At 55.3% G+C, this 70,465-nt stretch overlaps 8 protein-coding genes across 8 annotated transcripts; 5 read left to right on the top strand and 3 right to left on the bottom strand.

Annotated features, from left to right (window-relative positions):
- Positions 1-18,417: 18,417 nt before the first annotated feature.
- IUM83_18359 (reverse transcriptase) lies at positions 18,418-26,343 on the top strand (the record flags this gene model as incomplete). Its single annotated transcript, XM_067943354.1, has 5 exons — positions 18,418-19,880; positions 20,075-21,075; positions 21,273-22,558; positions 25,050-25,810; positions 25,887-26,343. The coding sequence occupies 5 exons, from the start codon at positions 18,418-18,420 to the stop codon at positions 26,341-26,343; spliced, it is 4,968 nt and encodes a 1,655-aa protein (XP_067784490.1).
- Positions 26,344-27,503: 1,160 nt separating this feature from the next.
- On the bottom strand, positions 27,504-28,604 carry IUM83_18358 (uncharacterized protein; the record flags this gene model as incomplete). The annotated part of the gene is made up of 1 exon (XM_067943353.1): positions 27,504-28,604. One exon carries the CDS (start codon positions 28,602-28,604, stop codon positions 27,504-27,506), a length of 1,101 nt encoding a protein of 366 aa, XP_067784491.1.
- Positions 28,605-29,012: 408 nt separating this feature from the next.
- On the top strand, positions 29,013-29,474 carry IUM83_18357 (uncharacterized protein; the record flags this gene model as incomplete). Its single annotated transcript, XM_067943352.1, has 1 exon — positions 29,013-29,474. The coding sequence occupies one exon, from the start codon at positions 29,013-29,015 to the stop codon at positions 29,472-29,474; it is 462 nt and encodes a 153-aa protein (XP_067784492.1).
- Positions 29,475-34,179: 4,705 nt separating this feature from the next.
- Positions 34,180-35,439, top strand: IUM83_18356 (uncharacterized protein; the record flags this gene model as incomplete). The annotated part of the gene is made up of 1 exon (XM_067943351.1): positions 34,180-35,439. The coding sequence occupies one exon, from the start codon at positions 34,180-34,182 to the stop codon at positions 35,437-35,439; it is 1,260 nt and encodes a 419-aa protein (XP_067784493.1).
- Positions 35,440-40,099: 4,660 nt separating this feature from the next.
- On the bottom strand, positions 40,100-45,382 carry IUM83_18355 (uncharacterized protein; the record flags this gene model as incomplete). Its single annotated transcript, XM_067943350.1, has 4 exons — positions 40,100-41,062; positions 41,145-41,264; positions 41,348-41,412; positions 43,198-45,382. 4 exons carry the CDS (start codon positions 45,380-45,382, stop codon positions 40,100-40,102), a joined length of 3,333 nt encoding a protein of 1,110 aa, XP_067784494.1.
- A 4,384-nt stretch (positions 45,383-49,766) lies between these two features.
- IUM83_18354 (multidrug resistance protein ABC superfamily) lies at positions 49,767-53,663 on the bottom strand (the record flags this gene model as incomplete). The annotated part of the gene is made up of 1 exon (XM_067943349.1): positions 49,767-53,663. One exon carries the CDS (start codon positions 53,661-53,663, stop codon positions 49,767-49,769), a length of 3,897 nt encoding a protein of 1,298 aa, XP_067784495.1.
- Positions 53,664-54,904: 1,241 nt separating this feature from the next.
- Positions 54,905-57,960, top strand: IUM83_18353 (ATP-binding Cassette (ABC) Superfamily; the record flags this gene model as incomplete). The annotated part of the gene is made up of 6 exons (XM_067943348.1): positions 54,905-55,701; positions 55,768-55,898; positions 56,013-56,141; positions 56,232-56,458; positions 56,528-56,602; positions 56,695-57,960. The coding sequence occupies 6 exons, from the start codon at positions 54,905-54,907 to the stop codon at positions 57,958-57,960; spliced, it is 2,625 nt and encodes an 874-aa protein (XP_067784496.1).
- An 887-nt stretch (positions 57,961-58,847) lies between these two features.
- Positions 58,848-59,114, top strand: IUM83_18352 (uncharacterized protein; the record flags this gene model as incomplete). The annotated part of the gene is made up of 1 exon (XM_067943347.1): positions 58,848-59,114. One exon carries the CDS (start codon positions 58,848-58,850, stop codon positions 59,112-59,114), a length of 267 nt encoding a protein of 88 aa, XP_067784497.1.
- Between the last annotated feature and the right edge of the window lie 11,351 nt (positions 59,115-70,465).

Raw genomic sequence — 70,465 nt, 5'->3', positions numbered from 1 at the left:
CCTCGACCGGAACTCGTTTTGCGGGGGCTCAAATGCTTGTTTGAGCTCCTGTTTGAACACTTCGTACGTGCTGAAGCATGTAGGGTCTGAGAGTCGGCGTCCATACGCCCAACTCCTTGCGCGTCCGCCAAGGCAGGACATGGCGAACGCGACCTTCGACAGCGGGTCGACGATGCGTCGAGCCGTTATGGCTGTGTCGAGTTCGACAAGCCATCGGAGGAGAGGCTCGCCCTCTCTTCCCACATAATTGCTTACGCTCAACTGTAATGGTTGAGCACGCGGTGTCGTCCCTGACGACGCCGTCACTGAGGAAGCAGCATCACGCTGCTCCTTCATGATGAAGCCCAGAGCAACACCATGTTGCTCCGTCGGCGATAGCGTACGCAGCATTGTAGCTATCGCCGCTTCTCCAATGACCGTTGACAGTCGTTGGAGGGCCTCCCACTCTGGGTCAGACAGGTGGGGGCAGTCAGCGCCTGCAACATGCGTTGCAGGCGTATTGGAGCTCTCCATGGGCACCTCCGTGCTCATGTCGTTCTCGGCTCCGCGTTCGTACACCGCGTACGAACGTCAAGCAGTCGGTCGTTGGACGGATTACAAAGTGCTACCAGGTGTAGTGGGTCTAACTTGACTCACTACTTTAGCTTACACGTTGCGCTGCGTGTATGAGGAAGCGTAAGTACTTAGTAATTACTTAGGTTAATTGTATTTGAATACACAAATATAAGTTAACTTAGACAAGACTCCAAGTAGCTAGTTTAAGGTAAAATGAGAACTGTATTGCTTGTAAATTGATCTTCCTCTAAAATCTGCTAAAACTGTTTATCATCTATGAAAGGGGTTGACAGCGGCTGGTTGTCAGAGCCCCGCCAATATGCACGTCTCTAATTGGTAGAAAGATGCTGCTTTCTACCAATAGGATCTTTGGGTATGTGTGGACCACTCACTGTGGTGGTCCACTTCAATGTATCCATCGGTGTGTCTTACACCAATGTGAGGAAGTATCCAAAACGTTTAACCGATAACCTATCTGTTAAATTCACAAGTGGCTTGCAGCCACTTGTACGTGTAACCTCGTTACATTGCTGCAAGAAGATGTCTTCTTGCTTTGAAACCATCGGAGCTCATGGAAGAGTCCGATGTAATAATCGCGCCTTTGATGCGTTTCCGTATCAAAGTGTAGCTCGGCAGCCACGGCGTCATCTTTGATGGCGCTGCATACGTACAGCGGCACCTCATTCGGAGGTACCGAGTTCCCATACCGGTCCGCGATCTCGGACGCGGACGGCATCCACGGATCACGCGGAGAGCCTTGCGCTTTGACATCACGCGCTGCAGCAGCGGCGCGCGGAGTACTGAGAGCCCCAGCGGAAGCGAGTGGGGTATCGCTCTCAGTACGCAAACGCTTCGAACTCGAAGCGTCCGATTCGTCCCCTTCACGCGGGCGAACGTTCATCTCATGAGGGTCGACCGATTCGCTCGACACTGAGTCTTTACGCTTTGAGGCCGAGTCCTCCTCGCCCTCCATATCTTCATCGTCGTCGTCGAAGTCGACGACGTCGCCGTACTTCGCCTTCTGGCGTTCGAAGTAGTCGTCGATGGAGAGATGACTCCCCACCGACTTCGAAGTCTTCTTCTCTTGGGGCGCGCTCATCGTTCAATGAGCGCGGATGTCTTCTCCAAACGTGGAGAATTGACGAATGGTCAATTCAGAAGATTGACGTGCGGAGACCCCGCGCGTCTAACCTTAAGGGGGGGATGGTGTAACGGGGTTACACGTACAAGTGGCTACAAGCCACCTGTGAATTTAACAGATAGGTTATCTGTTAAAAGTTTTGGATACTTCCTCACATTGGTGTAAGACACACCGATGGATACATTGAAGTGGGCCACCACAGTGAGTGGTCCACACCTACCCAAAAAATCCTATTGGTAGAAAGCAGCATCTTTCTACCAATTAGAGACGTGCATATTGGCGGGGCTCTGACAACCAGCCGCTGTCAACCCCTTTCATAGATGATAAACAGTTTTAGCAGATTTAGGAGGAAGATCAATTTACAAGCAATACAGTTCTCATTTTACCTAATCTAAGTCACTTGGAGTCTTATCTGATTTAAATTATATTTGTGTATTCAAATATAATTAACTAAAGTAATTACTAAGTACTTACGCTCTGCATACACGTAGCGCAACGTGTAAGCTAAAGTAGTGAGTCAAGTTAAACCCACTACAGTTTCAGTACCAACTAGACCGAGGGATTCTGCTACCTTCCCAACGAAAATCCTGTGTCACCCATCTCTACAAGAAGGGAGACCGGAGCGATCCAGGCAACTACAGACCGATCGAACTTATGCCGGTAGACGTCAAAGCCCTATCGAAGGTGCTAACTTACCGCCTCAAAGAGGTTCTACCTACCTTTATACACCCCGATCAAAAAGGATTTGTTTCTGGTAGATCACTACATCATCAAGTACGCCTACTAAATGACCCCCAACATCATGCAACGATGACTAACTCGGAAGCGATGGCTCTGTTCCTAGACTTCGAGAAGACATATGACAGAGTGATTTGGGAGTACATTTTTCTTATTCTGGCAATCCTTGGCTTCGGCGAACGTTTTATCTCGTGGATTCGCCTCCTGTACAACAAACCTCTTGCATTGATTTTACTAAACGGGTTTCTACTACAACCTCTGCAAGTAACGCGAGGCGTGAAACAAGGTGATCCGCTGTCATCACTTCTTTTCTTACTCTGTATCGATCCACTTGGCAATCTTATCCGCCAACGCCAAGACCTTGGTGTACCGGTCAATGTACAAACCACGATAACTGGTCTATATTTTCCAGATGACTCGACATTGATAGCCACGAACCCGAATAGATTACGACAACAACTAGAACAGATGAAAATCTATTGTCAAGGATCAGGAGCACGCCTCAACCGCATTATTGCCACTAAACAAAAGACGAATGTGTTCAGTAATCCCCGAAGTTAAGTGTCTAGGCCCCAACGATTCAGTCAAATATTTAGGCATACCAATTCGCCAACGAATATCTGATGACACAATAGTCGCCGAACTCAACAACAAATTCTACATAGGGTTTGGAATATGGGGTCGGTGAGCGAGAACACTCCGGGGGCGGCTTCTACTAGTACGCACTATGATACTCTCCGTACTTTGGCACTTCACCACGCACACTACGATCCCAACTTCCTGCTTTCGGAGATGGCAGCGAATGTTAAATAAGTTTGTGCTGACCCGGAAAAATGAAGAGGACTCGACCTTCCTTCAACTGGTTCCAACTGAGCGACTGTATCAACCGCGAAAGGCAGGCGGATTCCAACTTCCCCACCTGTAAACACAACTAAATGTTCAACGACTACAACTTCTCCAGCAGTTTGTGAAGATGACAGAAGCTCCAGAGAAGGGAAACTGGCCATCCCTAGCAGCCACGTTCTTCGAGACGCTAACTCCATCCGTACCAGTAAACCACCCGCTAGACTTGCTGGACATCTCGCCTTCCAAGTTCAAGTGCCTGCTACGTATGGAGGCTCTCCCCCATTGGTGGACCGAAACATGGAAGCTATGGCACTAGATCGAGTGGCCCGCGAAAGGAGGACAGAACCGCCCTGCAAAAGCACTACTCTGTGCCCCACTCTGGATATGAAAAAACCCTCTCCTCCATTACACAACTCCACAAGTGCACAAACGAAACGCTGCCACAATTACGGAGCCGAAAAGAAGTTTCAGACTCCAGGTAGCCAAAAATCTACAATACGCTTGTATGAAAGATATTATCGACGACATTGGCAAACATCCATCAATTTCCACATTCCTAAGGAAAAACCTGGATCCTAGTAATACTAGCGTCCCTCTACAGACTCAGAAAAAGTGGTTCCGAAGTCTCCATAAGAGCTCATGCAAGTTATTTCCCAAGTGGAAGTAACACTAGGCAACTTGGAATTTCAAACAAACCAAGATACGACTTTCCTTCCCAACGTAGGATTCAAAACAGCCGCAAAAATATTTGCATTTTCTCACATACCCCGGGACAAGGTGAAACAACTACTACAACCACAGCGGCTAAACCCCACCCAACATCCTATCTACCAAGATCTAACTACCACAACGTTAGAAGATGTTTCCACCTTTGTGAGATTTGGACGCCAACACAGATCGGAACTCCTGCCAATTTACGATGATCTACAAATGCGCATCGCGCAACGTATTTTGCCAGTAAGGTCGCGCTTCTGGTTCCTCAAACATCTAGATCCAAATACCCGGTGCTGCCTGTGGTGTCGAGAAATGCAGCCGAGACAGGGTGCGCAGAAGACTCCAGGCGCCGGCGCCAACTGGCAAGTCACAACCCATCGCCAGTCATTGGACCAAACTCCCCGATCGCTGATTGGCCTAAATAGGCCTGTGACGATGACTTGTCGACGGTCCCAAGTCAAGCGCGGGCGGTTGCAGCTCGCTAAGTACGGTGCGGACCTACTGGCAAGATCCGAACCCATGAGTCGTCGGCGCCTGTCCCCAGTCGTCGGTGGCGTTTCAGCGGCCGTTTGAGTCGTTGGTAACGCCGCCACGTCGCAGAGAAAGCGCCGAAGAGTTGTGAGTTACAACTGGCGGTCCAAAAACGGACGCGTTTATACTTGATATTTGTATTGATTGATAGGAAACTTAAGAGAAGACAAGATAAGCCTTCGGGCAACAATAACAGAACAGCTTTTCCTCCCAACCACGCAAGGGCGACACCGGTGCCTGCAGTGAACGACCTGCAGCTCAAGGTAAACCTGGTAGGTAGGATTATGACTGTCGGTGGGCACATCTACTAGTGTAGCGTGTGTTCATCCCTGGCAGGGCCAAGAGTTAGTGACCGGTGTATTGGTAGCGACGAGTCGTCGCCAGGAACTGGAGGAGCGAGAGCGCACTCCATTTATTTCTTCCCGCCGGAGTATAGCTCCGGCACCCTCGTACACGCCGTAAAAGGCCAGGACCCTTCCTTCTGAGGGCCTGCGAGGTATATTTTGTGTGTGAGCGCGCGCTAGCCTTTGCTCGTGGCTAGTGACGCTGAGTCTTCCGTCGGCCGACTAGCGGAAGCTCGGTGCACAGGAGAAACACCAACCCGGTGCAAGGGAAAGTTCCTGGGCCTTCAGGTTCTAACCCTAACAAACCCATTGAGTCTTCGGTGACTCGGTGGGTGTTGTTGGTGGGGAAAGTGTGCCATATATAATTTAGCGCGTGTTCCTACACGACAACTGGTGCCGCGACCCGGGATTGGTGTGACCTTCTGTGTTTCGTGCAACGGCAGGTCGATCGACTTTACGAGCAACAACTAAGAGAAGAAGACGAGAAGAAGAATGGCGAAAGGATCACGTTCAGCGGTACCAGCAACCCCAATGAAGGCTGGCGGAACGCGTGGCGACGACTCGACTGCGGCCCTGATCACGCCGCACCTTGACTCGATTGCTGAGCGGACCGTCAGCTTCGACGAATCGATGACTGGATCCGACGCCAAGGACGAAGACATGGATGAAGACTACGACGACTACCTGGAGGAGAAGGCGCCTGCGCCAGCGGTGGTGACACCCGAGACTCCGGAAGATTCAGTGCTGTCCGCAGGACGCAGCGCCGGCACGCGTTCGTTGTCGCGAAACCTCGCGGTTGAGCTTGACGACGACACGCGCTCCGTGACGCGCAACCTCGCGGATGAACTGGATGGTGTGGATGGCCCAGGGCCAGCGTATGACGACTTGGAAGACTTTGAAGACGCCGCCGACGACTCGAGGTCACCGGTTCTGACGACTCAAGTGACCGAGCAAACCTCCGGTAACCGGCCGCCACTCAACGGTGACACGCCAGCGGCCAACAAGGTTCTCGGTCGACTTTACGAAGAAATGAAGAAGAGCGACTGGGGTGAGCTATTTGAGCCAACGATGACTCGCCAAGCGGTTTGGGCCGATTTGTACCACGAGTTGGCTCGCCCCGTGAGCTTCGTGACCGGTGAACAAGTGGCGAAAGACACGGAGCGGTTCCTGAATGCATTGGGGCTTCGGCCCTCGCAACTCCCCTCACCGTCGACTCTGGAGTGCTGGGTGCCCGCTGAAGCAGGTGCGGAGCTCTGGAAGTGGAAGAAGCGGCTCCGCACAGCCTTTGGCGTGAACTCGTTCACGTTGGACGACTCACAGACGTCTCGTGCGACCCGTGAAGTCGTCAACGATGCTAGCGTACTGCTGCCGACGACTCCGAAGAGGACAATCCGCGAAAACCCCAGCCGAAAACCCACCGGAGGGGTGTTTAGCGCGTGTGGAGAGCGATCCCCGTACTTTCAAGACTCCCACATGGTGACTCCACCAACTACGGGCTACTCAGACCGCGCTGGACGCACCACCGATGACTCAAAATCGGTCAGGGGCACGAAAAGCAGCTCAGGACGGAGCACGATCCGCCGCAGCGGGCCCACTGACGACTCGTCGGACGAAGAAGCGGACTTTACCGGCGATGGAGGAGCGCAGATGGGCGAATACCTGCGCCAAATCCGTGAGGTGACCGAATCCGAGTTGCTTAACGCGACTCCGAGGATCGAGGTGGCAACGCATCGCCCACTGGGGCAGATCAAGGCGTTCTCGGGCACCAGGAACAAGAGCGAGAACTCGATGCAATGGCTTCGCGCCTTTGTCTACGAGATGAAAGGAACACGAGCATCGCCCAACGAATGGTGCATGCCTTTCGAGTTGAGTCTTCGGGACGGCGCTCTACATTGGTACCGACAACTGCCCAAGAAGACCAAGCGAACGTGGAGCCTCTTAAGCGAAGCTTTCATCAAGTACTATTGCTCCCAGTTCAGCCAGTCAGCGAAGACTCGCTACTACTCAGCCAAGCGCGAAGACAAGGAACATGTTTGCGACTACCTAAACCGGCTCAATTGCTATGCCAGGAACGCCGGGATTCGGTTTGACAGCAACGGCCGCAAAGCACGCGACCGCGTCAAGCGCTTCCTCGAGACTTGCGGCGACCGAGGACTCGAACGGCGCCTGTGCCACCTGCGCATCTCAGACATACATGAGTTGGAAGAGATGATCCAAGAGATACTGAAGATTGGCGAGCGCAGTTCGTCCGGCGAGTCGTCGCTGCCTCACTCTCGAGCTCGGGATGTCTCCCGACGACGTGGTGACAGACGTCGCGATGACTCGCGCCGTCACGAGCGCTCGGAAGACGCTCGCCGACGTGAAGACCGCCGCCGCGACGACTCGCGGGATGCTTACAACCGTCGCGACCGACGCGAACGAGATTACGAGCGTCGTCGCGGCGACTTATGCAATATGCCTCGCGTAAGCCTGGCTGAAGCATCTGTCGCCGACATCGTCGCCGAACTTCATGGACGGGACACGCGGGACACGCGGAGCGAGCTGCAGCAACAAAGCCACAGATATGATGGCGACAGCAACAGCGAAGATGGAAGTGAACACGCCAGCGACGACTCACAACGTTGCGGCGAAGACTGGGGTGATAGCTATTCGTCAGACGGAAGCGACCACTACCTTACGGCAGCCAATGACAACGAACGACGAGTCGCCGCCGAAGGCACGTACGCCCGGTCCGCCAACCGACAACCCTGGGGTGACTCAGCGGGGCGCAGCCAAGGCCGGGACAATCGGCTCCAGAACCGCGGTCACCGCGACGAGAAACCTCGCCAGTATGGGCCGTGCGCAGCCTGCGGGGGCCTCTATCACTCGGCGCACTACTGCCGACGTCGGTGCAAGCTGTGCAAACAAGTGCACGACGCCGGAAAATGTGAAGTGTTCCAAGAAATCACCAAGATCATCAAGTCCAAGGTGGACAAGAAAGACCTCACACCCGAGCTCCAAGAACTCCTGTTTGCGGACCATTTAAACTAGGCAGCCCGCCAACTACGACTGGGTTGGTCCCAATCGGGCTGCCACAGTTAGCCGAGCCCGCAATTGAAGCCGAGTGCATCTTTGCATTTGTGGGCGAGTGCGGATGGACGAAGACTGAACCAGACAACGACATGAAAACGACGGAATTGGAAAAAGAGAGAGGCGATTGCCTCGGTGGAGGTGTATGGTATAAAGAAGACGATAACGAAGAGGAGGGAGATACCGCCGAAGACTGGCTGACAAGCGCAATACAAGAAGACTCGCGCCGACGACTCGTTCCAGAAGTGCGACTCTTAGCTGGAGAACGGATGGGATGGTGGTCGGCGCAGAAATTTGACAAGCGCGAAAGGATGCGGACACTGGTGAACGGAGCCGTGAACGACTCGCGCACTAGGATATTGCTGGACATTGGGGCAAACGTCAGTGTCATCTCGGAGAAAATTGCCAAGCGACTGAAACTCCGCGAAGTAGTGGGGCATGGACGTTGCATGGATGTACAAGGAATCACCAAGGGCAAAATGATGACGACTCGCCGAGCGAAGGTGAAAGTCACCCTTGGATGGGAGCGCGTTTGTGTTTTTGAAGTCTGGATAATGGATCGCTGCGCCGGGGTAGAAGTGGTGCTTGGCACCGATTTTATGATCCCGGTCGGTATCCGACTGGACCTCCTAAACGCGACGGCCAAGCTTCCCGACGAGGTAATGATCCCGCTGATCAAGACTCAAAACATGATGGAAGAGGCCGAAGGAAGCCACGTCGCGTACGGTCCGACGAAACCAATGCAAATACCGGGCCATGAATGGGACGAGTTCAAACTACAGCGGCGACAACCCGAGCCGACGACTCACGTGCCGTGGATCCGCCGAACTGAGACGTGCATCCCGACTGTCACCAGGTTCTACAAGGGACGTCCGGTCAGGATTCGACTTACCAACGCCACGGATAGGCTGACGAGTTGTCCGGTACACTTCCCGGTGATAGTCTGGGTTCCGATTGGGTCGCTGCCGAAGACTGAAGGCTACGTGCGGCTAGATTCCGCAAAATACAAGGAGTGGCAGGTACTCGCACACGCTGCCGCACGAGACAAGACACTACTCAAGTGGGAAGCTGAACTCTACCAACAATGGTTGGCCAAGCAGCCTCCAGCGGTGGAACAAGTGCGTTACCCGACACCCAAAGGTATCTTGCAGCGACCTGACGAAGACTCGGCCGAAGAACCACCCGTTAACAGTAAACGTGACAGTGCCGATGACTCGTCGGTGACAGATGACTCAGAATGGATAGCGGAGGAACATCACCGACGACTCGACGCTACTGCTGGCGACTCGACGGGGGTGGCGACGACTAACGATGAAGCCATGACTCCAGAACCAGCTGGACCAGGACTGGAGACTGCTTAGTCGACGGTGCGCCGCGACGAAGACCAAGGACTAGAGTGCAGTCCGAAGGGGCATCCACCGATGACTCAGACTGCACCCAGCCGATAAGCCGGAGACATCTCAACGACTCTCGACCAGACGTTCATAGCAGTAATGCGCGTACTGGCCACGGAAGGTACCGACGACAGAAGCGACGCGACGACTGAGCACCCGGCGGCGGACATCGAACTGGAGGACTACGCGCATGAATTAGCGTTCCTCCCCGATTTATCGGAACCGGCGCCAACAACACTCGACTACTCGGCGGCGAATGTCAAGAATCCCGAGTTGTCGGCAGACCAACAAGGGAGCCTGATCGAGGTACTCCGACGCCATGAAAGTATCATGATTGCAAGCGGGAATGCACTCCCTCCGCCAGCATATGGCGTGGTCTGCGACATAGATGTGCAGGGGCACGCGCCGATCAAACAGCGGGCCCGACGGATCCCATTCAAGCATCTCAAGAAATTGTACGAACTCCTCAAAGGACTGCTCAAGGCAGGGCTCATCGCGTTCTCGGACAGCCCGTGGGCCTCGCCAATCGTCATTGTCCTCAAGAAGAATGGCCAAGACATCCGCCTCTGCATCGCCTACAAGATGGTCAACGCGGTAACGGCGATTCTGGAGTACGCCATACCACTCGTCGATGACTTACTTACGGACCTGGAGACTTACCTTTGGTTCTGCTCGCTCGACGCGACCAGCGGCTTCTGGGCTATCCTGATGACCCTACGCGCGCGCAAGATTTCGGCATTTGTGTGCCCTCTGGGGCACTTCGAGTGGCTACGAATGCCTTTCGGCCTCAAAAATGCGCCGATGATCTACCAACGGATGATAGACAACGCGTTGTGGGGGTTTGTGCAACCGAAGGGCGGCTGGAACGCCTTTGCAGCAAAAATGAAGGCCGCCTCGGCAGAACACTGCCGACGACTCGAGTCGTCGCCTCGCCTACCAGGCACTACAGCGACGACTCGAACCAAGTTTTCAACTGCCCGCGATGACTCGAAGACAGCTGAACCCATTACCCGACTCATTAACAGCCCCGAAGCCGATATGTTTACGACCAACGAAGCCGACGAGTCGTCGCTGGTACCTGTGTTCGACCAGCGATCCTTCGTGGACGATATCTGTTTCGGTGGCGAAGGCTTCGACTGTAGTGGGTCTAACTTGACTCACTACTTTAGCTTACACGTTGCGCAACGTGTATGAGGAAGCGTAAGTACTTAGTAATTACTTAGGTTAATTATATTTGAATACACAAATATAAGTTAACTTAGACAAGACTCCAAGTAGCTAGTTTAAGGTAAAATGAGAACTGTATTGCTTGTAATTGATCTTCCTCTAAAATCTGCTAAAAACTGTTTATCATCTATGAAAGGGTTGACAGCGGCTGGCTGTCAGAGCCCCGCTAATATGCATGACTCTGATTGGTAGAAAGATGCTGCTTTCTACCAATAGGGTCTTTGGGTATGTGTGGACCACTCACTGTGGTGGTCCACTTCAATGTATCCATCGGTGTGTCTTACACCAATGTGAGGAAGTATCCAAAACGTTTAACCGATAACCTATCTGTTAAATTCACAAGTGGCTTGCAGCCACTTGTACGTGTAACCTCGTTACATTGCTGCAAGAAGATGTCTTCTTGCTTTGAAACCATCGGAGCTCATGGAAGAGTCCGATGTAATAATCGCGCCTTTGATGCGTTTCCGTATCAAAGTGTAGCTCGGCAGCCACGGCGTCATCTTTGATGGCGCTGCATACGTACAGCGGCACCTCATTCGGAGGTACCACCATTGCAACAGAGTGTAAACTCTCTGTTGCTGTGTACAATGCGCGGTAGCGCGAGGTGCGCCGCTACCACGGGGACAGACAACACAGTGTCTGTGTACGATTCTTCGATGTCGACCGCGTCTATGCGTCGACATCTCTAAGCGAATTTCTGTTGCTTACCGTGATCGGGTAAGCAAGCGCCAAAGCACTTCGAGTCCTTCTCGAAGTGGCAAGTATTAGTAACTCCACGCTGTTGCGGTGGAGGCTGGTGTCCGTGCGCCGTGCGCACTGTCCGTCCAGGTGGCGGTGGCGGGGGTGGGAACACGCCCCGGGTATGATCAGCCCCGGGCTGATCAGTATGCGCCTCTCCACGACCGGGTGACCGCCGTGGAGCGTTTGCAGGGCGCTGAGTTCGCCGCCCTGAAACAGGAGCTGGCGAACCAGAAGGCCCAAGTCGCGGCGGTCTCGCAGACCGCCTCGAATATCCAGGTCGAGCTGGGGACCCAGATGAAGGGGTTGCTCCAGCGCGTCCGCGCGCTGGAGGAGAGGTTGCTCGTCGCCGAGGCCAAGTCCTCCGCTTCTGCCTCGGCTCCTGCCGAGGCTTCGGGTCAGCCGAGCTAGATGGCTCGTGCTGCAGGTATGGCTTCAGCCGTCCGACGTAAAAGGTCGGGTGGAGGCGCATGCTAGACGGTATGTCTAGCGTGTATGCGTTGCCGTGCCGTGCCAACACAGTGAACGGCCCGATGAAGCGCGGAGCAAGCTTGCTTGCTCCGAAATCCGATACTGCATGTCTAGGCAGGTTTTGTGTTGCTAACAAAACTAATGAACCAACTTTAAATTCATTTGTGTTGCCTCCGCCCGCATTGTCTGCGTTCAGCTTCTGTTGATCAACAGAAGCTGCTATTGTGTCTCGGACAAACCGAATCACGGCTTGTCTTTTGGTGATGAAACTGATTGCATCCGAGCTGAAGTCATTCAGCTCGCTCTCCGCTAGAGGCTCGGCCTCTGCGTGGTTCTTTGCGGTATCTGCGCCCTGCGCAGACCCGTGGTCGTTGGCCTTGTTGTTGTGGGAGTCTGCGCCCTGCGCAGACTCATGTGGTTTGTCCATTGTTGCAGCTGACACTGTGCAAGTGTCAGCGGTTTACTGCGGCTGCTGTATTGCAATCGTAGATCCTCCCCCACTTAAAGTGGGAGCCATCACTCCGAGTAAACTCGGTAGGCGTGGATGCCGCATGGCATTCACGTAGAACGGTGTATGCCCGGTCGAGGCATGCACTGAGTTGTTGATGGCAAACTCTGCCATCGATAAACACTCGCTCCAGTAGTGGAACGAGTGAGCGTAGCTCTTCAACATATCGACGAGCACGCGATTCACGCGCTCGGTTTGACCGTCCGTCTGCGGATGATCCGCAGTCGACATGGAAAGCTGGCTCCCAAGAAGTGTAAACACTTCTTGCCACAGGTGCGCTGTGAAGCGCGGGTCTCTGTCCGACACGATGTCGGACGGCATGCCATGGTGTTTGAACACCATGTCGACGAGCAGACGGGCCGTCTGCTTCGCGGTCACCTCTGCTGGCACCGCAGCAAGATGTACCATCTTGCTGAAACGGTCTACAAAGACCACAAAGCCGGTGTTACCTCCGCTATCCGGGGGAAGACCAAAGATGAAGTCCAAAGACATGGACTTCCAACACTCCGACGGAGTCGGTAGTGATTGCAGTGGAGCCTGCGCGAATGGCGCAGGCTTCACGCGTTGGCATACCTCGCAAGCACGGATGTACTTGCGCACCCACTTATACTGGTGGTGCCAGTAGAAGTCGCGCGTGAGAAGGACGTAAGTCTTCTCACGTCCGAGATGTCCCGCAGTCGGGGAATCATGATACTCGTACATGATCCTGAGTCGCAGGTCATGGTCATTTGGCACGACAACGCGATCCGCGTTGTCGTCGACTGCGTTGTAGAGTAGCAGTCCGTCGTGCACACGAAAGCGGTGTGCACGCGCTCGAAGGTGCTTGGGCGGCTTCTGACGGGACTTGTCAGAAGGCGCTGTGCCATAGGCCAGCAAGAGCTTCGCGTCCGCGTACGCGGCCTTCACATCATCCAACAGAGATGATGTGGGTTTGCTCGATCGCATGGCGTCAATGGCATTGACGTCAACAGCTTCTGCATAGTCCGGCCGACGTGATAACGCGTCGGCCACCACGTTCAATCTTCCGGGTTTGTATTCGACCCGGAAGTTATACTCCGCAAAGAATGAGAGCCATCTCGCCATTCTTTGTGAAATGTGTGGCGACTTCACTGCGGTGCGCAGTGAAGCATGGTCGGTGTAGACCACAAATGGTCTACTCCCAAGCAAGTACACTCGGAACTTTGCGAGTGCATATTTCATGGCAAGGAATTCCTTGTCATGCACCGGATAGTTGCGCTCAGCTGGCTTCAGCTGACGCGATTGGTAGTAGACGACACGATCACGGCCCTCGTGATCGTGCTGCATCAACGCGCATCCGATCGCGAAATCGGATGCGTCACACACTACGTGAAATGGGCGATCTTGGTCAGCCACTGCCAAGATCGGCGCCTCAGTCAAGCCCCGCTTGACTGCATTGAATGCCTTTTGGCAATCGGGTGTCCAATTCCACACAGCTTCTTTCTTAAGAAGCTGTGACAGCGGGCGGATCTTGCCCGCATAATCCTCCACGTACTTGCACAAGTACATGGCCAAGCCAAGGAACTGCCTCAGTTCCTTGACACTTGAAGGCGTTGGCCATTCATTTATCACTCTGACCTTTTCCGGGTCAGGGCGAACACCATTCTTCCCTACGAGACACCCGAGGACGGGTATCTCGCTCGCACCGAAGATACACTTCTTCAGGTTCGCGTAGAGCTTATGCTTTCGCATAAGCCCAAGTAGCTGCCGGAGATGCACCCTGTGCATCTCTACGTCGGTCTTCTCGTCCACAGCCCGGCTGTGGATGAATACATCATCGAAGTAGCTCGGCGCGAAGTCGCGCACCTGTTAAAAGTCGCAGGGGCGTTCTTAAGACCCTGCGGCATCACTAGCCATTCCCAGAGCATGCCGCTTGGCGTGCTCACTGCCGTGAGAAGGACATCGCTCTCACGCATTCGGATTTGATAAAATCCATCTCGCAAGTCGAGAGCACTGTAAACGGTGCCCCCGGCCATCGAATCGATGATGACATCTTTTCGTGGTATCGGCGTCTGCGCCGGTACCGTCGCATCGTTCAGCTTGTTGTAGGCATGGACGATGCGCCATCCGCCCTGTGGCTTTTTGACACAGAACGTCGGAGCACTGTGCGGGGACTTTGATTCCCGCACTTGTCCTGTATTGCGACGACTTTCAAAGAACTCGTCGATTGCTTTTACTTGCTCTCGCGGCAGTGGCCACTACCGCGTGACACAGTACTTCGTGCCCGGCACGAGATCAATCTCGTGCTGAATGCCCTTATCTTGCGAAAGCTCCGCAGGAATCTCTTCCGGGAGTACGTCTTTGTACTCCCCCAACAGTTCGTAATAGGGACTCGACTTTAACGAGTCCCAACCTTGTTCCTCGAAGCGCTCTCGCTTCGTCTTCGCACTGAGAGTGTCTTCACTCTCAGTGGTACTTCCCATGAAGAGCTGCCTCAGCTCTTCGCTCTCGCTCGCCGTTCTTTCGCTGTCCGAAAGAACGCAGACTTGCTCGATGCGTCCATCGTGCAAGTCGCGCGTGAAGCGCTTCCAGCTCATGGCTGGAAGCGAAGTCAACTCCGACGCCGTCGTCGGAGGACTAGCGAGTTCCATCTCACGATACTGGAATCCAGTATCGGTGCGCGTCAAGACGCTTAGCGTCTTGACATTCGGCGTCACCGCCGCAGTCTGCCCAGCAGACAGTTCTTGTTGCGTCTCGGTCCCGGACCGAGACTTGCGCAGCGTTTTCCGCTTGCGCCGTCTTCTTGTTGTGCGGAGCCCGGCTCCGCACAGTTGTTCTTCTGGTCCAGGCCCGGCCGTGGACTGTCGTTCGCCGGCGGACCCTGTCCGCGGGCGCGCGGTATCAAGCCCGGCTTGACCGCATTTTCCTTCGTGCAGCCCGGCTGCACGGTAATGTGTCCCTTCGCCGGCAGACCCTGTCTGCGGGCGTGCGATATCAAGCCCGGCTTGATCGCATGGCGCTTCGTCGTGCAGCCCGGCTGCACGACAGCATGCAAATTGCGTCAGTGCGGTACGTTTGCAACCGTCCGCACTGTTTGCAGCGTCAACTCCCGGAGTTGACACGCCTTCGTCACCTCGACGCCATTCATTGGCGGAGCCCCTCATGACCGAGGGTGCGTCGGCTCCCGGAGCCGACGCGTCGTTGTCGACCTGACCGCTTCGGGTCAGGGACTGTCCCTTACACGCTTGAACGTGGGTGTTGGTTCCCGGAACCAACACATCTTTTTCTTCCGACGTCGGCAGCATTGCCGACGTGGGTCTCACTTGTGCGCGCCCTCGCGCACTTCCTGGGCACTCCGGGACAGCAGCATGAAGCGCTGTCTCGACTGGTGAGCCGCGCGCACCTGCTGGTGCGCGCGCTGCGGTAACAGGGCCATCGCTCTCTGTTCCGCTATCGCGTCCGAAGCGCACGAGCGTGCGCTTCTTCCAGTCTATCACCGGATCATGCCGTTGTGGAGAAGCGAATTCCGGGAAAGGGGTGATTGGGAGCAATCGGCAAAAAGATGGATCTTGACGGAGTCACTATACCGCGGAAGTGACACCCGAGAAACCAGATCGAGGGGATCTGGTGATGTGGGTGGATCGAGGCTGTCAGATGTGTGTGGCGTCAAAGGGAGACTACTGGAAATACTACAAGATGACACAGAAGACGTCTACATACGGCAGAGGGCCAGATCTGCACTATCGGAAGTAGTTGGATCCAGATCACATGTACCCATGTGGATCCAGACCCGGGTCACCTGTACCAGGCGGATCTGAGCTTCTGAGGGATGACTAGGATACGCTAAGCGGTGGATGGAGCTTACGCCAGCCGAAGGACCCCAGATCAAGACAAGTTAACTCAGATCAGGGACGGTGGGATCCGGATCACATGTACCCATGTGGATCCAGATCCAGATCACATGCACCCATGCGGATCTGGGCCTCTGAGAGGTGGCAATGGCAAGCGAAGTGGAGAAAAGAGTTTGCGACGACCCAAGGACTCAAGATCAGCGAGGATCAGCGTGAATCAAGCGGATTTGGGAGAAGTGGATCCAGATCACATGTATCCATGTGGATCTGGATCTGGATCCCGTACGCCCGGGCGGATCCAAGCCTCTGGTAGACGGCTAAGACGAGGAAAGCGAGGAAAGGAGGTTGCAACAGCACAGGGACCCCAGATCAACGCAGACCGACCCAGATCAAGGCACTTCGGAGATCAGCGGATCTGGATCTGGGGATCTGGTGATCTGGTGAGCTGGGGATCTGGGATCTGGCGGATCTGGGACTCAGTGGGTGATCTGGCGGCTACAACTCAACGGAGGGAACAAACGACGATGCAGTGAAGGTAGAGGTGGTCCGTAGAGCCGGCAGGTACAGATGGGAAGATAGTTCGGATTGGGTGATAGGATTTTGGGATAGGATTGGACATAACCATAAATAAGAGTCGAATTTGCCTGGAAGTGCTCAAGTGGTCTACTCGCGGCGGGGAAACGTATATTGGCCCCGCTCGACGTACGCTGTGGAGATTGGATTTGGCTCCACACGCACCCCAAGACTACCAAGCGCCAGCAAGCGGCCCTCACCCCCCAAAGAGTCTAATTTGCCTTGGACAACGCAAGTGCCTTCGCCTTCGCCTGGAATCGGGATCGACATTGGCCCACCAAGAAGCGGCAAGGTACTGGGTAGCAGATCTAGTGTTGGTTGAATAATCTGGATAATATATTGGCCAGATCAACCTTCCTAGTGAACTCCCTACAAGTGCAGATCCCAGATCACCCGGAGTTAACTACTTGGCCGGGTGATCCAAGACTCTCAACTACCCTGATCCCGCTATAGGAAGCGGCAAGTACGACAAAGGGCGACCTACCAAGTCGCAACAAGGGCCTACAACACACCACAAGGCAACCACTCGGCCGGATCCAGATCCAGGCCGCCAGATCCAAGTCGGGAATCACTTGATCTGGACCAAGAACCGCGAGCAGAGTGAAGATTTCCGCGCTGCTCCACCGGATCCCCGCGTCTCGCCAAGACGTTCCTACTTCAACACTTGGACTCTTAAGAAGTTACCAGAGGAGCAAGATCCAGCCCTACCGACGGGTACACAAGGTGAGGAGTTCAGCACTGATCACGGATCATCGGAGTACCCCCTCCGTTAGTCGGTGTCCGGGCGCTGTTGGGAAGTTGGATCTAGCAATCTCGCAGATTTTGCTGATCCCGCTACACCACAATGGTGCGCGTGCCCGGATCTTCTGGTGACTCGGGATTTCACCGTGAGTCCCAAGAAGAAGTTCAAGTGAGGATGGAACAAGGGGACCAGGCGTCATCGAAGTTGGGATCGACGACGACGCCGCTGAATGAAGCAAGATCCACGGATCGACAGAGTGCTGGGAGGACCTCTGTCGACGGAAGAGAGGCAGATCCGGATCCGGATCTGGAAGACAAACCTCAACCTCCTCCCCAGGTCCCTTCGGGGACCCCGGTGGATCTAGACGTGAGTCTAGATCCACCAACAAAACAAACCAAGGCTGGCACAAATCGGTATACATTTGCTGATTCACCGGTTAAGCTCAAACGTGAGCAACTTCCCTCCACCCCTCCACTGCCCAAGCCGCTCGATCACGACCAGCCGAAGACATCGGCGGCGCGGAGGAAGATGAAGGCCCCGGATCTGGACGAAGAAGACCCCAAGGATCCCGGATCCGGATGGTCGGAAGCCGCTCTGGAGTTCGCGTTCCGCCGTGCGGAGCTGCGTGACTTCATCGTCCAAGATCCAGTGATGCGGATCCTGGATCTGAAGCAGATCGGACACCTTCAAGGCCCCATCGCAGCTCCCGCGACGGCGGACAGCAAGCTGGTCGCGGCGAAGAACCTGATGCATCTGCTGAAGGAGACCGGACTTGTGGCGGGACAGTTTGATCCGAACGATCTCTTCGATCTGGATCTGGACCAGATCCAAGCCTCGACTCACGGCCTCTTCGACAAGCTGAGGGTCTTGGTGGGTGAGATCCCGGCGACATCGGTGCCGATGGTCCCTGATCCCGGATCAGCATCCACCAAGGCCGACTCGACAAGCTGCCGGACGTCATCGCCCTTCGTGTCTGCCGCGGAAGCTGGATCCGACACTTCATCGGAACCACGACGTATGTCGCTCGGACCGTCTGGCGCATCGACGCTCCAAGCTCGATCCAAGGCCCAGCGCCCAGATCACCCTCGATCTGGATCCAGGAAGCAGGCGGCCAAGCAGGCAGATCAAGCCACCACGGCGATCGGATCCGGCTCCGACGAATCGACTGGCAGGCTGGAGTCCTACTTCCAAGCCGCGATGAGCCGCTTCCTGAGGGAGCAACAGACGCCGGTACCCCAAGCGATCCAGAACCCTGGCTCACAGGACGTCGACATGGAGTCCACCGAGTCGCCGGATCCAGATCACTCTCATTGGGAGTACGATCCCGACGAACTCGACTTCCCGACACCGAGCCGCGCCGCTGTTGCCACAACCACAGCCGGATCCACCGGATCCACCATGATTCAACGCGTCCGGATCTCGGCAATCTCGGATCTCAAGGAGTTCTCTGGTAAAGACCAAGACGAAGATCGCGCGAGAGCTTGGGTCGGCAAGGTGAAGTCGGCGTTCCTACGTGATCAAGCATCCGACGGAGAAAAGTGCTTGACCTTCGCGGATCTGTTATCCGGATCAGCGAGGAACTGGTACCGACAGCTACCCCGATCCACACGCAACAAGTGGTCGGAGCTGCTCCGCAGCTTCCAGATCCAGTACTGTGGGTTCGGGATCTCGGTAGCCCGCCAGTATTACCATGCTCGCAAGCGATCTGATGAGTCTGCGCTGGAGTACCTGCATCGGCTGAATGTCGCTGGACTACGTGCAAGACTCAAGATCAAGGACGGTGGACCCAAAGAGAAGCGCGAACATGTGGATCACTTCATTGAAACCTTGGGAGATCAGGATCTGGCCGATCGGCTGACGCTGCTGCGACTTCCAGATGCGGATGAGCGCGAAGAAGTCCTGCGCGCGCTGGATCGAGCAAAGAACCGGATGAAGAAGTCTGCATTTGGATCCAGCAAGTACCGGCAGAAGGCCTCAGCGACGCCCGCACCGGCAGTCCCAGCGAAACATGTGCGAGCGGTCCAGATCCAGGCCCCCGACTCCGGATCCGACTCAAGTTCAGACGGATCTGACTCGGACGGGGACGATTACCGCCGGATCTACATGGCTGGGGGCGGTGAACAACCTCCACAAGCCGAGCAAGTGCCGAATACCCTAGATCGGGGCCAACTGGAACGCCGCTCAGCAGATCAAGTGCCTCGTGACCACAGATCCAGAGTCCATGCCGACGGATCCGATCGCAGTCGCTGCTCGCATTGCGGATCCCGGAAGCACACGGAGCTTGGATGCTGGAGGCGCTTGACTTGCCAGAAGTGCGGCAAGAGAGGCCACCCGGCAGATCACTGCCTCTTTGTGTGCCGCGGGTGCGGGGAGCTCCACGACATGGGCAAGTGCCCAATGGAGGAGTTCTACAACTGGATCCGCCAGTGGTACAACCCGACCAAGCACGCGGGGATGCTACCAGAGAAAGCCGAGAAGATGTTAAACTAGGACGCTCGCCGGGTTGGAATCCGGTACGAGCCGAGCGTTCTAGGTATTGCATCTATGCATTTGTGAACAAGACATCGGTAGATCAAGTTAGCAAGCGACCAGATCTACAAGGTAATACACGTGATCTACATGGGAAACGTACTGCTGTGGTCTCAAGTCTCTATCAAGTCGACGACTTTGCCAGATCCGACGCGACGGTGACCGTGGATCTGGATCCGGAGGTGCCGCAGGGGTACTGGAAGCAACAGGATCCAGATCTGTGGTTCCGGCCCGCGGATGGAGAAGATACCACATCCCAGACGCCCAGATCCGGCCGCGTCGAGGCCTATCGACGATCCGGTGATCCGGAGTCGCCAGATCTCCTTCCAGGAGAGTCTCGGGGCTACTGGAAACAACATTCACCGGGTAAGTGGTTCCGACAAGCCAAGATCACCGGCAAGATCAACAATGAGAAGGCGATCTTACTCCTCGATACAGGTGCCGAGGTGTCCATCGTGGACACTGCCTTTGCTCGTAAGGTTGGGTGCTACATCGACAGGAGCCAGAGTCAAGAATGCGTTGGAATTGGTGACAATGTCTACACAACGGAAGGAAGAACTCGGATCAAGATTACCTTAGCAGGATCATTGGTGTATTTCTTCGACATCTGGGTTGGTGGTCTATCTGGCCAAGAAGCTATCCTGGGCATGGACTTCATGGTCCCGGCCGGGATCCGGCTGGATCTGGCCGATGGATCACTCTGCCTGCCCGACGAGGTCCGGATCCAGCTCAGTGGAAGGCGACAGCTCTACAATGACAAGGCTAGGCTCGTGAGGCTGGATCAGCACCTGCAGCTGGGTGCCGGAGAGTCCGTCGAGCTTCCGCTGCGCCTGCGGATATCGGATCAAGACAAGCTGTGGGTTACACGCGGAGATCTGTGGGTGCCGACCGTGACTAAAGGACCAGGCAAGACACAGTACCTTCAGATCACCAACGTCGGTGAGAAGAAGTTGGTGCTGTGTCGCGACGAGCGGATCGGCATGTGGCTCGCGGGCGACCGGATCCCGCGGCTGCAGGGCTTCGTGACCGTCGGATCCCGCCGCTACTTGGAGTGGCAGAATCTCGCCCTGCAGGCCACCACTGAAGCCGGGCCCGCGAAGGCAGATCCCCACGGACCCCGCCGCCGCCGATGGTTGAGCGTCCCAAGTACCCTGTGCCGCGCGCGATACTGCGGAGGCCGGATCTGCCACGGGCGCAGCCCGTTGAAACTAGATCGCGGGACCTGGAGAGCTGTCGGAACAAACCACAACCAGATCCACATGCGCAGGCGGTCCAGGGTGATGTGCCCCAGGTGACTGCTGAGACACTGTACCTCCAAGCCTTACAATCCGTGGAACCTTCAGATCCACAGTCGGCGAGGCTGCCCAAGACCTGCAAGAGCGCGGATCTCGACACCGAGGACGCGACGGGACCAGGCCAGGGTGATCCAGGCCTCGCCGTGGGCGACAAGACACAAGGAGTCCCAACCGCAGCGGCGTCCGGGTGCTCGACGCTCGCCATGCAGTGGGAGGTGGTCCCCGAGCCGTCGCGAGCCCAGATCACCCCAGTTGAAGCCAAATCACCCGGTGGTGGGTGTGGCCGGGGCGGTCTGGCGACAAGACGGCCAGATCCGAAGGTGGTGCCAGACAGTGTGTGCGAACCCCCCAGGATTTGGGCGCTGAAGGCGACAACGACGTCAGATGACCAAGATCATGCGCTAGCGGACATGCCCAGGCCAGATCAGGACCCGCAGCAAGCCGCCGAGGACCTGCCATCCCCAGATCCATCGACGGGACCAGGCGAGGTGCCCACCGATCAAGGTCCGACGCTGTACGCGCAAGGTGCCGAAGACCCAGCTGGCGTGGGACAGGCGGATCAGCCCGTTGTCCTATCGGAGAGTAATCAGGGTGGTAATCACCCAGAGACAGGGGGCGGATCTGCAAATCTGACATATGGTGATAAGGGACAGGACGCAGATCCAGCTGGCACACACGCATCAAGTGATGACCAAGCGGGAAAGGGCAGGGATCTACACGGCGGAATGACACAGGAGGCCAACCAAGCACCGGGCTCGACGGCCGCTACAAACCCGCTTAATGCAGATCAGGCTGGCTCGGATCCGGTCGAGGACGAGCAAGTCTGCATCCATGAGAGTGGCGATTTGCATGCAGAAGACGTCGAAGCCGAGATGGCGGTGCTGCCTGAAGTCACGGTGGGGACGGCAGACGTGAAGATCGAGGACATACAAGTGGGCGATCCGGAGATCAACTCACCGGAGGAGATCGAGCGCCTACGCGGGTTGATCTGGAAGCGCCGACACCTGCTGATCGGCAAAGGCAATGCGTTGCCCCCCGCCGCCCGTGGCGTAGTTTGTGATATCGATGTGGGCGACGCGGGGCCCATTGCCCAGCGTGTGCGTAAGGTTGCGCCTCAGTTTCGCGAGAAGCTGTCAGATCTGATCAAAGGGTTGCTCGGAGCTCAGATCATCAAGGCCTCGATCTCGCCATGGGCCTCCCCAATTGTGGTGATCATCAAGAAAAACGGCGTAGATATACGTTTGTGCATTGGTTATCGGCTGGTTAACAGTCTAACTAGGCTGATGATCTACCCAATGCCCCTGATCAACGACCTGCTCGAAGATCTGGACAAGGTACTTTGGTACTGTTCTCTTGACATGGCAAGCGGATTTTGGGTGGTGACCATGACAGATCGGGCTCGTGCGATCTCTGCCTTCATCACCCCGTTCGGTCTGTTCGAGTGGAATCGTATGCCGTTTGGCTTGAAGAACGCCCCCCAGATCTACCAGCGGATGCTCGATAATGCGCTATATGGGTTCACCCGGATCCCGCGATCTGACAAAAGCGGATCCGGATCCGACGACGATCGAGCAGATTTTGCCCCGGAGCATGGTGATCTGGACACGTCAAGTGGTCTTCCGCCAAGATCAACGGGAGCTGGCTTGGACGGAAGCGAAGTCGATAAGCCCGGATCGGGCGGATCTGGATCTGGAGCTGTTCGGCCTGGTCGGCCCGGATCTGACGAAGTTCGAGTTGGTCGATGCCGGATGAGTGGTGATCTGGAGAGTACGACCCAGCATTTCCCCAGATCAAGTGGATCTAGGTCCGACAGACTTGGATCTGGTAAGCCCGGATCCGGCCGATTCGGATCGGGTAATCCCAGATCGGGCCGGCCCGGATCTGATATGAGTAGATCCAGATCTAGCGAACGTCGAACTGATCTGCACCCGGCAAGTAGTGATCGGGAGAGTTCGATCAAGCCTTCGGTGTTGGGACGTAGATCTTATATCGACGACATCTTGGTGGCCGCCAGATCGTGGGATCATTTGTGTGAACGGGTGGACGATCTGCTGGAGGCGTGTGACGAATGGAATATCTCGATTAGTGTGGTGAAGAGCTTCTGGGGCAAAGCCAAGGTGGAATATCTAGGCCATAAGGTATCCAACTCAGGCCTGGAGGCGAATCCCAAGGATCTATCTGCCTTGGCGGACTTGCCGTTCCCGGGATCACTCAGATCGATGCAGTCGTTCCTCGGAAGCTTAAATTATTACAGTCGGTTTATCGAGGATTATGCCATTTACGCTGCGATCTTGTATGAGCTGCGAGAGGTGGATTCGCCGCGATGTCAAAGGCGGAAGCTCGGGCCCAGATCAAGGCACACCTGGATCAGCCCACCCCAGATCACATCGGATCACCGAGTCAGGATCTGAGATCTGGTGATCTTGGATCCACGATTGGTGAGACTTCACAACCAAGTGATCTGCACCCCAGCGGCGTTGCGTCGACTCCACATGGAGGCGAAGCCCCAGATCAGCGCTGGAACTCCAAGCATCAGGATATCCTGATCTGGTGATACCGGATCTGGAAGCACATAATCCGGAGATACCAGATCTGAGCTCTCATAGTCTGAAGACAGGCGATCTGGGCCTGGGTGGTCTGGACGAAATCGACCCCCGCTGGATCCGAGCTCACCGGGCGTTTGCTAAGCTGAAGAGCAAGGTTGCCTCGACTCCGATCCTGCGCCACTTCAACTCTGGTCTACAACCAGTAGTGGTGGTGTATGCAAATGATTGGGCGATCTCGGCAGCCCTGATGCAGGAGCATGATGGGATCCACTATCCGGTTACCTTCGTAAGCCGCACGCTGAAGTCCAATGAACTCAATTATGGGATTGTCGAGAAGGAGGTGTTAGCGTTGCTGCGGATCCTGGATCTGGGTTATAATATGTTGGTGGGCCGCCCGATCAAAGTCCTGACCAGGTACTCCACACTGGCGTGGCTCTTCAGATCACCGGGGTTACAAGGACGCTTAGGACAGTGGGCCGCCCTGCTCTCTCCGTGGACGCTAGAGATCGTAAAGTGTACCAAGGGCGAAGACGAGATCCTGGGGGCGATCGCCGCCAGCATCACACCAGATCACAAGTGGATCAGGCCTTGATAGCGATTGCGCCGAAGAAGGAACCCAGGCGCCAGATCCAAGTACCGATCCCGACTGTACGGCTAGATGAAGAGCTTTTTTGTGGTCAGCTTCGACGGATCCGCCCGCGTCAAACGTGGTGGAGGCGCTTACAGCGCGATCCTATGGAAGCTGCCCGAGTGGAGTGTGGTAAAAGCTAGATCCGGCTATGCTGAAGGGTTGACTGTCAACGAAGCCGAGTACCACGGCCTCCTGCTGTGTATGGACCTACTCGAGGGAGAAGATCGGCGCAGGCTAGTGATCTGTGGCGACTCAAACCTGGTGATCCGCCAAGTGAGAGGTGAGATCGACTGCAAAGCACCAGGGCTCACACTGCTAAGGCAAAAAGCCCTAGATCGGCTGCAGATCTGGCCCGATCACGAGCTGGTACACGTCAAGCGCGACTGGAACGGTAGCGCTGATAGTCTAGCGAGCGCCGCACTCCAACGCCAAGGCGGGATCCTGGTCGACGATGAGACGGATCTGCAGGATCTGGTCACATTGAATCGACTGCACGAGATACTGGTGGTTAGGAAGGAGGAGGCCGACTCGGTCGCTCGAGTTTCGCCAGCAACCACCAGATCGAAGGCTAGATCCAGATCCACACCTACCGTCCTACAAGAAGAGGTAGTGAGAGAGCTGAGGATCGATCGGATCCGGCAAGCTCAGGACGAGGAGGCGTGGATCGCCGGGCTGAAGAAGTATTTGGTCGGGGCGGCGCAAGATCTGACGCAGGATGAGGCCAGATCCTATGGCAATATTAGCATGGATTACGAGGTGGATCTGAGTGATCTGTTGTTCTACTGCCACCCTACGAGGAGATCGGAGGCGGATCGAGATGGACTGATGCGACTGGTGATTCCGGAGACACTCCAACAGGATGTTCTGCATCACTATCACGCGAGTCTGGAAGGTGGCCACCAAGGGATCGGACGCACGTATCAGAAGATCCGAGATCACTTCCACTGGAGAGGCCTCTATCGGAGCGTGCAGCAATATGTCGGAGAGTGCGTGGACTGCGAGACGGGCAAGGGACGACCCCGGATCCAGGGTGAGTCACCCGGTAACATCCAGGCAACCTACCCGTTCCAGATCATAGCCATGGATCACATCCCGTCGTTGCCCAAGTCCTACAAAGGTAACACGGAGCTGCTGATCTGGGTGGATCTGTTCACAGGGTATGTGATCGCCAAAGCTAGCGCCTCGAGAACGGCACAAACGATCGCGGAGTCATACGAGGAGTGCGTGTTCAGGCGATTCGGCGCCAGCGAAGTGATCCGACACGACCGTGAGCCAGGGTTTATGTCCGACTTCTTCAGATCGTTCAACCGGATCTTAGGACAACGACAGCGCGCCACTATGGCTTACCGGCCCCAGGCCAACGGCACAGCCGAACGCATGGTGCAAACAGCGACCAGGGCTCTCAAGATGTACGTGCAGGATCTGGATCAACGTGATTGGGATGATTACGCAGAACGGCTTACCTTCGCGATCAACACTGCTCAGGATCGGATCCGGGGAAACCCCGTTCTACCTGGTACATGGGTGGGATCCTAGATCCACCTTGGAGGCGACGATCCCGTTAGGCAGCACTCGACGTCAGGATCGAGATCCTCGGAGGTGGAGATACCAGATCCAGCGCTATTACCAACAGGCACGAGAGCAAGTCAATGAGAAGTTGCGAGAGGCGATCTCGGATCGGGCAGACCACCATAACGAAGGAGTGCACCCGCACCAGATCGAGGTCGGATCCCGTGTCTGGTTATACCTGGATCGCGTCAAAGAAGGGTATGCTCGGAAGTTGGCGCACCTGTGGCACGGCCCATTCCGTGTGGCGGAGAAGATCGGCGAATATGCAGCTCGGATCGAGTTGGCAGGTACAGAGTACCGCCTCTTCCCGGTGGTGCATGTCTCCAAGCTGAAGCTGGTGAAGACATTCCCAGATCGCCCCAGATCCGGCTGACAGTCGAGGATACAGATCGTCTTGATTTCGATGAAGCCCTGCTGCCTGAAGATAGCTGGATCCAAGGTCTGGACGAGGACGAATACGAGGTGGAGAAGATTACAGACATGAGAACAGGAAAGCGAACTCGTTATGGCCGGATCTACAGGGAATTCTTGGTGCATTGGAGAGGGTACGACGAACCGACATGGACCGATGAGACAGACCTCAATTGCGGTGCGGTACTCCACGATTTCTTGCGGGATCGGGCAAATCGGAACCGGTTTGGCGTGATGCAGTCTCATGAGGAGTAGTGAGACAGGGATCAGCTGGAGTGAGTTGGTCACTCCAGCGGTGTGTTGGAAGAAGGATCTGCAGGGTGGGTGCAGATTAATGGGATGGGTGATGTATATTGCATGTGGAGATCTGGCGTTGTGTGCGTCAGATATTGGCAAACTGAAGACTGGGACGGTGATAATGCTCGCCTAAGGTCCCAGATCACTCAAGATAACTCGAAGCCGAGACGCCGAAGATCAGGTGGATCTGGCGCATATGGATCTCGGTCAAACGGATCTGGGATGAGTGGATCCGAATCAAGCTTATTCAGGTCTTTCGCTGCCCGTACTGCGTGGATCCGATGCAAGAAGGGATAGATCACGTGACCCCGGATCTGAAGTGGAGCTGGATCAGGTGGATCCGGATCCGAAGCGAATTGGAATATGTCGGAATGAGGTGGATCCGGATCTGAGGTGAGGACAATGTGAAGCAGTGCAAGCTGGGTAACCAAGACGGCGAATGACCGATCTGAAGGTCGCTAGACGAGGGTGGAACATGTCGATATGGCAAAAGCGGTATTGGTGGAAGAAATAAGACATGCAAGCTGGATCTGGCCTAGACAGGGGAGACTTCAACGATCGGGTAGTGGATCCGGCCAAGATCCGAGGCGACTCGGAAGGGTCCGGCCCCCTACTCAGCGTCAGCAGTGTGGACACCGAAGAATTTGTCGGTGAGGCGTGCGATCTGGCGTGCTGGGTGATCTTGAGGGCTGTCGCGGTAGTGGTTGCGCCACGAGTCAGCACCGTTACACTCGTCAAGAGCCTCCAACAGATCGGTGGGCTCGGGGCGGTTGAGACGACGGTTCTTGATATTGGCTTGACGAGATTCGTATCCCGGATACCAGATCACGGACTCGTGGCGGCGGGGAAGTGGAGGAAGAAGGAATCCAACAGGATGTCTAGATCACACCACCCCTCCTGCATGGCCACTATCAAGACCTGCAGAAACCCTTTCCAGCGGTTCCCGGCGTGCGATCTGCGATTGTTGCGCTCCTTGTGATACACTGTCAGCCAGGGATAAGCCTTCGCCGATGCCGGTAAGATCGGGAAAGCGTGCGTGGATTCCCAGTAGGCTTGACGATTTGCCTTTTCGTAACTCTGGTATTGCCGGATCGCGAGGCCAAGCCGGCCACCAACATCCGTCTCAAACGAGATCGCGCCATCTGAGTTCTCAAGAACTTCCCAGGGGCGCGTGGCTAGTAGAGCTCGTACGTTGTTCTCCGTGATCAGCTCCCAGCAGAAGTCGGTGTCGGCGACTTGAGGCCGATCTTCTGCCAACTCGAAATAAGGGAAGATCCAGCCCAGCTGAATCGGCAGGACAGGGAACAGCGCCTGGATCCGCATTGCAGCGAGGGTCTTGTTGTCGAGCTCCTCTGAGATCCAGGGATCTACGTCCGCCTGGATCAAGATCCGAGGTTGCGCTCGTCCAGGGATACATTGCGCCTCAGATCCGAATGGAGCGACAGGTGCTAGTGGATTACGGGCGGGACGACGCCGATTAGCCGGGGCTGGGTTTGGCCCTCGCGGATCCGGATCCGGGTTGGTACCAGGAACCTCGTCATCGTCGGGATCGTCATCCGGGGATCCACCGGATCCACCGATCACAGGTCCACGCCGGGGAGACGCGTGCTGACGACGACGCTCGGCGGATCGGGATTGAGCCATCGCCTGCAGAGTCTGGGCTTCGAGCAACTCGTTGGTGATCTGGGCGGTTTCTTCATCCTCCTCTTCATCATCGTTGGTGCCGCCAGTGCCGCTGGTATCCTCGCCTTCCTCCTCCTCGTTCTCGTCGTCAGCCTCTTTGGCCGCCGGGTGGCCATGATCTTCTCCGAGTTCGTCCTCGTCGTCCTCTACGAAGCCGCCGTCATCGTCGATTTGGCCTTCTTCAGCCAGATCGTCCTGATCCGGGTGGTGCGCTGGTTCCGACCCTGATTGATCTTTAGCCATCTCGACGTCGGAACGCTTGGCTCCCTGGTTAGGCACGGATCGGAGTGGGCGCTCGCCTGGACGTGCTGAATCGCGATTCGCCGCAGTGGAGTCACGGCGAGCACGTTTCGAGGGCTCCGGATCGGCGATCTCGCCACTTCGCTTGGGACGCTTCTCTTCCTGATCTGGGCGCTTGGCTGCTTCAGCGGGAAGATGCTCTGGGGCAGGCTGATCTGGGACCTCGCCGGCGCTCTGGCGATCTCCTTGAGGCTGAGGCAGCTCTCGAAGTGTACGGAGCAAAGCCGCCGGATCTCCCAACTCGTCGGAGGGGAGAGGTCGTGCACCTACTGCAGTGACCACGATCGCCAGACGTTGGAGAGCAACGTCATGCTCCAAGCGGAGAGCATTGCGATTCCGCTGTAGAGTGTCATGATCCAGCTGAAGGCGTTCATGTTGCTCCCGGATCTGATGGATCTGGCTCTCAAGCAGACCCACAGTCCGCTCAGCAGTGTCCAAACTCGCCCCTGTGCGGCAGATATGCGTCAGTTCACGGCCAAGGAGTTTCAAGCCAAGACGGAGGAACGTACGGAGATCCTCGAGCTCAGATCGTGCGCGATCTGCGTCCAGTATAGCGTTGTCCCGATCCTCCACGGTACTTATCAGATCCGCAGTGGCTGCAGCTTGGGTGGATCGAGCGGTGTTGAGATCGGCCTGTGTCTGCCGGAGGAGCACCCGGATGCCTTGCAGCTCGTCGCGGGTGATCCCCAAGCGACGGTCAGCCTCGGTGGATGCAGCTTGGGCCCGATCCTGCTCTTGGATGAGGCGATCTCGCTCCTGCACCAGTTGATCTGGGGCGGAAGCAACGCGGGCCGCCCGATCTCGCTCATGTAGGGCGTCCTCAGCGTGGTAGAGGGCCTCTTGCGCTCGGATCGTGACACTCTCAGCTAATTCACGCGGATCTTGGGCGTGGTCGATCTGCCTGTCCAGCGACCTCTGCTCCTCGTGGAGATTATGGATCTCGGCGCCAGCCAACTCTACCTCACTCGCGAGATGGTCATTGTTGTCGCGAAGTCGATCTCGCTCCTGCGTAAGCTGAGCGACCCGACGTCCCAGATCTTGGATCTCTGCAGTTTGCTGCGTGATCTGGCTTTGCAGGCTTGCGACCTGCTGGGCATGGTCCCCACTCACATCGCTGCTGGCGGAACGGAGGCCGGAGACCTCAGAGTGGAGACGTTGGAGTTCCTCACCTTGATTCTTGTAAGGCGTTCCAACTCGCGCAGTTCGTGAGTCTGCTGAAGCAGCGTTCGAGAGATCTGGGTCCGCTGACGCTCGGCCGTGTCGCGGGCCGCCTTAGCTGCTCGGAGATCCGCGACGAGCTGGACCGAGCGAGTAGAGAGCCCGGTTCAAGCGACGGAGTTCTTCAGGTGTGGCGCCGGTCGGAGCGGTCAGATCGGGTGGATCCAGATCCGGGCGGTTACGCGGAGCGCTTCGATCCGGGCGCTGGCCAGACAACTTTCGGTCGGGGCCGGACATGGGGAACACTGGCGCGCCAGTGGGCAGAAATCAAAGGTGCCCGCAGTGATGCCGTTGTGCGGCAACAACTACGCGCAGGAGGCGATTGTGGAGAAGCGAATTCCGGGAAAGGGGTGATTGGGAGCAATCGGCAAAAGATGGATCTTGACGGAGCCACTATACCGCGGAAGTGACACCCGAGAAACCAGATCGAGGGGATCTGGTGATGTGGGTGGATCGAGGCTGTCAGATGTGTGTGGCGTCAAAGGGAGACTACTGGAAATACTACAAGATGACACAGAAGACGTCTACATACGGCAGAGGGCCAGATCCGTACTATCGGAAGTAGTTGGATCCAGATCACATGTACCCATGTGGATCCAGACCCGGGTCACCTGTACCAGGCGGATCTGAGCTTCTGAGGGATGACTAGGATACGCTAAGCGGTGGATGGAGCTTACGCCAGCCGAAGGACCCCAGATCAAGACAAGTTAACTCAGATCAGGGACGGTGGGATCCGGATCACATGTACCCATGTGGATCCAGATCCAGATCACATGCACCCATGCGGATCTGGGCCTCTGAGAGGTGGCAATGGCAAGCGAAGTGGAGAGAAGAGTTTGCGACGACCCAAGGACTCGAGATCAGCGAGGATCAGCGTGAATCAAGCGGATTTGGGAGAAGTGGATCCAGATCACACGTATCCATGTGGATCTGGATCCGGATCCCGTACGCCCGGGCGGATCCAAGCCTCTGGTAGACGGCTAAGACGAGGAAAGTGAGGAAAGGAGGTTGCAACAGCACAGGGACCCCAGATCAACGCAGACCGACCCAGATCAAGGCACTTCGGAGATCAGCGGATCTGGATCTGGGGATCTGGGGATCTGGGATCTGGCGGATCTGGGACTCAGTGGGTGATCTGGCGGCTACAACTCAACGGAGGGAACAAACGACGATGCAGTGAAGGTAGAGGTGGTCCGTAGAGCCGGCAGGTACAGATGGGAAGATAGTTCGGATTGGGTGATAGGATTTTGGGATAGGATTGGACATAACCATAAATAAGAGTCGAATTTGCCTGGAAGTGCTCAAGTGGTCTACTCGCGGCGGGGAAACACATATTGGCCCCGCTCGACGTACGCTGTGGATATTGGATTTGGCTCCACACGCACCCCAAGACTACCAAGCGCCAGCAAGCGGCCCTCACCCCCAAAGAGTCTAATTTGCCTTGGACAACGCAAGTGCCTTCGCCTTCGCCTGGAATCGGGATCGACATTGGCCCACCAAGAAGCGGCAAGGTACTGGGTAGCAGATCTAGTGTTGGTTGAATAATCTGGATAATATATTGGCCAGATCAACCTTCCTAGTGAACTCCCTACAAGTGCAGATCCCAGATCACCCGGAGTTAACTACTTGGCCGGGTGATCCAAGACTCTCAACTACCCTGATCCCGCTATAGGAAGCGGCAAGTACGACAAAGGGCGACCTACCAAGTCGCAACAAGGGCCTACAACACACCACAAGGCAACCACTCGGCCGGATCCAGATCCAGGCCGCCAGATCCAAGTCGGGAATCACTTGATCTGGACCAAGAACCGCGAGCAGAGTGAAGATTTCCGCGCTGCTCCACCGGATCCCCGCGTCTCGCCAAGACGTTCCTACTTCAACACTTGGACTCTTCAGAAGTTACCAGAGGAGCAAGATCCAGCCCTACCGACGGGTACACAAGGTGAGGAGTTCAGCACTGATCACGGATCATCGGAGTACCCCCTCCGTTAGTCGGTGTCCGGGCGCTGTTGGGAAGTTGGATCTAGCAATCTTGCAGATTTTGCTGATCCCGCTACACCACACCGTGCAAGCCACGGCATGCCCATTACTACGTCGAACTTATCGTCCAGGTCCAGGACGATAAAGTGTTCGACAAACACTCGTTGTTTGTACGAGAAGCGCACGTTCACGACGCGCTTCTCGGTTCACGATGGCACCTGTTGCCAGTCGTACTTCCAGAAGACTTCGAGGTGTATCTACCTCCTCGAAGTCAAGTCTCGGCAGGCTTCGTAGTCGAACAAAGTTGCTCGATGCGCCTGAATCTACCAAAGCTCGAAGAGAGTCATTCGCTCTCTTCGAGTAAACCTTCAAGATGACTAGGTTCGGCCTGTCATCTTGTTTCTTGCAGTGAGAGCTGGTCTCACTGGGGGCTGCAGTCCTCAGTGTCGCGTGCCCGATATCGGCACGCGCGACTGCATTACCAGTAGGGCGCCCCGCGCCTACTGGATGTTCGCGTTTTTTGTTGGTCCGCGGCGATGCCTAGCATCGCCACGACGGCCACCTCCAGGGGGCATGGGAGCTGTGCACTCCCGTGCAAAGTGACCGATCCTTCCGCAACGGAAGCATCGCACGTTACCTCCCTGCTGCTGGTAACCAGCAGTTGTTGCATTCGAGAGGTCCATTGGTTCCGGACCTCCCGTCCTCGCTACCGGGCGTGGTTGCGGCCTCGGCACGTTCACATGCAGTTTAGCCTGCCGCAGGCTAAACTCTTCTTGCATGGCAAGAGTGATCGCAGCTTCGAGAGTACTCGGGTACTCTCGGAAGAGATAGGTCTTCACAGGCCCATCTCTAAGTCCTTTCATGAACGTGACGACCTTGGTCGCCTCGTCAATCGGGTTAGTCACGATATTTGATACCAAATATCGTGCGCGCTGCGCGTAAGCATGGACATCATGCTTACCCTGCTGAAGGTCGAGGAACTCCGCCCTCGACCGGAACTCATTTGCGGGGGCTCAAACGCTTGTTTGAGCTCCTCTTTAACACTTCGTACGTGCTGAAGCACGTAGGATCGGAGAGTCGGCGTCCATACGCCCAACTCCTCGCTCGTCCGCCAAGGCAGGACATGGCGAACGCGACCTTCGACAGCGGGTCGACGATGCGTCGAGCCGCTATGGCTGTGTCGAGTTCGACAAGCCATCGGAGGAGAGGCTCGCCCTCTCTTCCCACGTAATTGCTTACGCTCAACTTTAATGGTTGAGCACGCGGTGTCGTCCCTGACGACGCCGTCACTGAGGAAGCAGCGTCACGCTGCTCCTTCATGATGAATCCCAGAGCAACACCATGTTGCTCCGTCGGCGATAGCGTACGCAGCATTGTAGCTATCGCCGCTTCTCCAATGACTGTTGACAGTCGTTGGAGGGCCTCCCACTCTGGGTCAGACAGGTGGGGGCAGTCAGCGCGTGCAACATGCGTTGCAGGCGTGTTGGAGCTCTCCATGGGCACCTCCGTGCTCATGTGGTTCTCGGCTCCGCGTTCGTACACCCTGTACGAACGTCAAGTAGTCGGTCGTTGGACGGACTACAACGTGCTACCAGGTGTAGTGGGCCTACTTTGGCTCACTACTTTAGCTTACACGTCGCGCTACGTGTATGAGGAAGCGTAGGAGTTTATTAATAATTTGAATTAATTATACTTGAGTCCACAAGTATAATATAAATCAAATAAAACACCAAGTAGCTAGTTTAAGGTAAATTGAGAACTGTATTGTTTGTAAATTGATCTTCCTCTAAAATCTGCTAAAAACTGTTTATCATCTATGAAAGGGGTTGGCAGCGGCTGGCTGTCAGAGCCCCGCTAATATGCATGTCTCTGATTGGTAGAAAGATGCTGCTTTCTACCAATAGGATCTTTGGGGTATGGGTGGACCACTCACTGTGGTGGTCCACTTCAATGTATCCATTGGTGTGTCTTACACCAATGTGAGGAAGTATCTAAAACCTTTAACAGATATTTATCTGTTATCCATAAGTGACAAATGTCATGCACAAGTGACAGTTGTCACTTGTGACCGTTATCGTGCACAAGTGATTGTTGTCACTTGTGTGTGTAACCCCGTTACATCGACAGTTGTTTGGCGACGCTGGATCGGCTCCTCAGTCGTTTTGAAGAGTGCCGGATCAGCGTCAGCTTTACCTAGAGTACCTTCGTGCAAGGACGCGTTGACTTTCTGTCCCATGAAGTGTCAAAAGACGGCATTTGGCCCGATCCGAAGAAGCTGGACGCGATCACTAAGCTGTCTTTACCACGAACGAAGAAGGGAATGCAGTCTTTCCTAGATGCGCTGAATTATTACAACCGCTTCATCCAAGACTTCGCTGTCTACGGCGCGGCGCTGTACCAGCTGAAGGAAGACGATTTCGCGCCGGAGGGTGACCTCACAGTTGCCCGCCGGAGTTTCCAAGCTCTCCAAGACAAGGTTGCGGCAGCGCCGATACTCCGCCACTTCGACCGCACCAAGGACGTGCACGTCATGCTGTTCGCAAATAAGTGGGCATTAAGCTCCACGCTGCTACAGCTGCATGATGACAAGTTGCACCCTGTTCGCTTCTGCGGACGTGTATTGAAGGAGGCCGAGATGAACTATCATGCGGCGGAGAAAGAGGTGCTAGCACTGTTGCTACTGCTGAAGACTTGCTACACTCAGTTGGCGGGGCGGACAATACGAGTCTACACTCGCTTCTCCACAATGGAATGGATTACCAAGTCGAAGTCACTCTTGGGGAGAGCTGTACAATTCGCGGTATTGCTCTCCCCGTGGCACCTGATCGTCCAACGAGTCAAGGAGACGGACTGTGCCTTCACCCAGCTGCTCCAGTCGACGGTGACCAACTTCGTGGATCTCGAGGACTCATTGGAACTGGTTGCCCCGCCGACTAAAGGCTCACCGACGACTCGCATGGACCCAAACTTGCTCTATGCACGCCTACCGACGACTCATACAGGCTTCGTGGTCTCTTTCGATGGGTCAGCGAAGACTGAGAAGTACGGTGGTTACGGCAGTTGCTCATGGATCGTGTGGAGCCTTCCGGAGTGGAAAATAGTTATTGCAGCGAACGCTTACCTCGCGAAAGCCACGGTCAATATCGCCGAGTACACCGGCATGAACAACGGCGTTCTCGCCGCGATCGAACTCGGCGCCGAAGACTTAGTGGTTGTGGGAGACTCGAGACTCGCGATCCAGCAATCCCTAGGGGTGATAGCTTGCCGCAAGGAATCACTAATGGCACAGCTCAATCATCACAAGGAGATCACAGCACGATTGCGGTCAGTCAAATACCTGCACGTGGTACGTGAATACAATGCTGCCGCGGACTCGTTGGCAACAGAAGCCTTGGAGTCAAAAGTTTCCAAGGTCATTCTGAGTGAAACCCGGAAAGCAGAGTTGGCCGGACTCAATCGGATACAAGAAGTGATCTACGAGTCGCCGCCGCAAGGATCAGAAGCACAAAACCTGGTTCCAGGAGGCTCTATTCAAATTCTGAACGACGTCTCAACCGTGAAACGCAAGACACTTTGCTGATTTCGTACGTCCAGAATCTGGAATGCTACTAGCAATGACTCGGGCGCAGACCAAGAGCAAGAAAAAACATGTCCGATTCACACACGACAAGCCGAAGCTACCGCCGAAGACTCGCCCTAACCGGAAACGTCCTGATATTCAACCCCCAGAAACGACTCAAGCTCCACCAGCAGCTCCTAACGCACAAGACATTGATCCTGTGGAAGTCCAAGAAGAAAGACGACGACAAATAGCGGCCGCTCAGGACGAAGAATTGCGATGGGCTAACCTGAAGACCTTGTTACGTGGGGATGTGGAGAAACTTGGATACCGAGCCGCCAGAGATGCATGGAAAATCGCAGATAAGTTCGTGTTGTCGGAGGACAATTTGCTACACTACATGGGAACGAGTCATCGGCGTGACGCTGAGTCGCAAGTGGAGATCTCGCTGCGTCTGGTGGTACCCACCACGATGATTCAAGAAGTGCTCCAGAATTGCCATGACACGCTGGAAGGTGGCCATCAGGGTGTGGTGAGAACCTACCAGCGAGTCAAGCGAGATTACTACTGGTTGGGACTCTACACCGACGTGGAGAAGCACGTGAGATCGTGCCCCGACTGCAGCACCAGCAAGAGCCGCCCCCAACTGAAGGGATACTCTCCTGGCAATGTGCTGGCGGAACGGCCTTTCCAGTTAGTGTCTATGGATTTTGTGATACCACTGCCGAAGACTCGGAGGGGCAACACAGCCCTGCTGCTCTTCCAATGTTCCTTTACGGGTTTCATCATTGCGAAAGCCATGGCGGATACGAGCGCACTCAAGGTGGCACAAGCATTCGAAGAATGCATATACCGACGATTCGGTGCGCCATCACTCATCCGCCATGACCGCGACCCACGGTTCATGAGCGAAGTGTTCCAAGCGTTTGCAGAAATGATGCAGTCAAGGTCCCGAGCAACGCTGAGTTACCGGCCGCAAGCCAACGGACAGCAAGAACGGTCAGTCAAAACTGTAATGCAATCCGTCAAGGTATACGCCGAAGACCCACTCCAACAAGACTGGGACGAGATCGTGGAGCGCTTAGTCTTCGCCATCAACAACTCACAAGACACGACTCGGAAGGAAACACCATTCTACTTGGTGCACGGGTGGGATGCCCAGTCAACGCTGAAAGCCATGTCATCCTCGCTCGGACATGGCACGCCAAAGCAGTCAGACACACTGGCGTGGCGCCGCGAAGTCAACAGACAACAGCAGATTGCTGTGGAAATGGCCAAGGAATACCAAGCCACCGAGAAGACTCGCAGAGCCCGGGAACACAACGCTAAACTCAGCAGGAAAGAGAAGACAATACTGGCGAAGACTCGGGATCACGAGTCGTCGGCGGCGGCACAAGACCAACCGTCTACGGGACAAGACACCCCCGTCCCAAGTCACCTGTCGCTCAAAACAAGTACGTATTTGCCACCGACGACTCGCGAGTCGTCGGCGGGTGCCCCACACCAACCGTTTGTGGGACAGGGGGGACATGTCTCTCGGGACAGGGTGGATCCACCGAAGACTGGCGGAATTGAGCCGATTGCAGGCCGAAAATCAATGCTGCCGGTCCCGTTTGATGTCGGCAGCAGGGTCTGGTTGTACATGGAGAGAGTCAAGCCCGGCCTTACCAAGAAACTGGTACACCGGTGGCATGGACCCTTCCGGATAAAAAAGAGTATCGAAGACTATGCCTTCGAACTCGAGTTACCGGACCGCAGTGGATACCGATTCTATCCAGTCGTCCATATCTCCCGACTGAAGCTGGTTGATGATCGACCGAAGACTCGTCTCGCGCCCGGACTTGTCGACGACACGCGACTAGACTTTGACGAAGAACTGCTCCCTGAAGATAGTTGGGAGCCAGATCACGTGGCAGGAGAATATGAAGTTCAAGCCATCCTCGACGACCGTGTGCCCTTGTCCACGGGAACTGAAAGAGCAGCGCGCGAGTTTAGAGTCAAATGGGTCGGCAACGATGAACCAACGTGGGAGCCAGCCGCTAACCTTTCTTGTGGAAGGGCTCCTCTATGATTACCTACGGCGAAAACGAAGTGAACAGCGCCTGCAGATGGTTCAAGTCGCCGACGAAGACTAGGTGGCTATGAGTCACCGCCATGACGACCTGTACTTGGGGCAACGCAGCCCAAGACCACAGACGAAAACAGCTACTGCAGTACTACCTTTTTGCATTTGAAAATTAAACCAAGACGGATAGCTAAACTCAACGGCAACTCAGAAGCGGAATTGGAAACGAAACCAAATGGATAGAAGACGCTGCCGACGACTCGCTTGAACCCGACTTCAATTCAATCAGGATCGGAGGCAACAGCTGCCCGAGCCAAGACACCAAGCAAGCTCGAGTCGTCGGAGCCACCAGCAGCATCCAGAGCTTGTCCTCCCGGAACAGACGCAGCAGTCGGCGAAGACTCAGACGCAGCAGGAACGCGAGCATCAACAAACTCGGCCACCCATTCTGAGCTCAATTCACCCGGCTGCAGTGACGAACTTGGAACAACTCGACGACCAACATCGGCGCGCGAAGAACCAGCTGGGACAAAAAGCGGAGCCGACGGGTTGCATGGGACGAACGTGGTGTTGTAGGGGTGGTGCTCCGGCACATCGATCCAGCCGTTCCGCCAAGGCTCCGCAGCATCCAGGGCAGCGACCTCGCTCAACCAGTCGACAGTCTTGGGCTCCCAAGGCAAGTACTCCAGAGAATACCCGGGCATGGTCGGCTCGAGCATGAACTCGGGCTTCACCTCCGAGAAACCAGGATCTTGGCAGCTGCCCCACTTTCAGATGTACGGGACCACCTTGGCGCGGAGACGGTCGCTGCGTTTGTTGCGCTCGACCACGTACCTCGACCAGGCAGCTTTCAAAGCATCCAAGTTCTTCCTCGTCCGAGTTTTCCGCGCGGCAGTCCAGTCCATCATGTCCAGGTCAGCGGCAACTGCGGAGAACGTAGTCTCCACTGCCTTCGGAAGGATCCAGTGATCACGCTCCCAAAGCGAGAAACCAAGGTCGACGTTGTCCGAGTCGCCGCTCCCACGAAAATTGCTCCAGTACCCCATCACTCGAGTCATCGGCGAAGCCCGCTGGGACACCTTGGAGTCGGGATCAAACTCTGAAGTGTCAAAAAGACACGCTTGAGACGGGAGGCGCCGGCGAAGCTTCTGCCACGGATGATCAGGGTTTTTGTAATCCGCGAACGCCGCGATGCCTTCAGGACTGGAAATAATTCGGAGATCCCGGGGCACCGGTGCAGGCAACCGAGCATTCAGCATCTCGGTCCAGCACTTGAGAGCCCCAGGACGCGTAAAAGGCGGCTCGATGTACGGCACAGCCCACTTGGCCACTTGCTTGGAAAATCGGACGAGGGGTAACTGGCCCCGTGCCGGCGACGGTACCACAGGAAGACGCCGGGGGCTGGAGTCTGACCCAGGGGTGGACAACGAAGTAGCGGCGACTCGGCTGCTTCCGGAAGACGCAGACTGGCGAGGAACGGAAGAACGACGGGGTTGTCGACGGTGACTCGTGTGAGTCTTCGGTGGAACAGGAGGTGTTTTCTTAGGCTCCACACCAGCACCTGAGATAGCTCCCGACGACTCGGAACCTGGGAGCTCCAAGAGAGAAGAGGATTGAGGGGCGCCCACCGATAACTCAATCACTGATCCAACGACCAAATTCTCCGCCTCCGAACCAGTGTCTGGAAACCATTCGAGAGAAGCGCCAGAATCAACGTGAACTTGCTCGGAAGGAGGAGAAATAGTGCTCGACGAGACAGCATCTTCATCCGATGACTCCACCATACGAGAAGGCTTGCGGGAAGGAACGACGGGTGAGCTGTCCGACGAAGACTTGGCAGCGGCCCCGGAGAAGACGGCGCGAGCGGGCGGACCAGTAGATCGCTGAGAACGAGCCCATCGCCCCTTGGGTTTCCGCCTCGACTTGCCTTTGGACGACGAAGCCCCGGAAGCACTCGGAGCTTTCACTTCCAACGCGGACGGAGACTCTGCAGCCGCAGGAACACTTCCGGAAGACTCGACAACCTCCACCTCCGTTTCCAAGTGCTCACCATCTTGAGAAGAAGTCCGAGAATCACCAGGAGCTGTCACCGAAGACTCACGGCTACCACCTCGACGAGAAGAAGACGTACGAGAGCCACGGACAGCAGAAGCTGAGTCTTCGGCGGGGCGGCGAGGTCTCTTGCCCGGGCGACTGGCGGACGGACTGCGACGGAGTGACGAGGAACGGACCCGCTTTTGCGACGCCGAACGAGAAACCGAGCTTGACCGACCACGAACATGATGAGAACCGGCTTCCCTTTGCGAGGAACGCTTGCGTGAGCAACCAATCTGCGCAGCGCGTAAAGCCCGGTCCGCTTCGATATCGGCAGCACGAGTTCCCGGCGTTGTCTTGTTCGCCTCAACCGACCGCTCCTCCGACGACAACTCAACATGAGAGTCCGACTCCAGGAAAGCAGCGTGGGCCAAGTCAACGGCAATGGCATCCTCGGTTCGAGACGGATCCGCATTAGCCAGCATGTCCTTGAGGACCCGCCGAGTCTCCCGGCTAATGTCCAGCAGATCCCAGTTCAACTCCCCAGTCGACAAACCGGTAAAGCATGAGTCATCGCCAGAATCAGAACACAAGCCAGCACATCCAGCAACACAACGACCAGTACGAACCTTCAGAGATCAGCACGAGGACGTCTGGATCCATGTCTTCAAACTTGACACGCGCCCGAAGAGTCCTGTTGGCGCGCGTGAGCCGCTTCACCTGCTCTTGGAGGTCTTCATTTCGGCGCTGGAGGCGAGTCGACGACGAGTCATCGCCGGCATCCAAGCGAGCCAGAAGATCGTGAAGACGCTTGCTCTGTGCAGTCGACGACGCCACGGCAGCCTTGAACACCGTCTGCTCGCGAGTGCGCTGGAGAGCCAGACGCTTGCACTCGTTGTCAGCAACTCTAACGCGGTTCTCCAAGCGGGCGGCCGTCTCGGTGTGCGCATCCACGGCTCCACGAAGACCCTCCATCTCCTGGAGGTAGTGAGCCTCCAGGACCCGCAGACGCTTGACCTCTTTCTTGGAGTGCTCGAATTCCGCGCGCGCTTGCTTGAGGAACACCATGGTGTTCTCGTGCTTGAACGACTCCTTCATCGCCGAGTTTTCGGCGGCAGCACGCGCAGCTTCAGCGTATTGCAACTGGCCTCGCATCATAGCCAAGTCCAGATTAATGTCATCGTGGACTCCCATGTTGGGCTGAGCCGCCGCCACCACGTCTTCCAGCGAGTGAGCAGCGGCCAAGCGAGAGCCCACGTGGCGGTCACCACGAATGTTGGGACCCTGGTGCAGGGTGACATTGAGACGACCGATGAGATCCAGCCAAGGACCCAACACCGCGATCACGTGCTCCGACGCCTCAGCACTGACTTCCATGACGATTTGCTCAAGGGCCTCACGCGACACCGTGATCAGCGAGTCGTCGGTGGTGGAACAACTGGCCCCAGCGCTCGAAGTAGAGCACCGAGCAGCTAGCTGCGACGACAGGATCGCAACCGAGTCGCCGGCAGCACTACCAACGGGCACATCAACCAGAGAAGTATCCTGAATGACAAGAAACGAAGGCAATAACCGTGAAGGTAAGCGAGAGCAGCTCAAGATCAAGGTGCCAGTCAACGAGACGTACCGAAGGAGCAGCCGGAGAGGTGGCCAGAGACGCGGACGACTCAGTGGAAGCCTCCAGCGAAGCTTGGATCGGCGTATCGCCAACAGCGAGTGAGCCCAACTCCGGAGATGACAGGACAACCTGGGAAGCAGACGCACAAAGCCGCCAAGCATCAGCATCTCACGTGAAGCTGACAGAAAGCGAGAAGACGGCAGGAAACTCACCGTGGCCGAACTGGCCGTCGACTCAGCAGCGCTCTCATCCTCAGACACCGCCGACTGCGAGGGAGCTGGGGCAGCAGGCGAACTACCAGCACCAAGCGAGCTTCCTCGACCTGGCGAAGACTGACCACGATACCAAGATCCGGGTTAGAAGTGAAGACGGCAAGAGAACAAGAAGAAGACGGCTTACCTGGAGCAAAGACCGAGACACACCGAGAGCCCTGAGGGCCGAGTTCACGGCGGACTGGGCAGCACGCGAAGAACCAGCCATGGCACAGGAGCACCCCGACGCTCGCCAGCACGCGGCTCGAGTCGCGGTGGGGGCAGTTGTGGTATCGGGAAATGAAGCCGAAGCCAAAACCCAAAGGCGGGACGAGGGACGAAGAAGACTCGAGGCGCCGGCGTTAACTGGCAAGTCACAACCCATCGCCAGTCATTGGACTAAACTCCCTGGTCGCTGATTGGCCTAAATAGGCCGGTGACGATGACTCGTCGACGGTCCCAAGTCAAGCGCGGGCGGTTGCAGCTCGCTAAGTACGGTGCGAACCTACTGGCAAGATCCGAACCCATGAGTCGTCGGCGCCTGTCCCCAGTCGTCGGTGGCGTTTCAGCGGCCGTTTGAGTCGTCGGTAACGCCGCCACGTCGCAGAGAAAGCGCCGAAGAGTTGTGAGTTACAACTGGCGGTCCAAAACGGACGCGTTTATACTTGATATTTGTATTGATTGATAGGAAACTTAAGAGAAGACAAGATAAGCCTTCGGGCAACAATAACAGAACAGCTTTTCCTTCCAACCACGCAAGGGCGACACCGGTGCCTGCAGTGAACGACCTGCAGCTCAAGGTAAACCTGGTAGGTAGGATTATGACTGTCGGTGGGCACATCTACTAGTGTAGCGTGTGTTCATCCCTGGCAGGGCCAAGAGTTAGTGGCCGGTGTATTGGTAGCGACGAGTCGTCGCCAGGAACTGGAGGAGCGAGAGCGCACTCCATTTATTTCTTCCCGCCGGAGTATAGCTCCGGCACGCTCGCATCACGCCGTAAAAGGCCGGGACCCTTCCTTCTGAGGGCCTGCGAGGTATATTTTGTGTGTGAGAGCGTGCTAGCCTTTGCTCGTGGCTAGTGACGCTGAGTCTTCCGTCGGCCGACTAGCGGAAGCTCGGTACACAGGGGAAACATCAACCCGGTGCAAGGGAAAGTTCCTGGGCCTTCAGGTTCTAACCCTAACAAGCCCATTGAGTCTTCGGTGACTCGGTGGGTGTTGTTGGTGGGGAAAGTGTGCCATATATAATTTAGCGCGTGTTCCTACACGACAGCAGTATCTCCAATCACTTCATCGTCATCTGGTCCACTTGTAACTTTGTCACTGAGGCTTCTGCCTCTCTCCTCTTCAAGCACCGCCGTTATCACATCGTTGCCTTGCTCACTTTTCGTCCATTCGCTCTTGCCCACGAAAGCGTAGATGAACTCCGCTTCAATCGCAGGCTCGGCTAACTGTGGCAGCCCGATTGGGACCAACCCAATCGTAGTTGGCGGGCTGCCTAGTTTAAATGATCCGCGAAGAGCAGCTCCTGGAGCTCGGGCGTGAGGTATTTCTTGTCCACCTTGGACTTGATGATTTTTGTGAGTTGTTGGAAAACCTCGCACGTGTCAACATCGTGGACCTGTATGCACAGCTGGCAACGGTGTCGACAGTAGTGCGTTAAGTGATGTAAGCCTCCGCAGGCTGCACACGGCCCGTACCGGCGCGATTTCTCGTCGCGGTAGTCACGGCTCTGGAGCCGATTGTCCCGGCCTTGGCTGCGGCCAGCTGGGTCACTCCTGAGTTGTCGGTTGGCGGACCACGCGCAGGTACCTTCAGCGGCGACTCGTCGCCCCTTGTCGTTGGCTGCCGCGAGGTAGTCGTCGCTGCCGTCCGACGAGTAGCTGTCACCCCAGTCTTCGCCAGAGCACTGTGAGTCGTCGGAGCCGTGTTCACTTCCATCTTCGCTGTTGCTGACGTTATTATATCGGTGGCGCGGGTGCCGCAGATCACTCCGAGCGTCCCGCATGTTCCGTCGATGAAGTTCGGCGATTATGTCGGTGACAGATGCTTCAGCTAGGCTCACCCGAGGCATGTTGCGTGAGTCGCCGCGACGACGCTCGTAATCTCGTTCGCGTCGGTCGCGACGGTTGTAAGCATCCCGCGAGTCGTCGCGGCGGCGGTCTTCACGTCGGCGAGCGTCTTCCGAGCGCTCGTGACGGCGCGAGTCATCGCGACGTCTGTCACCACGTCGTCGGGAGACATCCCGAGCTCGAGAGTGAGGCAGCGACGACTCGCGGGACGAATTGCGCTCGTCAATCTTCAGTATCTCTTGGATCGTTTCATCCAATTCATGTATATCTGAGACGCGTAGGTGGCACAGGCGCCGTTCGAGTCCTCGGTCGCCGCAAGTCTCGAGGAACCGCTTGACGTGGTCGCGTGCTTTGCGGCCGTTGCTCTCAAACCGAATCGCGGCGTTCCTGGCATAGCCATTGAGCCGGTTTAGGTAGTCGCAAACATGTTCCTTGTCTTCGTGCTTGGCTGAGTAGTAGCGAGTCTCCGCTGACTGGCTGAACTGGGAGCAATAGTATTTGATGAAAGCTTCGCTTAGGAGGCTCCACATTCGCTTGGTCTTCTTGGGTAGTTGTCGGTACCAATGTAGCGCGCCGTCCCGAAGACTCAGCTCGAAAGTCATGCACCATTCGTTGGGCGATGCTCGCGTTCCTTTCATCTCGTAGACAAAGGCGCGGAGCCATTGCATCGAGTTCTCGCTCTTGTTCCTGGTGCCCGAGAACGCTTTGATCTGCCCCAGTGATCGATGTGTTGCCACTTCGATCCTTGGGGTTGCGTTCAGCAACTCGAATTCGGTCACTTCATGGATTTGGCGCAGGTATTCGTTCGTCTGCGCCCTTCCATCCCCAGTGAAGACTGCTTCTTCGTCTGACGAGTCGTCGGTGGACTGGTAGCGACGACCCTTGCTCCGTCTGGAACTGCTTCGCGTGCTTCTGTACGATTTTGAGTCATCGGTGGTGCGTCTAGCGCGGTCCGAGTTGCCCGTAGGTGGTGGAGTCACCATGTGGGGGTCTTGAGAGTACGGGGATCGCTCTCCAGACGCGCTGAACACCCTCCCAGTGGGTTTTTGGCTTGGGTTTTCGAGGTTTGTCCTTTTAGCAGTCGTCGGCAGCAGTACGCTAGCATCGTTGACGACTTCACGGGTCGCACGAGACGTCTGTGAGTCGTCCAACGTGAACGAGTTCACGCCAAAGGCTGTGCGGAGCCGCTTCTTCCACTTCCAGAGCTCCGCACCTGCTTCAGCGGGCACCCAGCACTCCAGAGTCGACGGTGAGGGGAGTTGCGAGGGCCGAAGCCCCAATGCATTCAGGAACCGCTCCGTGTCTTTCGCCACTTGTTCACCGGTCACGAAGCTCACGGGGCGAGCCAACTCGTGGTACAAATCGGCCCAAACCGCTTGGCGAGTCATCGTTGGCTCAAATAGCTCACCCCAGTCGCTCTTCTTCATTTCTTCGTAAAGTCGACCGAGAACCTTGTTGGCCGCTGGCGTGTCACCGTTGAGTGGCGGCCGGTTACCGGAGGTTTGCTCGGTCACTTGAGTCGTCAGGACCGGTGACCTCGAGTCGTCGGCGGCGTCTTCAAAGTCTTCAAAGTCGTCATACGCTGGCCCTGGGCCATCCACACCATCCAGTTCATCCGCGAGGTTGCGCGTCACGGAGCGCGTGTCGTCGTCAAGCTCAACCGCGAGGTTTCGCGACAACGAACGCGTGCCGGCGCTGCGTCCTGCGGACAGCACTGAATCTTCCGGAGTCTCGGGTGTCACCACTGCTGGCGCAGGCGCCTTCTCCTCCAGGTAGTCGTCGTAGTCTTCATCCATGTCTTCGTCCTTGGCGTCGGATCCAGTCATCGATTCGTCGAAGCTGACGGTCCGCTCAGCAATCGAGTCAAGGTGCGGCGTGATCAGGGCCGCAGTCGAGTCGTCGCCACGCGTTCCGCCAGTCTTCATTGGGGTTGCTGGTACCGCTCAACGTGATCCTTTCGCCATTCTTCTTCTTTTTCTTGTTCTTGTTCTTCTTCTTCTTGGTTGCTCGTAAAGTCGATCGACCTGCAGTAGCACGAAACACAGAAGGTCACCAATCCCGGGTCGCGGCACCAGTTGTCGTGTAGGAACACGCGCTAAATTATATATGGCACACTTTCCCCACCAACAACACCCACCGAGTCACCGAAGACTCAATGGGCTTGTTAGGGTTAGAACCTGAAGGCCCAGGAACTTTCCCTTGCACCGGGTTGATGTTTCCCCTGTGTACCGAGCTTCCGCTAGTCGGCCGACGGAAGACTCAGCGTCACTAGCCACGAGCAAAGGCTAGCACGCTCTCACACACAAAATATACCTCGCAGGCCCTCAGAAGGAAGGGTCCCGGCCTTTTACGGCGTGATGCGAGCGTGCCGGAGCTATACTCCGGCGGGAAGAAATAAATGGAGTGCGCTCTCGCTCCTCCAGTTCCTGGTGACGACTCGTCGCTACCAATACACCGGCCACTAACTCTTGGCCCTGCCAGGGATGAACACACGCTACACTAGTAGATGTGCCCACCGACAGTCATAATCCTACCTACCAGGTTTACCTTGAGCTGCAGGTCGTTCACTGCAGGCACCGGTGTCGCCCTTGCGTGGTTGGAAGGAAAAGCTGTTCTGTTATTGTTGCCCGAAGGCTTATCTTGTCTTCTCTTAAGTTTCCTATCAATCAATACAAATATCAAGTATAAACGCGTCCGTTTTGGACCGCCAGTTGTAACTCACAACTCTTCGGCGCTTTCTCTGCGACGTGGCGGCGTTACCGACGACTCAAACGGCCGCTGAAACGCCACCGACGACTGGGGACAGGCGCCGACGACTCATGGGTTCGGATCTTGCCAGTAGGTTCGCACCGTACTTAGCGAGCTGCAACCGCCCGCGCTTGACTTGGGACCATCGACGAGTCATCGTCACCGGCCTATTTAGGCCAATCAGCGACCAGGGAGTTTAGTCCAATGACTGGCGATGGGTTGTGACTTGCCAGTTAACGCCGGCGCCTCGAGTCTTCTTCGTCCCTCGTCCCGCCTTTGGGTTTTGGCTTCGGCTTCATTTCCCGATACCACAAAAGACTGGTGCCGCTTCTTTGAAGGCCTCCTTTCCTGGACAAATATTGTGTTGCCCCTCAAGTTGCAAGTAGCACCACGCTGGAATAACCAACAAGCTGAGATTATATCACTATGGAATATGATCAGGTGCATTACCCTCCACCACCGCTGGACGGAACGAAACCGGCTCTGCTTCGAGGAAATCGACCCTGAACCACTCAATACCACCCTTGCCGCGATTTACACAACATTCGGAGCTCACTACCGTCGGCCGCTTAGACACACCGACAAGTCGGATCAAAAGAACTTCACAAGCATTCTCAAAATTTGGCAACATCCAGTTTCTTCGGGGAGTTCCAACGAAGAAACCACGATATATTCTGAGTACATCATGTTCAGCTACATCTCATCCATCGGCCAGGCATAGTATTCCAGACACTGATCGAATAAACGACAAGAAGATAGCACTATTACTTAGCAAATTGAGAAGACCACTAATCGGTAATCGACCATTCTTCTTCTTCTCACGGGATGCCATGTCATGACTAGGCAAGTCGTTCAGCAAGGGGTATAGAAAAATAAGAAGAAACAGATCCTCTCCTCGTTGCCACCGGCGATTGACCCGGCAAGGCCTGAATTCTCGCCGCGTAGTCCGCGCTCGATGGGAAAGTAGCAGCGACGCTGGAACCTGACAGCGATTGAAAACGCGATCGCACAGGCAAGTAGGAACTTCTTTATATTGCTGGAGTGAGTCGAACAAGGCAAACGTCGAAATGACAGCGCATGTCGACGGAACTACCGAGTGTGGAATACTTGGGTTCACTGAGGTCGTTATTCAATTGCAAGATGATCGCGGGTAGGTGAACGTTCAACCTGTATTCTCTGAAATTTATTTCAGAGCGACGCGGCGCCGGTGGGTGTGCGAGTTTACCAAGTCAAATACCCTTTAAAATAGCATATGGGTTGTACATAAATTACCGTTTGGTTTTCCTGTTGGATATAATAACTTGCACAAAACTATAAATTACTTAGATGTTATCTGTGTCGTCCACCTCTGCTAAGTGCGAAATTTATTAGCCAATAAGCCCGTATCCTTGAAATCTATTAGCATTGCTAATTATACTAATGCGATTTGCTAAACTAGCAAATCAATCGCATTAATTAGATGTTGCACGAACGTTAACCCATGCGATGTCGCTCCAAGCGAGCTGATCGCGCATCGAGCAAGGGCTTAACTGCAGAGATGCTTTTGCTCGTCAAATGGCGTGGAGCTGAGGATGGAGGTGACGGGTGATCCTGTCGTGGCTGCGGGTGCTACAGTGACCCACCCTCTCACTAAAATAAAATAATTATTTTTCCGAGGTCTGGTCTTGTTCCCCCAGACACCGTCCAGCTGCGGACTTCATTAAATGAAAGTAACAATAATATATGTTTGTCTGAGTTGTTTCTTCCACTTCATTACTGCCCCAAACGGATATAGTACAGTAGTCGGAGCTAAAACAGAACAGCATTGAAATACTAAATGGGAAATTCGCCTTCACTTTTTACCAGTCACAACGCCGCGTAGGCTACGAGAAATAAACACATTGAGGCAGGACGTAGCTTGGTTTCATCTGCTTCTTCAAATTTAGGCCACGAAATTTCAGAGCTTCTCTTTCGTGCGCCACGATTTTGTTTTGGTAGACGACTTACCAGCTAAACCACGAGTACTGGATGCCCGAAAAGTTGCACCTCGAACACGGCAGCACTGCCACTTGTTTTTGTTGTTGTTGTTATCTGGATTTTATCAAGAATATATAGGCGAATGCCACTCAGGTGCCATTATAGGTTTATCACATACCCTGTTGAGTATCATTGAAGATCTGTCCGTGTTTAAATACCTGTTATTTTGAATGGCCTCTTTGTCTTACAAATTTATGATGCTATGTTGACCCAACAAGTTGAAATTGAAATAAATACCTACTCTTTTGCGTAGCCTCTAAGAAACGATAATACCTGTGCCAAATGATTTATGTCTACGATGTTACTCAATGGACATCTGTCATTTTTATTTTCTTCTCGAGGAAAATGCAGTTGGAGAATGTTGAAGTTAGGTTTGTCACAGTCACTCTTTTTCTTTTATAAAGCTTCCTACACAGATCTTCTTTTCTAGCGTCTTCTCTACGCTCAAGCTCCTACATTCGTACATATCAATGACATACTGTTCTCCTCTGTCCTAATTCCTCTGTGAGATCTATTACTCCAACAGAGAACACGTGGCATTCGGCGGCCACGGGAAGCGACACTTTTACCGTTGAGGCTATGGATGTTTTGTTTGGTGAACTTTGAGTCAACGTAGGTAAACCAAGGTGCGCAACATGAGTTTCAATCTGGGAGTGTCAGACAAACTATAGCTGTAGCTCTGTAAATGGATATTATATTACTTCTTGAAGTATATTATATTATATTATATTATATTATATTCCAAAAAAATAAAGTACAACCGTAGGCGCAGGTACTTCGATAATGTGAACTAAAGCATTATCCGTGGAAAATAAAATGAAAAATTAGAGAACGCATCAAGTAAAAACGAGTGAATTGAACTAAACTTTGACTGCATTTTGGATCCACGAAGCTTTAGTGACTTGAGGTCTATCTCTCAAGATTCAAGGGTTGCCAATATTTCTCGATCAAAACGTGCGACTCAGGCTTCGAAAGTGCAACGATTTGGGTGTAGAATAAAAATTATTTGACGAATAACCCGGACAATTTTGGTTCATCGTACGGTCCGCGCGAGCCAACACGTCCGTATTATTGCCATAGTTCCTTGTGCAGACTCATATGCATATCCAGTCTTATCTAGTAATACAGTGTCAATTGTAAGCAGTGCTCTCTCGGAGTGTGACTGGTATAAAAATTCCATTAGTAGTGCAATGCAGTTCTGCTTTACTTTAGCTCCTTGAAGTACTACTGTACTAGATCCGATTAGGGCAACTAAACGATCTATTTCCTGTTATTAAAGAAAAGATGAGAGCAGTACTACAGCAAAATTTACCTATTGTTGCATGTTGTGCTGTCTGCAAATTAAATTCCAGAGCTGTTCTGGGCGAAACACGGATTTGTTTCATCAGTCAAAATATGTATATACCCCACCCTAGCTGCTGGAGCTGTCTGCTCAGACCATCGCGATGAAACTCAGCTCACCACCAGGAAAAAATAGTGGAAGTCTTCACCATCACTTTAGTAACGAACCCTGCACGTTCAAACAGAATGGATTCCAAACATGTCCTACGACACTGTCACCGCCTGCAACTCGACCATCCCGCGGTAGGCGCCGCCCGGCAATCGCATCAACTCCTCGTGGCTGCCTAGCTCCACGATCGCGCCGTCACGCGTCACCGCAATCACGTCCGCCTTCCGGATCGTCGACAACCGGTGCGCCACCACAATGGTCATTCGCCGCTTCTGCGCCATCAGCGCGTCCAGCGACGCCTGCACGATGTGCTCACTCTCGTTGTCCAGCGCACTCGTCGCCTCGTCCAGCAGCAGCACGTCTGGGTCGCGCAGGATGGCCCTCGCAATGGCGATGCGCTGCTTCTGACCGCCCGACACCTGCGCGCCGCGGTCGCCCACCTCCGTGTCGAACCCCTGCGGGAAGTTGCAGATGAAGTCGAAGGCGTTGGCACTCTTTGCCGCCGCCTCCACCTCCGCGCGACTCGCGCCCAGCTTACCCAGAGCGATGTTCTCCGCGATCGTCCCCGAAAACAGCACCGGCTCCTGGCTCACCAGCGAGATGCGGTCGCGCAGCCACGGCAAGCTTAGGCTTCGCACATCGTGGCCGTCCAGCGTCACCACTCCCGACGACGGGTCGTAGAACCGTTCCAGCAGCGCGATCGCTGTGCTCTTGCCGCTGCCGCTCGCACCCACCAAAGCTACAGTCTGACCGCGTCGGACGGACAAGTCGTAGCCCTGGTAAATGGCGGCGTGCGGGCGCGACGGGTACGCAAAGGTGAGCTTCTTGAAATCGATGTCGCCCTGGATGCTGGGCAGCACAGTTCCTGCGGTCGAAGTGGCGTCGATCTCCGGCACGCGGTCGATGATCTTGAAGACGTTGACGGCAGCTCGCTTGGCCTTGCTGCCGTCCACGGATCCCTGGGAGGCCATACTGACGCTAAAGGACCCCATCATGAAGACCATGAGAACAACAAAAAGGTCTTCGAAGCTGATCGTTCCGTGAGATACCCAGATGCCACCGATGTAGAAGACGAAGGCAAGAACCCAAAACGTCATTCCCTGCGATAATCCAAACGAGATCCCTCCGGAGACGCCCACCTTCTTGTCTTGTTCATTTGACACGTTTAGGAATGATGTGTACTGAGCGACCAGAGACTTCTCCATTCCGAACGATGCGACCGTGCGGATTGAATCGATCGCCTCGGAAAGCAGAGACGCTGCGGCGGCATCAGCATCGTTGCTCTTCTTCGCATTCATTTGGCCTGCCATGTGCTGTAAGCGTATACGGTTGACACCAACAAGGAACGGAGTTGTAGCGATCATGATGAGAGTCATTTGCCAACTGTAGTAGAATGCGATCGCGAATATGATGATGAATGTCGTCCCAGTCATTAGACTGCGGTTGAGAAAATCAGACGTCATCGACTGGAGAATAGCTGAGTCTGTAGCCAACCGAGAAACAAGGGAACCGGACGAGTTCTCCTTGAGATCAAACCACCCCACTTCCTGGCGCATCATGCTGCTATACGTCACAAGTCGAACTCGACTAATCAACCGACTCGAAGCGATGCCAAACCAATATTCAGTCAGCGTAAAAGACGCGCCACAAACGATTGCGAGGCATCCAAGTGCCAACGAATAGTAACGCATGTCATGAAGCATTTCGTGCTTCGTCTTCTCAAGCTCAAAGTAAAGGTGAATGATCTTGGCAATAAACATACCCGCAAGCGGGTAAACTGATCCCTTGAACACGGAAGAAACTCCCCCCAATGCCATGAACCTCCACTCAGGTAAACCCATTTTCCAGATGCGCAACGAAGCCACTGCTGAACTGTCCACAGTATCGCATTCGCTGTCGTTGGTGTCGCTTTCACTGCTGTCATCCAACTCCAACAAGCTTGACTTGCTGGATGCCCTGGTGGATCGACCTTGTTGCGCGTTATAGCGGTCGAGACCAGTTTGTGTCGATTCATTCATAACTTCTGTGTCTTTGCTCATCTCGCCATACTCGTCTTCCGAAGTTACTTGCAATTGAGCCTCCAGCAGAAGCCGGTAGTGGCCATTCGGGATACGCAGCAGCTCCTCGTGAGACCCAAGCTCCACAATGTGTCCGCCACTGTGCACCGCGATACGATCCGCGTCCCGAATCGTTGACAGGCGGTGCGCCACAATGATCGTCGTGCGGTTCGACCCCGCCACCAACCGATCCAGAGAAGCCTGGACGATCCGCTCGCTCTCCGTGTCGAGTGCGCTCGTCGCCTCGTCCAGCAACAGGATCGTCGGGTTCTTGATGATCGCGCGCGCGATGGCAATACGCTGCTTCTGTCCTCCCGATAGCTGTGCGCCGCGCTCGCCCACTTCTGTGGCAAAACCCTCGGGGAACTCCATGATGAAGTTGAAGGCGTTGGCCATCTTGGCGGCCTCCACGACCTCGCTGTCCGACGCAGCAGGTCGGCCGTGGCGGATGTTCTCCATGATGGACGTCGCAAAGAGCACAGGTTCTTGACCCACCAACCCGATCTGTTGGCGCAGCCACTTCACGTTCAGCGATCGGACGTCCTCTCCGTCAATCTTCACGGAGCCGTCGAGCGGGTCGTAGAAGCGCTCGAGCAGCGAGATCACCGTGCTCTTGCCGCTGCCGCTCGGGCCGACCAGCGCCACCGTCTCGCCAGCCTTGATCCGTAGCGAGTATCCTCGGCACACCTCCACCTCGGGGCGAGAAGGGTACGCAAACCGCACATTATTGATGTCGATGTTTCCGGAGACGGTTTGGAACTTCTTGCCTTGGTCGTCGTTGGTGGGCTCGATCAATGACGGCCGCTTGATCAACGCAAACACGTCGTATGCAGCAGCGCAAGCTGAGTAGACAGCCTGGAGGTTGGGTCCTGCCTGGCCTAAGGCCATTGCCCCTTGCATAACTGTAAAAAATACCGTGAGAACCCGTCCACCGTTGTAGCAGCCTGAACCCGTGCACGTGCTATCGCCTAAGTTGTCGCGCGCGATGAATACAGCCCCGATGAAGAAACCCAAGGCATAGTTTAGAAAAATCATCATGTACATGAGTCCGCTGCCCCAGCCAACAGCAAATGACTTCTTGATCCCAGCGGTTGTGGCGCCCTCGAGTGCACGACTGTACTTGTCGATGAAGTGCTGCAGCGAGTTAAACATGTGCACGGTGCGGATGTTGCTGAGTGACTCCTGTGCTACTGCGCCCGCTTCCGCGTAAGCCTGAATGCCGCCGTGTGTGGCAGCAATGATTACCTTCTTTGCCAGCATGCCGCTGATAGCGACGAACGGCACCACGGCCAACAGGACCAGCGTGAGCTCCCAGCCCTTGATGAACGCGATGGCAATGCCCGACACCACCGTCGACGTGAAGTGCAGCATGTCGCTCATCTTGGAACCGATGCCGTCCTGGATCGTGATCGTGGCATCGGCGACGCGGGACGACAGCTGCATGGGCTCGTTCACGTCGAACCAGCCGATCTCCTTGGTCACGATGGCTTTGACGTAGAGGCTGCGGATGCGCTTGGATTGGCGCGAAGCCGTGAGCGTCCAGCAGTACACCTGCAGGTAGGCCGTGACCAGCCCGACCACGCCCACGATGGTGAGGTTGCGCGCGACTCGGTTCACGCTGGGCGAGATGTCGCTGCTGCCGCTGCTGCCGGCTTCGCTGGTCGAGCCGAACGAGTTGATGATGCTGCCGAAGAGCAGGACCATCACGGGCCGCAGCGAGCCGGCGCCTAGCGCTCCGAGCGTGCCCACGGCCATGAGCAGCCGGTCAGTCGAGTCCGCGAAGGAGAAGAGCTCCAGCAGCGGTACCTGCTTCCTGGCCGCGGGATCGGGCGCGTCCAGCAGTTTCGTCTCCTCGGCCCCCGCTTGCGATAGTCGCGGCGTGCGCACTTCAACGTAGAGCGGCTCGCTGGCCGCTTCTTCCGGTCGCTCGGCCATGCTCGGAGGCTGCACGTAGGCTGGCGACTCGGGGCTGGAGGTTGTGTGTGGACACTTGGACGCTACTTGCTTGGGCGCTGCTTGGCAAGTCGGCGAGTGAGTCGCCCGGTGAGTCGGTCGAAGGCGAGCGGTAACGGTTGCGGCACCGCCTCGGCTCGGCTCAGCGTGGGTAATCGAAAAACGTGAGTAAACTGCCGGTGATTGGTCAAAACGTTCCAAATTACGCTTCCTGATTGGCTGCGTGGCGGCGCAATCGGGGGACCAACACTCTCGCTGGACGCGTCAACTTCACTTCAACGTGCAGGAGTGAAAGCCAGGAGAAAAATGTCCTGCCTGCCGGTCAAATGCTCCAGCCCTCGGTTCCAAATGCTCCACGCGTGAACGCTGAAAGCTGGGCGCGCGTTACCGGGGTCACTCTCACGCCCGGTGGCTTCACGAGATTGCTGAGCGACGAGCTTTCCCAACGCCATTTCACCGGCTCCAAATCACACGCGTCAAACGACCATGTCGCTTCGTCCGAGAAGCTGAAATCGCCGCCCGCAGCACAATACTTTGGAAAGAGATCATTGAGGAGAACGCTATCGATACTTGACAACCTCGCTGACGTTGTGAATAATACCCAAGTCCAGGTAGTCCACTTCGCTGTCGAGCACCACACACCCGCCAACGACCCCGGATAACAAAGCAGTACTGCGTGGTTATCGCGCACAGCTTGGTCGCTCTAAAGCATCTTCACGCCAATCACCCTCGTGCATGGTACATGTAGCTCGAGTGGACTCCTCTCGCAAGTTCCTGTGGCGTGGCCACAAATCTCGCTTCGCGTTGAAGCCGCTTCATAGTGCGAGAGAATAAAACTTCCACGCCAAGAACTCATCGGGCCGTGAGCGCCCCCACTCATGTCCAGCAGCAGCCAACGCCGCCATATCACGAGTTCCCGCAGCACCGTCCCCGCCTTGAGTCTGCCGCCTGGTGCAGGTAACGTCTTGGGGATCGATCACTCGGTGTGTGCCCTGGCCTATCGCCATACGCCTCGCTTGGCCGCGCACACGCCCTCGCAGCCACGGAGCTGCTTGCGGAGTGAGTGACCAGCGTCTTGATCACCGCCCGCGACCAGATTTCGCCAGTTTGCTGCGCCTTGAAGGAATCCGCGCGTCTGATCCTCGGCCAGTCTATGCTCGCGACACTGACGTCGGTCGCTCGAGTCGAGATCACTCGCCATTCCGCCCCCGACCCGCTCAGCCATGCGCTCGCTGCTGCTGCTGCTACTGGCGCTGGCAACGACCGCGCTGTCGGGGCCCGCCGCTGCCTCCGCCTCGGGCTCCACGTCCTCCTCCTCCTCCTCGCTCTCCGCCGCCAGCAGCGCGCCCTGCGACCCGCACTACGAGCGGCGCAACGCGACCACGGGCCTCTGCGACTGCCGCGAGGGCTTCAGTGGCTTCGGCTGCCGCATGTGCACGGCCAGCGGCGCGCTGGACGCAGCGGCCACCGACGCGTGCGGTGCCGCCTTCGGGCCCGACTACTCGTGCGTCACGGGGCTCAGCTACGACGCGCACGCGTCGCTCAAGACGTACGGCTGCACGCTGTCCACGGACCTGCAGGCGCTGTTCCCGGACGGCGCGCTGGACGTGCGCTGCGACCGCGACGCGCAGGGCGTGGCCAACTGCTCGGCCGCCGTGTTCAAGGCCAAGGACACGGTCCGCAGCGCGCACGTCATCGACTGCAACATCACGCAGTGCGCCTTCGCCACGGGCGACGCCGACGGCCAGTGCGCGCAGATCGACTGCAAGTGCGGCCCGCAGTGCTCGGCCATGACCAAGGCGCTCGTAGAGAGCACGCTGAGCGGGAAGCCCGCCAAGATCGAGGTCACCAACTCGACGCAGCTGGCCATTGTCATCGAAGGCTCGCCCATCCCGCTGTCTGCTACGTGCACGGCGTCGGCCTGCGAGCGCACCGGCAGTGGCGGCAGCAGCGCCTCAGGGAGTGGCAGCTCCGGTGGAGGCACCGGCGGCATCAGTGGGCTATGGATCGCCATCGTCGCGTGCGCAGCTCTCGCGGCGGCGTTGCTGTTGTGTGGATGCGCGTGCTCCTGCTGCTTGACTGCCAGCATTCGTCGCGGCCAGACGGAGGATGTGGAGACGGAGATACTCAAACTCACGTCGCGCTCGGCGAATACACTCGAATTCCGTCACGTGAGCTGCTACGCGGATAGTAGCAGAGAGTCGTCAACGACGGCCGGTGAGCCCAAACGCATTTTGCACAAGATTTCGGGAAGCGTGGCGCGAGGCCAAGTACTGGGTCTGTTGGGACCAAGCGGTTCTGGGAAAACGACGCTGTTGAATGCCCTTGCAGCGGTGGAGAACGGTCGATCACAGTTCGCTGGCGAGATATTGCTTGATGGCAAACAGTTACCCAAGGGATACCGCCGGCTTGCTGCCTACGTGCAGCAGGATGATTCCTTGTACTCCACGCTTACTGTACGTGAGTGTATATCATACTCGGCTCAGCTTCGTCTTCCCCCGACTCTATCGGATCGAGTGAGGAATGCGATGGCGGATCGTGTCATCGCAGAGCTTAATCTTAGTCATGTCGCGAACTCGCGCATTGGCTCGGTCGGAGGAGGCAGCGGTCGGCGGGGTGTATCTGGCGGCGAGAGAAGACGTGTGAGCATTGGCATGGAGCTTGTAACATCGCCGCAGATCCTTATCCTGGATGAGCCTACATCTGGGCTCGATAGCTCCTCGGCGCACTCGGTCGTACAGCTCTTGAAGGATCTGGCAGGTCACGGGCGCATGGTGGTGCTTAGTATTCATCAACCGAGCGCACGCTCTTTCGTACTACTTGACAAAATCATACTTCTTGGAAAGGGAAAGCTTCTATACAGTGGAGCTCCAGCTGAGTCCAAGAGTTACTTCCAAGATCTTGGTTTCAAGTGCCCCGAGGTATGTACTGGCTGATTGCTTATTCATCTTGTGTTCATATTCAGCATCGATTATCTAACTATGCTGTATATGTCGTGTTATGCGTATGGTAGCACGAAAACATAGCGGATTTCATTCTTGACATCGCGTCCGACACAAACAACATCCCAATGATCCGATCTCACATGAAGCGTGAACCGTCCCCTCCCTCTTCAAGGCCTGCTACAACGGCGTCAAGTTCACGAATTCGATTGCAGAACATCGCCCCGCGGTTCATAATCGGCAGTCCTACGTCTGGTGCGGAGTCTTCGCCTTTCATGAAGGAGGATGTATCTCTTGACACACCACGCTTAGAGAACGTGCTAGCTTCACCGGTGAGTGCAGGAACACCCAAGGAACCAAGCACACTGGGGACTACGCCTGGCACCCCACGCAGCCAACCACCGCTTTCTATGGCAGAGACCGAGACCCCGTCTCGATCGATCCTCGTTGAGATTCGGGTGCTTTTCGTGCGCACGGCACAAAACATCCTTCGTCATCGATCGTTGCTAGAGCTGCACATAGCGCTGAGTTTGTCGCTAGCTCTGTTTGGCGGGCTGATCTTCAACCACGTAACCAACGATCTCGCCGGATTCCAGAACCGTATGGGCGCATTTTACTTCATCCTGACCTTCTTCGGCTTTGCAAGCATGAGCTCCATGGACTTGTTCATCGGCGAGCGACCAATTTTTCTTCGTGAAACCGGGGCTATGTACTACGGAGCGTTCAGCTACTTCCTTGCCAAGGCCACCTTAGACACGATGCTGTTGCGGGTATTGCCTGCTTCACTATTTGCAAGCATTTTTTACTGGATTATGGGACTGCAAGCTACAACGGGGCGATTTCTATTGTTCTCGCTCACATTGGTGCTGTTCAACGTGGCGGCCGGTGCAATTTGCCTGCTTGTGGGCGTACTCTCAAGACGCGTTGGACCAGCGAATCTAGGTGCGACCGTGGTTCTGCTGATCATGCTCCTGTTTGGCGGGTTTCTTCTTAACTCGCAGACCATGCCGACGTCTGTGGGGTGGTTAAAGCACCTTTCAATCTTCAGCTATGCTTTCGAGATCCTCATGACCAACGAGTTGAAGGGTCTGATTCTGAAGTTCGATGCCCCCGGGTACCCGGCCGTGCCTGTCTACGGAGAGGTATACCTCAAGACACTCGGCATGGACTATGCCAATCGGTATTATGACGTGGTTGCACTCGCACTCATCGCCGTTAGTTTGCAAGTGTTAGCCTTTCTCTTCTTATCGCTACAAGTTCCTTTAAATCGTGACATGGCGGACCATAACGAAGACGACAACGAGATCCCCATGCCCGCGCGCAAGGAAGAAGTGTAGAGTGAAGTTGATACACACAATATGCATTTGATTCAAAAGCATTGTTGTAGACTTTCAAAGAGGATAATGCATAAAGTGGTTGACGTAATCCCGCGGCAGCGGATCTGATGGCAAAGGGCTCGAACCGTTAAAATCAACGTAGGAAATACACTTGCCAGTAATTTGCATTGGACCTTAGCGCAACAGCGGCATATCGTGATTTTGTTCCTAAATACAGTAATTTACGAGCTCAGCAAACAGACAGAATCCTATAATTTCCAATATTGGACAGCTTTGCGAAAAGTACAGACAACAACATACAAAGCCGGAGTCCTTGTTGTCCATTGTACGACTTCTGCCGGCTTTGTATGCCGTTGTTTGTAATAACTAAAGTGAGTATCCAGAGATCGATCTGCAAATCAAACGGCAAGGTGACCCTTTGTTTACTCAGGTAGTTTTCCACGCGAAGTGAGTGCAGTGTTGAAGCAAGGCGGAATGAGCAAGCGGACGAAGCTGGGGAAAAGATGTTTTGAAGCAGAATGAAGACATTACGACCAAGTCCTCAAATTGAAGACCCAACATCTAGTTGTGCAGAAAATGGGTAGGTGGGCTGGCCAATGCCGATCCTGGACCAGGAATCTTGGCCCCCCTTCCTGTCGTGGTTCATTTGGAGTTACGTCGACGCGTGAATCAAGCCCTCACGACCGCGCCGCCGTACAAGTGCTGTGGGCGTTTCACCAGCGTTGTGTCCAGCACCACGTCTGCCATATCGGCGTAGTTGTAGGAGGCAAGCGGAGCCCATCGCTACGTGCTCTCGTCTATCCTGCTGAATCACGCACGGCACGGGAGCGAGCTGCTGGTGGTGGACGCCGCGGTGGCCTCTACGTCCTTGCTCTGCTTCCTGGTGGATGTTCCCAAGGCACGGATGCTTTCGTTTGGAGCTCGGCATAGAGCCGTGCCACTGGTTTCGGCGCGGCTCCATGTTGGTCCCCAAGGTGACGACGGACCGTGCGGATGACGTCTCGGCTTGCACGCTCAAGGAGGGCTCCGTGGACCACGTCACGGTCGGCTGGTCGTGCGGCAACTCGCAAACCAAGCACAAGACGAAGCGCCAAACGAAGCACAAGAAGACGCACAAGAAAGCGCACCGGAAGAAGCACCAGAAGAAGCACTAGAAGCACCAGAAGCACCAGAAGCAGTACAAGACTCAGATCCATGTCATGGTCCGCGACGCCAGCAAGCTGAGAGACGGGAAACTGGAACGTCGGCGCCATGACCAAGTACAATGTCGGGAAGTCCTTCTCCGTCATTTATGCGCACGGTGCGGTACACCCACTACGAAGCTCAATTTACATTTCTTCGGGGGCTTCTCACTTCTCCACACAAGCACCCAGCCATTGGATACGTGGCCGCAACACTCCACCGACGACAACCAAAGCGCGCAACAGCCAGTTTTCGGTTTGCCTGGTGAGCGGCCCTGACGCTGCCGGGTAATGCCTTCGAGCATACGCTCCGCCCGACCATACAGTCGAGCACTCGGTACACCTGGTGAGCGGCCCTGACGCTGCCGGGTAATGCCTTCGAGCTTACGCTCCGCTCGACCATACAGTCGAGCACTCGGTACGCCTATCGGCCTCGAGCACAATCAGTATACCTACTTAGTTGGGTCAGATTCAACGAGGTCAATGTAGGTCATTTGGGTATGGCCATTTCGGGGGTTGCCACTCGGCACCTTGCCTCTCAAGCAAGGCAAGGCATCTTCATGCCTTTGACCTTAACCAAATGAACCACATTGACCCCTAATCTGATTGAATGCTGCAAAGGTAGTTTTCCACGCGAAGTGAGTGCAGTGTTGAAGCAAGGCGGAATGAGCAAGCGGACGAAGCTGGGGAAAAGATGTTTTGAAGCAGAATGAAGACATTACGACCAAGTCCTCAAATTGAAGACCCAACACCTAGTTGTGCAGAAAATGGGTAGGTGGGCTGGCCAATGCCGATCCTGGACCAGGAATCTTGGCCCCCCTTCCTGTCGTGGTTCATTTGGAGTTACGTCGACGCGTGAATCAAGCCCTCACGACCGCGCCGCCGTACAAGTGCTGTGGGCGTTTCACCAGCGTTGCGTCCAGCACCACGTCTGCCATATCGGCGTAGTTGTAGGAATTCAACCCACCCACCATCCCTGATAGGGGTTGCCACTCGGCACCTTGCCTCTCAAGCAAGGCAAGGCATCTTCATGCCTTTGACCTTAACCAAATGAACCACATTGACCCCTAATCTGATTGAATGCTGCGAAGACATGAATATTGTTTGAATAAATATAAGCTTTATTAAATATCGTTATGCGCGCTTATAATATATTTGGCAGATGTCCATGTCCACTCCACAAACGAGAATGCCCCGCTTTATCGGACGGACCGATGTCGTGAGACGGGGCACCAGCACAAACTGCATTTATCGTTGTATCAATAATTTCGTGTACAACTGTTGAATCAGTCTGCTCAACAACGTCTCACAATAATCTCACCTGCAGACACGTGCAGATCAGCGTAGGAAATATCCACCCCAGTGTCATCCAATTCAGACGACGTCACGGCGTCAACCAAGATTACCGTCTCCAAATCTTCTACCCGAACTTATATCTAACAGCCAACTCCAATTCCTGCAACAGTTTTCATCTTCGTTGAGAAGCCTCAATTTGAATCATCACTTCTTTGAATGTGTTGCACATGACCGACAGGACTAAATAACGCATTGTGATTGGCCCACGCATCCGTTGGCACGGCGGAGGAATCTCCCAAATCCCAACAGATTCCGGGTTTATTTTGCGTCGTGGGAGCAGGGCGAGTGATGAGAGACAGCGTTTACATCGTAGAAGTATTGTAGGGTTATGACATTCGTAAGGTTGTGTCCAAAACAAAAAAACTCCCACTTTTCGTGTTCCTGGCATGCTGTATGATACAATTTGTTAGAACTGGGGCAGCACATACTTCTTGTATACAGTGCTGCACCACGTATTCGACACCGGTATGGGCTGATAACCTGTATGAACTTATAAATTAAGTGTTTGCGTAAGTAGTGCCCATCCCCCTTCCGACCCCCCCCCCCCCAGAGGTTTTCCCCTCCCCGGGGAGGAATGCACGTCCACTATGCTTTACTCTACTAGAAATCAATGCTAGCCTCATACACAAGTGTTCACTTTAACATTTACCATGGCACGTCGCCCAGCCTGCACGACACTGACCCTTGGCCAGAAGCTGACCCTATGTGCGAAGGCCGCCACCCAACCGTCAATGACACCAGCGCAACTTGCTCATTATCAGAGTTGAGAAGCAGCCACCCAACACGACGACTGTCCGTGTACCAGGGTATCATTAAGAGCCTGAAGGACCACTACCTGAACACAAAAACAACTGCTGATCTGCTGGCAAGAAGTACGTGGCTGCGAACTTGCTGACAGTGATCAAGTGGTGCTCCCTGTAACGGGGTTACACACACAAGTGACAACAGTCACTTGTGCATGACAATTGTCACTTATGGTTTAACAGATAAATATCTGTTAAAGGTTTTAGATACTTCCTCGCCTTGGTGTAAGACACACCAATGGATACATTGAAGTGGACCACCACAATGAGTGGTCCACACCTACCCAAAGATCCTATTGGTAGAAAGCAGCATCTTTCTACCAATCAGAGACATGCATATTAGCGGGGCTCTGACAGCCAGCCGCTGCCAACCCTTTCATAGATGATAAACAGTTTTAGCAGTTCTAGAAGGAAGATCAATTTACAAACAATACAGTTCTCATTTTACCTTAAACTAGCTACTTGGTGTTTTATTTGATTTATATTATACTTGTGGACTCAAGTATAATTAATTCAAATTATTAATAAACTCCTACGCTTCCTCATACACGTAGCGCGACGTGTAAGCTAAAGTAGTGAGCCAAAGTAGACCCACTACACCTGGTAGCACGTTGTAGTCCGTCCAACGACCGACTACTTGACGTTCGTACAGGGTGTACGAACGCGGAGCCGAGAACCACATGAGCACGGAGGTGCCCATGAAGAGCTCCAATACGCCTGCAACGCATGTTGCACGCGCGGACTGCCCCCACCTGTCAGATCCAGAGTGGGAGGCCCTCCAACGACTGTCAACAGTCATTGGGGAGGCAGCGATAGCTACGATGCTGCGTACGCTATCGCCGACGGAGCAACATGGTGTTGCTCTGGGATTCATCATGAAGGAGCAGCGCGATGCTGCTTCCTCAGCGACGGCGTTGTCGGGGACGACACCGCGTGCTCAACAGTTAAAATTGAGTGTGAACAATTATGTAGGAAGAGAGGGTGAGCCTCTCCTCCGATGGCTTGTCGACCTCGACACAGCCATAGCGCCTCGACGTATCGTCGACCCGTCGTCAAAGGTTGCGTTTGCCATGTCATGTCTTGGCGGACGAGCGAGGAGTTGGGCGTACGGACGCCGACTCTCCGATCCTACGTGCTTTAGCACGTACGAGATATTCAAAGAGGAGCTCAGACAAGCGTTTGAGCCCCCGCAAAATGAGTTCCGGTCGAGGGCGGAATTCCTCGACCTGCAGCAGTGTAGTGGGCCTAACTTGACTCACTACTTTTGCTTACACGTCGCGCTACGTGTATGAGGAAGCGTAAGTACTTAGTAATTACTTAGGTTAATTATATTTGAATACACAAATATAAATTAAGTAAGATAGGATTCCAAGTGACTTAGATTAGGTAAAATGAGAACTGTATTGTTTGTAAATTGATCTTCCTCTAAAATCTGCTAAAACCTGTTTATCATCTATGAAAGGGTTGGCAGCGGCTGGCTGTCAGAGCCCCGCTAATATGCATGTCTCTGATTGGTAGAAAGATGCTGCTTTCTACCAATAGGATCTTTGGGTAGGTGTGGACCACTCATTGTGGTGGTCCACTTCAATGTATCCATTGGTGTGTCTTACACCAAGGTGAGGAAGTATCCAAAACCTTAACAGACATCCTATCTGTTAAATTCACAAGTGGCTTGTAGCCACTTGTACGTGTAACCCCGTTACACCATCCCCCCTTTAAGGTTAGACGCGCGGGGTCCCCGCACGTCAATCTTCGGAATTGACCATTCGTCAATTCTCCGCGTTTGGAGAAGAAACCGCGCTCATTCAACGATGAGCGCGCCTCAAGAGAAGAAGACTTCGAAGTCGGTGGGGAGTCATCTCTCCATCGACGACTACTTCGAACGCCAGAAGGCGAAGTACGGCGACGTCGTCGACTTTGACGACGACGATGAAGATATGGAGAGCGAGGAGGACTCGCCCTCAAAGCGTAAAGACTCAGTGTCGAGCGAATCGCTCGACCCTCATGCGATGAACATTCGCCCGCGTGAAGGGGACGAATCGGACGCTTCGAGTTCGAAGCGTTCGCGTACTGAGAGCGATACCCCACTCGCTTCCGCTGGGGCTCTCAGTACTCCGCGCGCTGCTGCTGCAGCGCGTGATTTCAAAGCTCAAGGCTCTCCGCGCGCTGCGCCTGCAGCGCGCGATCCGTGGATGCCGTCTGCGTCCGAGATCGCGGACCGGTATGGGAACTCGGTACCTCCGAATGAGGTGCCGCTGTACGTATGCAGCGCCATCAAAGATGACGCCGTGGCTGCCGAGCTGCACTTTGATGCGGAAACGCATCAAAGGCGCGATTATTACATCGGACTCTTTCATGAGCTCCGATGATTTCAAAGCAAGAAGACCTCTTCTCGCAGCAAAGTGCCCGAGTGGCAGGCACTTTGTCAAAGTTGGAATGCTTTTGTTGAGAACTTCAACAAGAGGCCGAGTGCTTACCGTGATCGGATTAAGCAAGCGCGTGATCGCTTCGAGACGTACTCGAAGCGTGGAAAGCTGGAGCAACTTCATGTTGCTGCTGAGGAGGCAAATGTGCCGTGCGCTGTGCCCGAGGGCTTTCAGTGCACGAAGTGCTTTCCAGGCGCGGTCCGCTTGAGCGACCGCGACCTGAACGGGTACACGTCGTTTCGTGTGCCCGAGAGTCTCAAAGAGCTCCGTGCTAAGTTCTTAGCACGTGAGGGTTCGGGCGCTGGCGATGGTCGCAGCGCTCGTGTTACTTCCGCTGCGCCAGCGCGTACTGCTCCTCGTTCGCCCTCACCATTTCCGGAACGTCCTCCAGCAAGACGTTGCGCGGCTCCCATGTATCTCGATGGGGAGGAAATCCTCTCCAACGAATACGAAAACGAGCCCCTTGAGGGTTCGTTTTCGGGATACTATGGTCAACAATCCGCTCAACAATCCAGCGGGTTGAACCGCGGGCGTCACGGATCGGCGGTGGCGGGGGTGGGAACACGCCCCGGGTATGATCAGCCCCGGGCTGATCAGTATGCGCCTCTCCACGACCGGGTGACCGCCGTGGAGCGTTTGCAGGGCGCTGAGTTCGCCGCTCTGAAGCAGGAGCTGGCGAACCAGAAGGCCCAAGTCGCGGCGGTCTCGCAGATCGCCTCGAATATCCAGGTCGAGTTGGGGACCCAGATGAAGGGGTTGCTTCAGCGCGTCCGCGCGCTGGAGGAGAGGCTGCTCGTCGCCGAGGCCAAGTCCTCCGCTTCTGCCTCGGCTCCTGCCGAGGCTTCGGGTCAGCCGAGCTAGATGGCTCGTGCTGCAGGTATGGCTTCAGCCGTCCGACGTAAAAGGTCGGATGGAGGCGCATGCTAGACGGTATCTCTAGCGTGTATGCGTTGCCGTGCCGTGCCAACACAGTGAACGGCCCGATGAAGCGCGGAGCAAGCTTGCTTGCTCCGAAATCCGAAACTGCATGTTTAGGCAGGTTTTGAGTAGCTAACAGAACTAATGAACCAGCTTCGAATTCATTTGTTTTGCCTCTACCCACATTGTCTGCGTTCAGCTTCCGTTGATCAACAGAAGCTGCTATTGGATCTTGGACAAACCGAATTACGGCTTGTCTTTTGGTGATGAAATTGATTGCATCCGAGCTGAAGTCATTCAGCTCGTTCTCCGCTAGAGGCCCGGCCTCTGCGTGGTTCTTTGCGGTGTCTGCGCCCTGCGCAGACCCGTGGTCGTTGGCCTTGTTGTTGGGGGAGTCTGCGCCCTGCGCAGACTCATGTGGTTTGTCCATTGTTGCAGCTGACACTGTGCAAGTGTCAACGGTTTTCTGCGGCTTCTGTATTGCAGTCGTAGATCCTCCTCCACTTAAAGTGGGAGCCATCACTCCGAGTAAACTCGGTAGACGTGGATGCCGCATGGCATTCACGTAGAGCGGTGTATGCCCGGTCGAGGCATGCACTGAGTTATTGATGGCAAACTCTGCCATCGATAAGCACTCGCTCCAGTATTGGAACGAGTGAGCGTAGCTCTTCAACATATCGACGAGCACGCGATTCACGCGCTCGGTTTGACCGTCCGTCTGCGGATGATCCGCAGTCGACACTGAAAGTTGGCTCCCAAGAAGTGTAAACACTTCTTGCCACAGGTGCGCTGTGAAGCGCGGGTCTCTGTCCGACACGATGTCGGTCGGCATGCCATGGTGTTTGAACACCATGTCGACGAACAGACGGGCCGTCTGCTTCGCGGCCACCTCTGCCGGCACCGCAGCAAGATGTACCATCTTGCTGAAGCGGTCGACGAAGACCACAACACCGGTGTTCCCTCCGCTGCCCGGGGGAAGACCAAAGATGAAGTCCAAAGACATGGACTTCCAACACTCCGACGGAGTCGGTAGTGATTGTAAAGGAGCCTGCGCGAATGGCGCAGGCTTTACGCGTTGGCATACCTCGCAAGCACGGATGTACTTGCGCACCCACTTATACTGGTGGTGCCAGTAGAAGTCGCGCGTGAGAAGGACGTATGTCTTCTCACGTCCGAGATGTCCCGCGGTCGGGGCATCATGATATTCGTACATGATCCTGAGTCGCAGGTCATGGTCATTTGGCACGACAACGCGATCCGCGTTGTCGTCGACTGCATTATAAAGAAGCAGTCCGTCGTGCACACGAAAGCGGTGTGCACGCGCTCGAAGGTGCTTGGGCGGCTTCTGACGGGACTTGTCAGAAGGCGCTGTGCCATAGGCCAGCAAGAGCTTCGCATCCGCGTCGTGCGCGTACGCGGCCTTCACATCATCCAACAGAGATGATGTGGGTTTGCTCGATCGCATGGCGTCAATGGCATTGACGTCAACAGCTTCTGCATAATCCGGCCGACGTGATAACGCGTCGGCCACTACATTCAATCTTCCGGGTTTGTATTCGACCCGGAAGTTATACTCCGCAAAGAATGAGAGCCATCTCGCCATTCTTTGTGATATGTGTGGCGACTTCACTGCGGTGCGCAGTGAAGCATGGTCGGTGTAGACCACAAATGGTCTACTTCCAAGCAAATACACTCGGAACTTTGCGAGTGCGTACTTCATGGCAAGGAGTTCCTTGTCATGTACCGGATAGTTGCGCTCAGCTGGCTTCAGCTGACGCGATTGGTAGTAGACGACACGATCACGGCCCTCGTGATCGTGCTGCATCAACGCGCATCCGATCGCGAAGTCGGATGCGTCACACACTACGTGAAATGGGCGATCTTGGTCAGCCACTGCCAAGATCGGCGCCTCAGTCAAGCCCCGCTTGACTGCATCGAATGCCTTTTGGCAATCGGGTGTCCAATTCCACACAGCTTCTTTCTTAAGAAGTTGTGACAGCGGGCGGATCTTGCCCCCGTAATCCTCCACGTACTTGCACAAGTACGTGGCCAAGCCAAGGAACTGCCTCAGTTCCTTGACACTTGAAGGCGTTGGCCATTCATTTATCACTCTGACCTTTTCCGGGTCAGGGCGAACGCCATTCTTTCCGACGAGACACCCGAGGACGGGTATCTCGCTCGCCCCGAAGATACACTTCTTCAGGTTTGCGCAGAGCTTATGCTTTCGCATAAGCTCAAGTAGCTTCCGGAGATGCACCTGTGCATCTCTACGTCGGTCTTCCCGTCCACAGCCCGGCTGTGGATGAATACATCATCGAAGTAGTTCGGCGCGAAGTCGCGCACCGAGCGCAACAAGTGCGTCCCGCACCTGTTGAAGGTCGCAGGGGCGTTCGTAAGCCCCTGCGGCATTACTAACCATTCCCAGAGCATGCCGCTTGGCGTGCTCACTGCCGTGAGAGGGATATCGCTCTCACGCATTAGGATCTGATAGAATCCGTCTCGCAAGTCGAGAGCACTGTAAACGGTGCTCCCGGCCATTGAATCGATGATAACATCTTTTCGCGGTATCGGCGTCTGCGCCGGTACCGTCGCATCGTTCAGCTTGGTGTAGGCATGAACGATGCGCCATCCGCCCTGTGGCTTTTTGACACAGAACGTCGGAGCACTGTGCGGGGACTTTGATTCCCGCACTTGTCCTGCTTTGCGACGACTTTCAAAGAAGTCGTCGATTGCTTTTACTTGTTCTCGCGGCAGTGGCCACTGCCGCGTGACACAGTACTTCGTGCCCCGCACGAGATCAATCTCGTGCTGAATGCCCTTATCCTGCGGAAGCTCCGCAGGAATTTCTTCCGGGAGTACGTCTTAGTACTCCCTCAGTAATTCGTAAGAGGGGTTCGACTTCAGCGAGTCCCAACCTTGTTCCTCGAAGCGCTCCCGCTTCGTCTTCGCACTGAGAGTGTCTTCACTCTCAGTGGTACTTCCCATGAAGAGCTGTCTCAGCTCTTCGCTCTCGCTCTCCGTTCTTTCGCTGTTCGAAAGAACGCAGACCTGCTCGATGCGTCCATCGTGCAAGTCGCGCGTGAAGCGCTTCCAGCTCATGGCTGGAAGTGAAGTCAACTCCGACACCGTCGTCGGAGGACTAGCGAGTCCCATCTCGCGATACTGGAATCCAGTATCGGTGCGCGTCAAGACGCTTAGCGTCTCGACGTCCGGCGTCACCGCCTCAGTCTGCCCAGCAGACTGTTCTTGTTGCGTATCGGTCCCGGACCGAGACTTGCGCAGCGTTCCTCGCTTGCGCCGTCTTCTTGTTCTGCGGAGCCGGGCTCCGCACAGTTGTTCTTCTGGTCCAGGCCCGGCCGTGGACAGTTGTTCGCCGGCAGACCCTGTCTGCGGGCGCGCGATATCAAGCCCGGCTTGATCGCATGGCGCTTCGTCGTGCAGCCCGGCTGCACGGTAATGTGTCCCTTCGCCGGCAGACCCTGTCTGTGGGCGCGCGATATCAAGCCCGGCTTGATCGCATGGCGCTTCGTCGTGCAGCCCGGCTGCACGACAGCATGCAAATTGCGTCAGTGCGGTACGTTTGCAGCCGTCCGCACTGTTTGCAGCGTCAACTCCCGGAGTTGACACGCCTTCGTCACCTCGACGCCATTCATTGGCGGAGCACCTCATGACCGAGGGTGCGTCGGCTCCGGGAGCCGACGCGCCGTTGTCGACCTGACCTCTTCGGGTCAGGGACTGTCCCTTACACGCTTGAACGTGGGTGTTGGTTCCCGGAACCAGCACATCTTTTTCTTCCGACGTCGGCAGCATTGCCGACGTGGGGCTCACTTGTGCGCGCCCTCGCGCACTTCTTGGGCACTCCGGGACAGCGGCATAAAGCGCTGTCTCGACTGGTGAGCCGCGCGCACCTGCTGGTGCGTGCGCTGCGGTAACAGGGCCATCGCTCTCTGTTCCGCTGTCGCGGCCGAAGCGCACGAGCGTGCGCTTCTTCCAGTCTATCACCGGATCATGCTGTGCAAGCCACGGCATGCCCATTACTACGTCGAACTTATCGTCCAGGTCCAGGACGATAAGGCGTTCGACAAACACTCGTTGTTTGTACGAGAAGCGCACGTTCACGACGCGCTTCTCGGTCTTCACGATGGCACCTGTTGCCAATCGAACTTCCAGAAGACTTCGAGGTACATTTACCTCCTCGAAGTCAAGACTCGGTAAACTCCGTAGTCAAACAAAGTTGTTCGACGCGCCCGAATCTACCAGAGCGCGAAGAGAGTCGCTCGCTCTCTTCGAGTAAACCTTCGAGATGACCAGGTTCGGCCTGTCATCTTGCTTCTTGCAGCGAGATCTGGTCTCACTGGGGGCTGCAGTCCTCAGTGTCGAGTGCCCAATGTCGGCACGCGTGACTGCATTACCAGTAGGGCGCCCCGCGCCTACTGGATGTTCACGTTTTTTGTTTGTTCGCGGCGATGCCCGGCATCGCCACGACGGCCACCATTGTAGTGTACGGGAGCCGTGCACTCTCTGGCAAAGTGACCGATCCTTCCGCAACGGAAGCATCGCACATTACTTCCGTGCTGCTGGTGACCAGCAGCCGTTGTTCGAGAGGTCCATTGGTTCCGGACCTCCCGTGCTCACTACCGGGCGCGGTTGCGGCCTCGGCACGTTCACATGCAGTTTAGCCTGCCGTAGGCTAAACGCTTCTTGCATTGCGAGAGTAATCGCAGCCTCGAGAGTACTCGGGTACTCTCGGAAGAGATAGGTCTTCACAGGCCCATCTCTCAGTCCCTTCATGAACGTGACGACTTTAGCCACCTCGTCTATCGGGTTGGTCACGATGTTCGAGACCAAGTACCGTGCACGCTGCGCGTAAGCATGGACGTCATGCTTACCCTGCTGAAGGTCGAGGAACTCCGCCCTCGACCGGAACTCGTTTTGCGGGGGCTCAAACGCTTGTTTGAGCTCCTCTTTGAACACTTCGTACGTGCTGAAGCACGTAGGATCGGAGAGTCGGCGTCCATACGCCCAACTCCTTGCGCGTCCGCCAAGGCAGGACATGGCGAACGCGACCTTCGACAGCGAGTCGACGATGCGTCGAGCTCGACAAGCCATCGGAGGAGAGGCTCGCCCTCTCTTCCCACGTAATTGCTTACGCTCAATTTTAATGATTGAGCACGCGGTGTCGTCCCCGACAACGCCGTCGCTGAGGAAGCAGCATCGCGCTGCTCCTTCATGATGAATCCCAGAGCAAAACCATGTTGCTCCGTCGGCGATAGCGTACGCAGCATCGTAGCTATCGCTGCCTCCCCAATGACTGTTGACAGTCGTTGGAGGGCCTCCACTCTGGATCTGACAGGTGGGGGCAGTCCGCGCGTGCAACATGCGTTGCAGGCGTATTGGAGCTCTCCATGGGCACCTCCGTGCTCATGTGGTTCTCGGCTCCGCGTTCGTACACCGCGTACGAACGTCAAGCAGTCGGTCGTTGGACGGACTACAACGTGCTACCAGGTGTAGTGGGTCTAACTTGGTTCGCTACTTTAGCTTACACGTCGCGCTACGTGTATGAGGAAGCGTAAGTACTTAGTATTTACTTAGATTAATTATATTTGAATACACAAATATAAGTTAAATCAAATAAAACACCAAGTGGCTTAGTTTAAGGTAAAATGAGAACTGTATTGTTTGTAAATTGATCTTCCTCTAAAATCTGCTAAAACTGTTTATCATCTATGAAAGGGTTGGCAGCGGCTGGCTGTCAGAGCCCCGCTAATATGCATGACTCTGATTGGTAGAAAGATGCTGCTTTCTACCAATAGGATCTTTG

This window comes from Phytophthora cinnamomi, assembly GCF_018691715.1.
Source record: "Phytophthora cinnamomi strain GKB4 chromosome Unknown Contig90, whole genome shotgun sequence".
Taxonomy (NCBI): Eukaryota; Oomycota; class Peronosporomycetes; order Peronosporales; family Peronosporaceae; genus Phytophthora; species Phytophthora cinnamomi.
This window is presented reverse-complemented; position numbering and strand designations above follow the sequence as displayed.